Raw genomic sequence first — 60,211 nt, 5'->3', positions numbered from 1 at the left:
TAGTATTTGAGTTGCATATCTGTCAGAGTCTTAAAACATTGTAACAATTCCAGTTATTAAAAGCTATGAAAATGTACGTAGATCACATTTTGCTGCTTTTATATGGTATGCATGAAAGGAGGAACTGCAGCAGCCTTGTAATTTCAAATACAAAGCAGTAATTGTTGAACACTTAAGAACCTAAGATCTGAGGGCGAGGAAAGCTGACAGTGCAAAAAGAGGTCATCACTAGGAAGCAGATACTGCTCTCCAAAATGGAGAGAGAACTGCAGCTGCTCTGTATTCCCACAACTGGCAGAGGACAGGTCTGCAAGCCAGGACCGTATGGAGCTTCCCAGCAGCCCGTGCCTAAACCAACAGGGGCTCCCCTCCCCTCCCCTCCCCTCCCCTTCCCTTCCCTTCCCTTCCAACAGACTAAGCATCCAGGAGTTCCCACTACTGATGGCAGCACTGCTGTGGTCTCATCTAGAGCCACAGTTTCAGTTTCTTTTAAAAAAAAAAATACCATCTTTCTCCAAAAAACAGCTCCCTTCTTTCTCCAAAACCATCTCCCAAACCTTCCTGACTTGCCTTTACCAAGTGGCAATATTTAATGATACTGTAAGTCAGACGGTTCACAGGAGCTTTAGGCATGCCTGCGTCAGCCTGGAAAATTAGTTGCATACTTTAATCCTGTGAAATGCTGAATATGTCTGATAGAATAGGCATGGAAATTAGGATACACTCCATACTTTAATCATCACTTAGGGTACGCCTAAAAGGCCACTTGTTGCATTGATGGAAAAAACTTTGAGGAGCTGAGATGGCATCATAAACCCACCCAGACATCTGTGACTCGGGAGGGAAGCATGAAGGTAAAATCTGGAATCCAGAGAAGAACATGAAGAAGAAAATAAACAGAACTGCCAGAAACGGGAAGATACTGGTACCATAGTGCAATGTATTTCAGCAGTTTAGCATTCCTGGTGCTCTGCTGACCTGAGCTCAGGAGGACTGGATTCTGCCTAATACCCCATTCGCTGGATCTGTATGGTGTCCAGGCAGTGCAGCCCCAGGGTGCAAATGAAGTGGTGGAAAACGTGCCATTTCAGCTTGTCTCAGCCAGGGCCATACCCTCTGCCACCCCAGCATGCCGGACTCGGTGCTGGGGAGGAAGAGCTTCTGTACACATTGCGAGTCAGCGGGGCAATCCCAGCTCTGGCTCCTGGCAGAAGGCTTCCCGCGTGTCATTTCAGCAGGCAGAGGGTGGAGCTACGCCAGTGTACGTGGTGTACACAATATTCCCTAGAAACTGGAAGAAGAGTTAGATGAGCTGCCGCATCCCTGTTAGAAGGCTGTGAGCTCATCAAAAAAGATAATTATGTTTTTTGAAAAGATTACTGACTGGAAGAATAGAAACAAAACAGGCAACAGCACAAAGATGATTGCAGAGAAGGAAGAATAAGGGTCAAGAATGGGACTGGGAAAATGGAGCAATGAGAAGGAACTGCATGCTGGGTTGTTAAAATAGAAATCACAGGGAAGGTTGCCATGAAAGCAGAGTGGGAGAGAAGAGGATTTAAGTCTACCAGTAGATCTCAGAGGTACAGTGAGCACTTGCTACATGCCCTTGGCAGGAACACCTTGCCATTTGACTGCTAATCTGACCAGCATTGTTCTTGTGTACAGGTGAGGTTTTCTGCCACTGCTATCTGTAGCACATAGATATCTGAAAAGTCATGTTAATGCTGCAATCATCCATTGTTGATGAAGTCTGGTATCTTTGTTCGCAGTGCCTTATGCCATAGGTGTCTTCATCGTGGGGCTTGCTTCATCACATTACTGTTTGTTTAATTTCTTTTTAATAATTTTAGTTCTTCTCTGCTTTCCACCATGAGTTTTTTTTCTGGGAATCTTGTGCTTCTTCTTCTTCATCCATTTTTTAACTTTTCTAATCCGTGGGCTCACACAGAACTTTCTGCCTCCTATGTACAGACTGCCAGAGCAAAAATTGGTTGTCAGTTTCAAAGAAAAAAATGTAAACCCCCCAAATTTTTCAAACAATCATACTTATCACTCACCTGTGAAGACCACAGAGTTAGAAGTGGTCAATCTTAGTTTATGTTTTATACTATGTCTACTCACTTTTTGTCTGGTTTTAAATATGTGCAAGTTAGAATTTAAGGTTTACGTGATTACACTTGTGTTTCAAAATCTGCAAAATCTTTCCTACTTCAGTGGGTCTGAAAAGAACTACAGTGCAAACCAGTACATTTCTATGGCCAATAAATACGTAGACCACTTTATCATTATTAATATTATTATTATTGTCATGATCATCATGCAAATATCTAGAACTAAAACATGTCCAGGATTTCTTTGAAATTTATCAATTTAATGCAAACTGTGTGATATCATACAAACAAACAAAAAAGAACAAAAAGAAAAAAAAAGAAGTAGCTTATGTACAAAAGTAAGGCTGATTTAATGAGTTTAGGCAAGGTTGGCATAGTTGGAAAAACCCAAAGAAGTCTCAAGGTGCATGAGTCATTCTTCAGTTCTGAAAATAGAGCAAGTGTCAGAGTTAGTGCAGGCTGAATAATGATCAATATTATTATTGAAAAGGAAATTCAATTTTAGCAGTCAGAAGTTTAAGTAGCGCAAGGAAGGACAGTTCTTAAATCACACACAATCTTGTTTTTCATTGCGTTTGTGTTAGCATCCTAAGATTCTACTTGTTTAAATGGCGCCTGATAGGTTTTAACTTGACAGTACCCCTTTCACAGTGACTGACACAAAAGGTCTCTTACATAACAGCTTCTAGGTGACACAGGCCATCAGCTCTCTGGATTTCAAACCTCTCCACTCTTCGGAGAATTCCTTTGGGAATTTCATCTGAAATTTTCATGCAACAGTTAAAGGCCCCAGGGAACAAGGCTAAAAAGAGTAAAAACAATGTCAGAAACAACAGAGATATGAAGATGACAAGTCATAGCTTGACTTCACAGAATAACAGAATGGTTGAGGTTGGGAAGGGGCCTCTGGAGGTCATCTGATCCAACCCTCCTGCTCAGGCAGGGCCACCTGAAGCTGATTGCCCAGGACCATGCCAAGACACCCTTTGAGTATCTCCGAGGACAAAGACTCCACAACATATCCGGGCAACCTGCTCCAGTGTCTGACCACCTTCACAACAAAAAAAGTGTTTTTCTGTGTTCAGGTTGAATTTCTTGCGCTTTAGTTTGTGCCCCTTCCCTCTTGTCCTGTCAGTGGGCAATACTGTGAAGACCCTGGCTCCCTCTTCTTCATTCATTCCCATCAGGTATGGGAATGACGGTTACAATACCTTGATGAGAACTCACTTGAGCATTCTCTTGTCCAGGCTAAACATTCCAACTCTCTCAGCCTTTCCTTATATGCAATATGCTCCGGTCCCTTCATCATCTTTGGGGTCCTTTGCTGGACTCTTTCCAGTAAGTCCATGTCTCTTTTGTACTAGGGAGCCCCGAACTGGGCCCAGCACTCCAGATGTGGCCTCACTAGTGCTGAGTAGAGGGAAAGGATCACCTCCCTCGATGGTGTGACCCCCTGCTCCCAACCCCTGTTGATGTGGTTAGCATAACTAATACCATTTTATGAGGCAAGCATCCATTCTCTGTGATGATCTCTAGCAAATAACGTATTGGTTCCCTTTCCCTCGTTATCAGCCCCTGAAGGTCCTGTGAACCAAGCAGATGAACCGAACAGATTTCTTCCCTTCCGTACTGGATCCCAGCATGTACAGCTGCCTAGCATTATTCCTCCACGGATGCATGACTTTGCATTTCCCCTTGTTGAATTCAGTAAGATTCTTCTCTACTCATTTCTACAGCCTGTTGAGGTCTATCTGTAAGGCACCAAAACCATGTAGTGCATCAGCCACTGCTCCCAGTCTTTTATCATCTGCAGACTTGCTGAGGGCACATTCTGTCCCATCATCCAAGCCATTAATGAAGATGTTGACCAGTATTGGTTCCCATGTAGACCCATGGGGTACACCACTGATGACTTGCTTCCAATTTTTCTTTGCACCACTGATCACAGCCCTCTGGCCATTTGGCCAGTTTTCCATCCACCTCGCTATTCACTCATCTAACCAGTATGTTGTCAGCTTGTCTATGATGATGTTATGGGAGACAGTATGAAAGGCACTACTGAAGTAGAGGTAGACATCCAGGGCTCTCCTTTTGACCACTAGGCTAGTCACCCACTGTAGAAGGCTATCAGCTTGGTCAAGCATGATTTCCCCTTCATAAATCCATGCTGACTACTGCTGATCACTGTCGTGTCCTTCAGATCTTTGGAAATGCTTTCCAGGAGGATTTTCTCCATCACCTTGCCAGGGACTGAGGTGAAGTTGACCAGCCTGTAGTTCCCTGGATCTTCCTCCTTGCCCTTCTTGTTATATTTGCTCTCTTCCAGTCTTTAGGAACTCTGCCAGTCACCGTGACTGTTCAAAGCTAATTGACAGTGGCCTCACAGCATCAGCCAGCTTCCTCAGCACTGGTGGGTGTGCATCCCATCCGTCCCTGTGGCCTTATGTAGGTCCAGTTTTTTCAAATGCTCCAGGATTTGGTCCTCCTCCACTGATGACGTCTTCCTTGCTGCAGACTTTCCCTCTGGTCTCAGGGATTCTTGAAGGCCAGTTTGAATAGTAAAGAGTGAGGTAAAGAAGGCACTGAGTATGTCAGCTTTATCCGTGTCATTTGTCACCACTTCATGCCCCATTCAGCAGCAGGTTCATATATTCCCTTCTCTTTCTTTTGCTATTTATGTGCTTGTGGAATTCTTTCCTGCTACACACCACATCCCTTGCCAGGTTCACCTCCAGCTCAGCCCTGGATTTCCTAACCGCATTCCTGTATGGTCAGACAGAAACTCTATACTCCACCTGGGTCACCTGCCCCTGCTTCCACCTCTTTGTTCCGCACTATGTTTTTATGCTCAAGTTCAGTTAGGAGATCTGTGCTCATCCATGCAGGTCTCCTGCCACTTTGCTCTAATTTTCTGTTTGTTGGGACAGACCTTTCTAAAGCTTGGAAGCGATCCTCAAATATCAGCCAGCTGTCCTTGACCCCTTATATTCCATGGGATTCTTCCAGGCAGGTCTCTGAAGAAGTTGTAAATCTGCTTTCCTGACTTCCAGGGTGTGATCTTGCTTTTTGCCCTGCTCCATCTTATGGATGAACTCCACCATCTTATGGACACTGCTGCCTCTGACTTTCATGCCCCTGACCTGTTTTTCCTTCTTTGCAAGTATCTGGTCCAGCTGAGCACTCTTCCTTGATAGTTCCTTGAGTACTTGTGCTGGAAGATGTCATCAGTGCACACAAGAGATCTTGTAGATTGCTTGACCACTGCTGTGTTGTCCTTCCAGCAGATATTAGGGTGGATAGAGTCCCCCATAAGGACCAGAGCTTTTGAACGTGAGGCTTTTTTAAGTGGTTTGAAGAAGGCCGCATCTACTTCTTCCTCATCAGGAGGTCTATAGTAGACACCCACTACAACATGACCCATGTTGATCTGCCCCACTAATCCTGACCCATAAGTTCTCAGCAGGCTCGTCATGAATCCCCCAGCAGAGCTCCATGCGTTCCTACTGCTCTTTTGTATAAAGGGCAACTGCATCTCCTTGCCTTCCAGACTGTTCTTCCTAGAAGCCCACATCCCTCCATGGCAGCACATCAGTCATGTGGTCCATCCCACCATGATTCATGATCCCAGTGAGGTCCTAGCCCTCTACTTGCATACAGACTTGTGGCTCCTGTTTGCTCCCCATGCCGCACGCATTAGTGGAAGGGCATTTTAGAGAGGTGTCAGGGGTTAGTTATCTTTACAGCTTATGGGATGAGATACCGTCCTCTCAGCTTCTCCCACACGACAGATGGGTGGTTTTGTTGTCTAAGGAACAGTTTCCTCCACTTCTCCTTATGCACACATATGTAAAGGCTTGTTGCAGTGAAATACAATAAAAAACATCTAAGTGCTTTATTTGTGGAAGAACACCAACGTTAATGACACAGGAAGTGTCAGAAGTATCATTTAAAAGCTCTGCCTTGTGAGGTTGAATCGAGCCCATTAGCTTTTTTCTTTGAAACTGTTAATGCTGTTGCTGGGTTTTGGTGTTTTATTTTGCCCCAAGGGATCCCATGGATGAATGTGTCTCCACTAGGGAATGATCTGCAGGTTTTTTCCTGCTTGCTCTTACCATCTTGAAAATAACAAGTCCCTGAACCCTAAAAAGCAGATCCTTAACTTTAGATTTTTTGATGACAATTACTAACAATGTGGTGCTTGATTTTCTTCTGCTGTAGCACAGAAATAGATCTTCTAAAGGGCATTCCCTCCATCAGCTCAAGGACAAGAAAAGCCATGTGGCTCAGGGATTTATCTAGTATGTGAGGGTCTCAGGATCAAAGCAGTGCTTCAGACTGAGCACAGCAAAGACCCCTGTGTCCCTGTCCATGAATTAATCTGGGAGAAATGGGGCAAGAGCCTTCTTTCTATTTGTTTTGATTTTTTTTTTTCCCCTAGCTTGTAAATCATGCTGTTCCTTAAGTAATCATTTAGTCCTGGAGCGCAAGAGTCATAGAGCAAGAAAAATAAAAGCAGGAGAATGAGTTGCAGTTCCTGTAAGAAGGGAATGAGAAGTCTTTTTAAAAATTTTCCTGTGAGCAAGAAGATGGTGTGCTCTGTTCCTTACAAGAGTGCTTGCTTAGTGCTGTAGTTGCTGTAGCAAACAACAATTTAGATGCTGGCAAAGCTGTAGCAGTGAGCTTGAGGAGCCAGCAACGTAGCAGGAGTTGCTGAAGACCAGTCACACTGTCCACTGCAGCTTGCAGGGGGCTTTCGTACCGGTGAGGCTGATGACAGAGCCCTGGGATTTCACAGTTGAAAAGGAGGGTGAAAGCAAGCAGCTGGCATAGCAGTTGCCTCCTCAGCAACCCAGAGAGGATGATAAATAATCATATGGTGCAGATGGATTAATTAAAAGTTGAACATTACCTGTATTATTTCCCTGTTGTCCTTTGCTTTTGTCTTTTTTTTTTTTTTTCCCCTGAGGGCTCAAGAGAGCTTCAGTGGCACTATGAACTTTTGTTATTGCCAGTTAGCTCCTGGCAGAAGGATCACATGGGATAAAAACTCAAGGAAAGGTACCTTCTTTGAACTCGACCTGAGGTTGCCAGCTGTGCGTTTTGGAGAGGTCTAGTCCTCTGCTTCTTTGGGGTCTAGTAAACTAAAGCACTTGTTAAGCCCAACACTCTCAGCCTCCCGCGGAACAGCTGCATATTCCAGAAGGTCTTGAGATAAGACACCTGTCTCCTGAACTTTTCTTCACCTGGTTTCTCCAGTGCCTGGCTGCCATCTCTTGCCCTCATCCCACTTTACATACTCAGAAATGTCATTCACTTTGATCCTCAGACCTGAAACATCTGTTATCACCCTTTTTATAGTGCAATATACTGTACTATATAGCACTATGTTAGTCATTTGAACACTTTATAACCAAAAATTAAGAAATTAATACTGATGTACTTTTATAGCTTTATAAGGAAAAATATACACAAACTTTAAAGAAAATGAAGCAAAATTCTTGGTCCACCCAGGTGGACTTATGAGCATCTCACTGGCCACTCATGACAGACTGCCCTTTTGCCAGGAACTTAGCCAACAGGAACTGCATCTTTTAGAAACTTGTTTATCATTGCATCTTTACATACCGCTTACATAACTAGACTAGCAGTTTTAGAGTGAATTCAATTATCTGATGCTCAGTTGATCTTTGAATTGGAGCATTAAGCCACTGACATCTAAGTCATGCAGCTACACAAAAACCTGTGCCTCTCAGCCTGAGAATATGCAGCTGACGGCATGTACAGCTGGTGAATACGCCAACAGAAAGCAGACTGAAATTTTGTATAAAGTTTGAATGAGGTGGAGCTTATATTCTTGCTAAAGAGGCAAAAACATTTCTTATGCAGAGTGAGAGGCTGCTAGTAACTTTTTATTTGACGTGTGTGCTTGAGGAGGCTGTCTTGCTTTTAGAGGTTTGTGTGGGTGTTTGCCTTGAGGAATTCTGATCTGCATCATCTTTTTTGATGAAAAAGAAGCTGTCGCTTTTAAATAATTTTTGTTATTGTTGTTCTGTGCTTGAAAGTATAGTTACAGTATGGAAGACAGAAATTATCTTTGAGTCACAGATTAATACGTGACATCAGGGTCTTTTTGTCAGACAACATGAAAGTGTCAGAAACATTGTCTTGACAGAGGCAATTGTGGTAACTGGTACCTTTTTAAATGGGAATCTGTTGAAAAAGTGATTCCCCCCCTCCCCACCCCCACCCCCCACCCCCAATGTGAAGAACGCTCAGGGCAGTGAGCCAAGGAATTCCGGTATTTCCCCAGAGCCTCAGGAGAGGGGACACTGTTCTCCTGGAGCACTGAGCCATCCTGCAGCTTCATTGCCCAGTCCATTATTACTGTAACTACAATCTAATCCCACAAGTGGGAAGGAACCAGGAGGTATTAAGCAAAGCTAATGATTTCATCCCAACCTAATACCATACATTTTTTGTGGCTTCAGCAATTAGATCAGTCTTATTAGTAATAATTGGCCTAAACCATGGTTAAAAGGAAAGAACTGTGATTTTCCACAAGGATGTTTGCATGGACTTGTGTGTGCCATTAACCAAAGACATTTTTTTTCACTGCTGCTCACTTCATTTGTCTCTGTAGCTCAATGCCACAACCAGAAATCCACAGTTGCTTACCCAAACGTTATTTAGACCTGTTTTCTGACACTAAGCCTCTTTAACCAGAAAGGTAAAGGAGCCACTGAAAAAATCAGCAAGCTTAGCAATGGATCTTGAGACAGGTCTGTCCACTCAGGGACTGCTCTGCTGTTATTTCAGTGTATTATCTGTTTTGATATTTCTTCCCTGGCAAATCTCACCAGGGAAAGACCTACTCCTTTTTGAAGATTTTGTTGGCATATTTTTGGGTGGCATCTATCTTCAATCTTGCAGAAAAGTCCACTGGAGCAAGTTAAGTACTTTGCAGAGTGCAAGCAAGATATTAACTAGAATAATACCTTCACTCACCTCACCTTCTCTCTCAAGGATACCTAAAAAGGACCTCCTTTGCAGATGTATGTGGCTCGTAGAATTCAATAGTCCTGATATTTTCGTTGTACTGTATTTATTTAACATGCTATGTATAGCTTTATCAATTTCAAAAGAAGTAGAGAGAAAAAGCTTTGACTTTCTAGTGAGAATAAGTTGTTTAGTACATGTGAAAAAAAAACACTTGACTTTTTTCTAAAACAAAAAAGAAAATCCCTGAAATTCTGAATTACAGTGCTTGTTGTTCAAGGAATGTAGCACAAGAACTTAAGTTTGGGAGCTTTAATTGTTTTCAAGTAAGTAATGGGAGCTAAGGCTCACATTGTGGCCAGCTTTGTGAAGGTTCATGAAAAGACTCAAATTCTGAATGAAGACTGTAAGAAGCTTTGGGTCCAGCTGGTGCGATTGATGAAGCTGGTCAGCGGGCATCCGTTCCTAAAACAGTGTACAGTTGAGAGCATTTTCCCGGGATTTCCAAGCCAAATGATGTACATGAGGGCACTGAACACGGTGGCACTGATGCCCATTATGTACTCCTGGTCCCCTCTCCAGCAGAATTTCATGGTGGAGTATGAAAACATTCTGTGTAATATCCCTTACATGGGAGATGAGGTGAAGGAAGAAGATGAAACTTTCATTGAAGAACTTATTAATAACTATGATGGGAAGGCTCATGGAGTGGAAGAAACTATTTCAGGATCAGTCCTCCTCAGCGATGCTGTGTTCCTGGAGCTGGTGAACACCCTGAATCAGTACTCGGGCGAGGAAGAGGAAGGACACAATGATTCTGAGGTTAAACAGGAGGATGGGAAAGAGGAGCTGCTGGTCACAAGGAAAACAAATTGTGGCAGAAGGTAACAAGAAGTGTTCAAAGAAGCAGTTTCCAAATGACATGATATTTACTGCTATTTCTTCTGTTTCCTGAATATGGCTTCCCAGATGACATGAATGCTCGTTTGTTTCCTCGGAAACCTGTCAAATCTTGGTGGCACGGTCATCAGTCACTTCTTAGGGTGGAAGGGATAAAAAGTTGCCAATTAGAGATTACTGTTCTCATCTGCATTCAGCTCGACCTGTTAGAAGCTCTTTTAGTAAAATGTTGCTCTTAACTGGAAAAAGATCCCCAAAGTCTGTGAGACCTGGTGAGTTTGAACTGATGTTATTGAAGTGAAGTGCTAGAGGATGATGCGCAGCAAAAACAAGGATGAAACTCTGATGGAACAAGACCTCCACAAGTATTGTTCGTGGTATCTGTCTTTACACTTCTGTTCACTTGATCAGTGTCAAGTCTCTTTGAGGCTGAAAACTTTCATTTTCCATTTCCTATCTGCTACCTGGCCAAACTCAGTCCATAGAAACTTTTTCTTATCCTTTCTGCTTTGCTGTTTTCACCATCATTCTTAAACTTGAGAGCCACGTGTTAAACAGCTGAGGAAGGCTATGTCATTTAGGGTCCAGGCAAAAAATATTAAAAGCAATTATTGCTGCCTGCTCAGTTTCTGGTGCAAGAAAGAACATTTCCCTCCTTCAGTTTCAAGCTGATATTCTTAGATTTGCCTACCCATTTATAGAAACTGTAGTGTCTGATGAAGAGCCCTCCTATGGCATACAGTAGCAGTAGCTGGTGGCTGTTCTTCTGCTCTCTGGATGTAGTTTTTAGGCAGGTAGGACTGGGTGAATGTCTCAATATGCATAGGACAGACTGCTGGCAAGAAGAAACACAGCAGTCATTGGTTCAGCCAGCCTCTTCTGTAGAAAATTTAACACAGCAAGGCAGGTCTTTGCCTTATGAGGGGGGACAGATGCAGAAAAAAGAGGAAGTGAAGCCACAAGGAAATAGATAGTGAGTGATAGAGCCATTGTGTTCCCCACCCCTGTGCTTGCGCTTAACTATGCTTGGTTTCATTTTGGCCTCTTTTGGCTGAAGATGATAGGAAAAGCTGGGTTCTTGGTAAGAATAGTAGGAAAGGTACTTTTGGTCCCTGTCTTCATTCCTGTCTGCTCCAGACCCAACCCTGCTGCCTTGTGCAGCTCTTTTCCTGGCAGGTTTCACTCCAGCAGTTAGTGTTTTGACCAGGCCTTCAGTGGTCCCTCCTGGATCCTGCTGGCAGCACAGGGGAGCCTGTCAGGACTGCTGGGAGAGCACTTAGTTGACCTTTCTGAACTGGATGTGACCCATGGACTGGTGAGTGAAAAGCCACACTGCGGATGTTCTTCCATGCAGCCAAAAAACCAGGAGGAGAGTTCTTGCACTTACGCAAACTAAGGCAGCCCAGCAAAAGTGCAAGTAGTTGCTACGCAGAATGGGTTCCCCCAACATGGTGTGTGGTCTGAGGGGCAGTGTCTCTTGCATGGCGAGATCCGTAAACCTGAGGCACTTTCTGTACCTGTGCTGAGATGTAAGATGTGCTGCTAAGGAGCCTCGAGTTCACCATGAGCTGATGCAGCTCTGCACTGATTGCACAACTTTGGCACACCTAGGGCTATTAGTAGCGGTCATTAGTGTTTCCTAATGGAACTCTTTTGCGGTTACAAAGTAGGCTTTGTACATCTGGAAACCCCCCTTTGCATTGATTAATCAGATCAATGTCTTGCTTAGTCAGAACATGAGACGTATTGAAGTGCACTGGTCTCGATACAACCATTTCCATAGACAAGTTTCAGCTCTTAATCCAGGATTGTTATTTATGAACATACAATCCAGGCTGTGTCCTTGGCAGGAAATTTACTATTACATCACCTACACTTTACATTAACTACTGAGTACTCATGTGCACATGAAGCTGCCAGAAAATGTTTCTCTCATCTAAAATGTGGGGCTGTTTTTGAGTTCACTACCTCAAAGCAGGTCTTTTCAGCTTAACCTAAAGCAAGTCAATAACTACTTCATTTAGCAGAAGGCTGTGATCCTGGTTGGCAGGTGAACAAAGGAGGATGCTAGAATCTTTGGCAAATGTAGCATAGCTCTACTTTGTAAAAACAATGAGGCTGCTTAATAGCTGGAGGTGAGAGGGGAACTCAAATGCTGAAAAATGCTCTAATGCATCCTACTATTTTTACTGCTTGCTAATACACACAGTTAAAGCTTAATTCTGAAAAAAGAGATAAACAAAAGATAGAAGAGATCCTATACCTGCTGAAGTGGTAGAAATAACTGTAAATAAAGTACAAATCATTATATATAAACAAACAAATCATACTATAAAATTTTGTGGCCAAACCCAAATGAAGTTATGCAGTGTTGCTTTTCCGGTTCTGCTATGAGGACTGCTGTTCCTATGGACATTTTCAAGGCTGGAAGGCTGAGTAGAGATGAACAGACAGATGGGTATGTCATACAGGTCATGATTTTCAAATGGGCATTTGTCCATCATGCTATCATTTTGCAAGCTGTTTGTCCCCTGTCCCCGTACAACATCCTTGATGCTCTGGGCTACAGAGCATCTAGGAAATGCAAGCTGAAAACTGGCAAAACACAGTGTAATATTGATGTGGACCAGCAAACACTAGTTTCCAATGCCTTATCAGAAGGTGAAATTTGTGCTATTCCTAGCAAAAACAAAACACATAATGTCTTGCACATCAAGATGAAAAAGAAGCTGTCATGTGAATATACATTTTTTTTCTGTAAAGCAATGCAACTTGGTAAGAGGGAGCCCATCTCCCACACTGCACAGATCACCCTCACTCTGACCAGCATTACTGGAGTAGCTAGGATATTGTAGGAATAACTTGGATAACTCCAGCTAACTCTTTAAGGAAGACTTGGACAATCTTATTTAGTTGTTATTCCTACCCTGTAGCATTCAACACTTGGTTTGGATGCTTTTACTGTATAGGAATTAGCAAATTTCTCCCTTCATATTTTCAAGATTAAATACATGTTGGAGTTCTGAAAAAGAGCTTCTGTCTTCTCAAATTGAAATTCAAATGAACCAGTCAAAGCTGGTGTATACTCTGTCATGCAGTGCTGCCCACTTCACTGCAGGTGTGGCAGCACCTGGCACTCTCACATAAATGGATGCATAATGGCCAGCCTAAGAAGCGTAACTCTAGTTAGGGTTAACCCTAAATGTAGTTCAGAACAGGGTAGGGTGTGCCTGTACCTGTGTAGCTACATTCAGTTTTGCCCATTTTTGTTGTGGGTTCTGCTGTTTGAATATTGGTGCTAAGTATGGAGCATGTTTGCATGAGGAAATTTAGGTGGTAAAGGTATTTCCCCTGGGCCACATGGTTCGGTATAAAAGAGTGTTCTAAGAGAACATTTACTTTGACCTGTGCAGGTATGTGCCAGTCCTATTATGCAAGATCTTGATGACTGGCCAGATCATATATCTAATAAAAGAGCACTTCAGAGTTTTCTCATGCCAGCAAGTGCAGTGGCCATTTTAACAGGATAAAATTTTAAGGCAGATTTTGTCCATGTGCTCTCTAAATTTTCAACAAACTCCACAATTCCTACTCCTACTGAAACCGGTGGAGCTTGAGAAAGGAACATCTCAAAGGCTGAAGTGCTCCAGAATCTGAGTTATGTTCTCTATGAACACAGCTTATTTTACAGTAGAAAATTACAAAGGAAAACTAAGAATTCAAGCACAGCACTGGCTGAATTTTTTTTTTAAATTTTTTAATTTTGATGAAATGCAAGAAGACAAAAGCAAGTGTTACTAGATTTCCTGACTCCTTGAGATGTGCTGCACCAAACGCAGAGCAAATCTGCATGTAAAACTGCATTTCTGCTGAGAGAGAAGAGTTATGTGAAGTTTGCATAAAAATCTTTTTTAAATCTTTGCCATCCAGGGCAATTTCACTTTAAAGGAAAAAGACCAAGTGGTTTTCTGAACCTATTCCCTCTCGAGAAGCTTTGAAAGGAGGAAAATGCAGCTGAACTAGAGAGACCCCTTTAAACAAACAGTGACATTTTCTTAGGTGTTCCCTCAGGAAATCACTGCTTTAAAGGTCTTATACCTTCAGCAGTTAAAATCTCTCAGCAGCAATGTTCTTGATAATGTTTGCTTTGACAAATAATCCACTTGGCTTTTCCTTGCTTAAGTCATTTTATGGAATCATAAAGTCCCCATATCTGTTGTGGAAACATCAAGGAAACGCTCAGGTGAAGCCCTGACTTGACTGAAGCAAATGCCAATTGTTTTATGCAGTTTAAGACAGCCCGGTTCCACTTTTTAAATCTTCCCATGCTACAGCACAGACCTTTAAGCTATCATCTGCGGTTCCATATGGAGCTGCAGAGGCTCAAGCAGACGCAATGCCAGGTGGACACCCTTTGGGTTTTTTTTTCTTCTACTTTTAGGGTATAGAATAGGGTACAGAAGTATAGAAATAAAGTACAACTTTACTTACTCTCGGATGTCTGACCAACCACGACTGCCAGAACAGCCAGAACAGTGACGAAGTTCAGACCCATTCCTCCTGGGAGCGGTGGAAGCAGAGCCCCGGAGCAGGCGGTGAGCTGCAGGAACTAACACCTGACCCTACCTCCCAGCTGCCAGGGATGAACGTGACTCAATGCCCAACCCTGAACAGCAGCTTGAGTCGCCTCCTTCCCATGTGGCGCTATGGACTTCAGCAGCATTCCTCTTCTCACCTGTAGATGTGTGGCTAAGCATTTTGCCAGATGGTAAAATAGGCTATTGTTCACATAGTACCCCAAGATTATACTGCCTTACGGCCAGATCCTTGCAGCCCTCCTCACTGATGAGACTCTTCAACAATAGCAATGCCAAGGAAGGGTATAAAAACTTCAGAAACAAATATTTGCAGGATTAAGGCAGAAGAAAAAAACAACCCTCTGCTATGATGTATCATCTCTGTGAAAGCCAAACATGCAACATCGTGGGCCAAACCTGCTGTAGCATGAACAGGCATAATGTCAAGAAGACCCAAGCCTTGGACTAGCTTTGCATCCGACCTGTGCATTTTCAGCCTGTAAAGACCCTGAGCAAGGGCTGTATTATTTAGCACGCTGTACTCCCTCATCCCCTTTTTGCCCATTGGTAGTGCAGCAGCCGTGGTGTTTGTGCAAATTTGCAATGGTTCTGGTGAATGACAGCTGGAGAGAAACTGCAGCTGGTGTGTCTCCCTCCATTTTCCCCCTGATTCTTATTTCTGCAGCCCATTTAAATAATTTCTGTGATACCAGAGGAACACTCAATCTGCACAAACATGTAGCTTTCAGCTGGGGGGCAAGGGGGAAGATGCATGTGTGGAGGCTGACAATTTCTGTAACACTTCTGTGAGTGGCATTGGGAAAATCTTTCTCTGACTCATGCAGGTGATGAGGAAAAATGTCTCTGGGGAAAATAACTCCTCAAATTTCCCGCTAAACTTGACATACATGACAGGTCCAAATCTTCTAAAAGCCTAAAAGATTACTCTGCGGTCTCTGAACTGAACACCATGGCTGTATGGGTAGCAAGCAGTTGCCATATTTTGCCAAATTCTGCTACTGCCACTGCAGTGCAGGCTGTCTGCTTTGACCTTTCCCAAGGCTGAACTAGAAAAATCAGTCAGGGAAGTCCCTGAACTGCTCAACCAACCTCATCTTTGCTCTGGCTCATTACAGCCACTCACTATTCCTCAGTTTCCAGAATAGAAGGTAGAAGAAATGGCTAACCTGAGGGACTTTATACTTACAATGTCCCAACACCAGTTTTGCAATTCTATCTAATAATAAATTAATACAGTGCAATCAAACTTTCTGGCTATCACAGTTCTACTTTATAACTCTTGGTTTCTGCCTTACACTGTTATCTACCAGGATAAAAGAACCAGGCAAATGCACAGTACTATACTTTCGAACAAAAGTCTACTGTTAAGAGGAGAGAGAGTAGTAGATAATGACCTGTGCTGTTTAAAGTATGATTTCAGGGAAGTTATTTATGTTGAAATCAACAAGCTGATTCATTGTCACCATTTAATTACAGTGAAAAATCTGTATTATAAAAGCTAAACCACCACAGCCAGAGCCAAGACAGCTCAGAACACCTTTATTAATATGAAAATAGATGAAGACAAGACTGTTAGCAGCATTAATGTCCTTCAAAGTAGCACAAAGAGGAACAAGCTAGATTCAAAGAAATACAGTGAGACAGGTGTTACTGGAGTAACAGGTTAAACAAACAGCTTCAATCAGTGTTAGATTTTGTATTGCAGCACCTGCTTGACACTGCAAAATGGGGTGCTTTGTGCCCTTGCAGTTGGTTCTGATAAATGCTTCCCATGGGATCTTCAGATACAGTTTTAAAGGCCTGATACAGATTACAAAAGCCTCACCACAGTAAGAGTATGGAGCACGGCAAGCTGTAGCAGTGGTGGGGACATGGGAAAAAACAAAGCACTCAACTATTTTTAAGACCAGTTACTGCAGTGGTAAGTCCAAAGTGTTCCCAGGTGGATGCTCAAACACACATACACGTGCTGTGTTCTCAAAAACACAGAGTAAATACAGATACCTGCAGAAACTAATTTCTCTGTTGATGGCAGTGAGCTACAGCATACTGAATAAAACTTCCTTCTTCAGTCACATTACTCAGTTTGAGCTCAAGTTTCACATTGTATATTCCCTCAGAGTTCATGGTGCCACTTATAGGTCCAAAATAAAGTAAATGTCTATTTACGTCGGTGGGAGAGTGCATCAGGGAAACTATGACTGTCAGACCCGGAACATGCTTCCCACTTTATGGAGGCTATATAACATGTCAGCAATTAAAAATGCTAAACCTATTAGAATAGGACAAAATGCAAACTGAGGAAACAACTCTGCTTTGTGAGACTGAGGAATTAAAAGCAAAAATAAACTCAGGGAACAATGGCAAATGCTGTGCTATGGCTCCACATGAACACACAAGCAGCCATCCAGCTTACAAAGGAAGAACAAGTTACCCAGAAAAGCTTTTCCAGGAATTGCACTGACATAGTTGACAGTGGCCTTAGTTAAAAGTACATCTAAAGGAAAGTGAAGAGTTTTATTGACATATTGACTTGGCTTACATTCAAAGCTCAAATGAAAGTGCAAACCTGCAGGCAGAAAGTGTTGCAAATGAGAAGGTAGTCTTCCATCCTGAGAAATGAAGCAAAACATTGTTTTAATCCTTTTTGAAGTTCTACCTTTTATTTGTGAATGTAGGACTGCTGGAAAGGCTAAAACTGAGCTGTTTTAATTTGAGCCTTTAGTTTTTAACCAGAGGTTAATTGTTGTACCTTTTCCAACCTTAATACACATTGTAATATAATGCCTTCAGTTATATATACCTTTCTCCAGTTACTCAGGCAGAGGCAAGAGTAAACTCCATCTTTAACCCACTCCTTGCCTCCAGACATCTTTGGCAACAGGAGTGCTGATTACTGAAGAACACTAAAACCACTGGCTCCGTTTGTTAAAGCAGGGTAATTCATGTTAAAATAACTTTGGATCACTGCTGTCTCCAGCAAGACTTAATCTGATGAAGGCTTCCGATATATTGATAGATGTAATAGGCTTATCTGTTACTCGAATACTTCCTATTTGTAAATGATCATAATAATCAACTCACAATAATAAATTTTTTCCCTAGGCTGGCTTAAATCGTGAATGGACAGAGGATGTAATTTACAATTATTCTTTAGACTTCCTAGAAATGTCTCCAATTGTTTGTGTGGGTGTCAAAATCCCAGACTGTGACCTCTTCAGATGTGCCCTGTTCTAGGCTGCAGGAGCCCCGTGCCTACCATAAACCCCCCGCATTTAAAATTCTCTGCATAACTCATATTCAGCCTCCTGCATACCCGAAATTTATCTGTGGGTAGTTTCCTTCAGAGGAAAAAAAGACCACAACCTCCCCCCCAAAAAAAGTTCAGAAGAAAAATTCAAGCTGTGAACATTTTAAATGGTTAATCCACTTACTAAGAAGCAAGCCAGCCACATCCAGCTATCTGCCCAAGAGGGAGGGTATAGATACACCCGCTTCTTGGAAAAGCTGCCCCCACAGCCAGCTACGGCCGCAGGGGGCCATACATCTTATCGATACACGAAACAGAGAAGAAGCCTGAGGCAGGACTGGAGAGCCCATTTCCCTCCCTTCAGGTGAATGGCCCCATAAACATAACTCTCTCATGCTCATCTGCAGCACAGATGCTAACAGAAACTAGAAGCTGACTGACATTCAAAAGAGAAGTGAAAATCTCTCACATGAGAACAAAGAGGAAAACTGAGGCTGATAAAGTTCTGTGACCCCCTTCCACTATGAAGGCAAGAAGTAGAGGCTGCAAGGGAAGATGGGCGTGAAAATGCTGCAGGATAGAGAATGAGAGGCAAACACCCAGAAACCCATTACTGAAGAAGCAAGGAGTACCATTTGATAAAAAGCTGTGTTAGCACCATGCGGCAGGTGTTGAATGGTTCTGGGAAGTCGCCCATAAGCACAGCACCAGGATTAATCTTTCTTTGAGACTGTCAAGGAGTAGATTATTGCTGGTGACCTGGAAAGCTTGGCTTCCAATAGCTTGTTTCCATCGTTTGAGACACCCAGATTATAACCCTTTCTGTATGTCCAATATGATGTTTACAAGTTTGCACAGTATTATGCAGCTTTAGAAGAAGGACCTAATTCATTGTGGAAATGAGCAAAAGGACAAACTGAAGACCCTTTCCTTCTCAATCTCTATTTTTTCCAAAAATCAATCATAATCTAGAAGAGGACCACAAGAGTGTGCTGAGAGGGTCTGCAAGTGCTGAAGAGAAAGAATGGCAGAAGTTTTCCATGGTTGGCTGGCTCAGGAGAAAACCTGATGCTGAGATATGCAAGCAGGAAACAAGTACATTGGGATTTGTGGGATTTAATAGAACAAATACCAGCGATGCTGCATGTTCCTTATTATTGAAAAAAAAAAAATATTTCCTTGACCACATAGCTTAGTCATTCTCACAAACTAAAATGAAAAATGTGATCTTTACATCACTTGTCCTCACGCTGTCTCCCAGAAGACTTCTCATGACAAAGCGGAGGAGTGCCAAAGTTCCCCTTAAGTTTTGATTTATTTATTATTTTTTTTTGTCCTAGGCTTTAACTAACTTTCTGAATGAGGAAGTGAGTCTGTTATTTGATTCCAAAAGGCAAAAAGCAAAATGTGGAATGGACAAAAAGCCTACTCACAAACACACAATCAGTGAAAGCTCATGCCCTACAGAGGCAATATCTGACTGCACAGATCAGCGGTCTGGTTCAGCATGATGGTTGTTTCTAACCTGCTTCTCCTCAGTCCTAAAAAGCTTGAAGTTGGCTTTCAGGACAACATCTATTCTGAGCATCTATTCTGATCTCCCTGTCTTTAAAAAACAACACTGTATGTATAGGGGGATAACAAAAAGTGACAAATGTTCAATGGAAACTTGTAAAACTCAGGGTTCCGTACTGGGACCAATGCTGTTCCAACATTCGTCGGCGACATAGAGAGTGGGATCGAGTGCACTCTCATCAAGTTTGCTGATGACACCAAGCTGAGTGGTATCAATGACATGCTGGAGGGAAGGGATGCCATCCAGAGGGACCTTGACAGGCTTGAGAGGTGGGCCCATGTGAACCTCATGAAGTTCAACAAGGCCAAGTGCAAGGAACTGCACATGCGCTGGGGCAACCCCCAGGATCAATACAGGCTGGGTGGAGAAAGGATTGAGAGCAGCCCTGAGGAGAAGAACTTGGAGGTGCTGGTGGACAAAAAGCTCAACATGGCCTGACCTAAAGCAAATTGCATCCTGTGCTGCCTCAGAAGAAGCGTGGCCAGCAGGATGAGGGAGGTGATTCTCCCCCTCTACTGGGCTCTCATGAGACCCCACCTGGAGCACTGCATTCAGCGCTGGGGCCCCTGACATAAGAATGACATGGACCTGTTGAAGCAAGTCCAGAGGAGGGCCACGAAGACAAGAGTCTGGCTGGAGCACCTCTGCTATGAAGACAGGCTGAGACAGTCAGGGTTGTTCAGCCTGGAGAAGAGGAGGCTCCAGGAAGACCTTATAGTGGTCTTCCAGTACTTAAAGGGGGCCTACAGGAAAGATGGGGAAGGATTCTTCGCCAGGGAGTGTAAGTGTATAAGACAAGGAGTAATGGTTTTAAACTGAAAGAGGGAAGACTTAGGTTAGATGTTAGGAAGAAATTCTTTTACTGTGGGGGTGGTGAGGCACTGGAACAGGCTGCCCAGAGCAGCTGTGGATGCCCCATCCCTGGCAGTGTCCAAGGCCAGGCTGGATGGGGCTTTGAGCAACCTGGGCTAGTGGAAGGTGTCCCTGCCCATTGCAGGGGGGTTGGATCTGGATGTTCTTTAAGGTCTCTTCCAACCCAAACCATTCCAAGATGCTATGATTCTATGAAAGCAAGTTAAAAAAAAAGGTTGGTTCTCTTCTCTTCCAACATGAACAAATACAGAAATGTTCTGGTCTTCACTTTGGCTGAAAACATGTTTATAGTGACAACAGACATGCAGGGACAAGTGCAAACATAACCGCTGCACGAGGTTATACTAACACAAGGCTGTGTTGAGAACGTGTAGTGTATTACATCAATGCATGAGGATCAACAGCCTTGCACCAATTTTACAGGGAACAAATGTGATTCTCCCTCTTTTCCTGGCTCAGTTTCATTGACTGTTAGATACAGTGGCTTGTGAAGTCATCATTAACCCTGAACTATGGTCTCTTGCAGCCCTTGTTTATATCAGGAAATTAAATTTTGTCTTATAAAACATCATGCCCATGTTACTTGTTTGTTATTTAGCTAGCATGGAGATTTTTATACAACTTCACATGATGTCACATCTGCCAGGTAACAGGTAGTTGTCCTCTCACAGCTCTCAGGCTATGACATGCTCTTTAGACTCACACAGTATGCTTGGTTTTTTGTTCAGAGTTGAATTCACAGTTTCTTTATGCCCAGCACAGGTATGGAACCTGGGGAAGAGCAAAAAGAGCTTCAGGAATTCTTATATGCTTCTCATAGCCTGGACTAAGAAATAAGAGGGTGGCTCTAATGAAAGTTCCTTCCTTTCTGAATGGGCCCCATGGCCCACTGACCATGAAAAAGAGCGGTGTGCTTTGACCCCAGGTCCTTGCGTAAGTTTCCTATCAATGTCCATCCTGTTTCAGGAACTGCCAGGTAGCTTGGCAGAAGTGGGGAAACTCCCCACACAGGTTCACCCAAACCAGCTTTTTACTCGTGCCTTTTTCATTTTTTTGGTTCCCTTTTCCCAGAAGGGCACGAAGGAACTTCAGTATGCAACTCCATCATGTTATGATGAAACATGGCAGGCAGGACTGCAGCTGGGTTAGTTTCTACTGCATAATTTGTAAAAAATCTGGTATGTCCTGCTTTTGAAAAAGGCCATACTTTACCAGCAATGGGAAACATACACAGTAGGTTTCTGAACACTGCAATGATGCACGAGTTGGATACAGATTCTCCCCATCCTCCTCCACGATGTCACTGTGGAAAATCTACTTGAGCATTGATTTGTTTTAAACAGAATTTAAGGTGTGTGTGGCAATTCTCAGCAGCTCTTTTTTTGGAATACCAGATGCATGAGCTTCACAAGTCCAAGGAGTATAGGAAATGCCAGCATTTTGAAAAAAGAAGTACTAATTTGCATTTTTTAGCCTAATTTGCATTTATAAAGTCTGTTACTTGAAGTTAAACAAGATCAGAATAATTTCCTCTATTTTCATACTGTTGTAGTTAAATGTTATCTATATGATATAAACCAGATTATTTATATTGTAAGACTCCTTGGGCAGGGACTGTCTTACTGTGACACAACAGCTAACATAATGACTGACTGAAACTTAACTGCACTACCCAGAAGAAATAGATTATTAATAAGAATGTTGTTAATAATGACTGCCTCTGCAGTTCTCACTCACTAATTACCAGGAAAGGCTTTGGTTGCTGGATTTGGCCTGCTTTTCTTTTAAATTCCACTTAATGTGATCACCAAATATTCCTCATTTGCAATAAAGGTTACAGTATGAAACTTGCACAGTGAGCCAAGCTCACCTCTCAGCTAACAGAAGAGGCTGCACAGACGTAAGTCAGATTTGATCCAGGAAAATAAGACAGGAACAAATCTGCACTCAAAACTCTTTTAAGCTACATTTACTGCTTGAAGTTGGGCAAGTTAGTATTCCCTTTTGTTTCATCTCCTCAACATTCAGGCACCACTGAGTGTATACTGCCAGTTACAGATGGGCCACCCTAACTTGTCCACTTTTAGGGATCCAGTCTTTGGGTTGCAATAAAAACTGAATAGGAATAAGAGACAGATCTTTCCTGCAAGTGCTGACTGTTCTTCCCAGGGGTGGTTCCATGCCCTCCAGAAGACATTAAGCACACTCTCTTCCCATAATCTCTTTCACTCCCTTTTTTTCAAACTATCCAACGGTTTTCAGTCCATCAAACACTTGGATGGAAGAAGACTCCTGCACATTTGTATTGTACTTATTGGGCAGGGAAGTGATTTATTTTGGCAAGTGAATTTGGCATCTTAGTTCCTCATTGGTATTCCAAAGCCTACTTCCTGGAATTGCAAAGTTGTTTGCATTCACCTGCTCTCCTTTTGTTTTAAAACCCAGAATCTTTGGTCACTTTAGGTCAGTTAGCAGGAAGTGACTGATATATATCATTTAACCATGAAACTCCAAGCTGGTAATTATGGAGTTTGAAATAAGCTTCTCTCTAGAACAGGCTTCTTCTTGAAAAACTACATTACATCCTAACATACCCCAGTCAGCTCTACTTCAGCTTTGAAAAATTTATCTTTGAACACACTTACCTGGCCTAGCTTCCTCACTGGTTCACGGAAGACTTTTGGTTTTCTCCCCACTGTAAACTAATTAGGGACCTTGTGAGATTGGGCAATGCTTATAAAGCACTTCGGAGATAAATGTGAAATGCTACCACCACCAGAGTCACTGAGACAGGAATACTAGAGGGAAGAAACAAAATGGCAGTTAAGAAGTTTTACTTTGATGAATTATGAAGGGATATAACATTCGATAGCATTAAAATGCATTTTCACAGAACACCTCCGTTCAACTGGTTTGATTTTGAAAGCCTAGCAGTTACCTTCTCCAGAAGGTTGGTAAATAATTTTCTCCTCTATGTACTTCTGCAAGTTCTTTCTTTCTCCGTGAAGTAGACTGTTCAGCTATTCCTAAAGGCCTGCAAGTATGGGTTACTTTGGGATAGGACGTAAGCAGAAACAGCAGATACCCTTTGTAAACATGATAGGAGAGTGTTGAAAACACATCTTCAACACAAAGTATTCTGCTTCCCCCGCCTCCCCTCCCCCCCCCCCCCCCCCCAAGTCTGGATATAGTACAAACATGGGAAATTTTAATAGAAGCTGTTCTCATTACACAGGAAAAAATCAGTGTCTGTTACCTCTGTAGATCTAATTATGCCAGTGTGCCAGATCAGGTGGAATCTTAACTGAAAACTAAACCTTTTATCTTCATCAATAAACTTAACTCCTGCCAGGGGAACTGGAGCAATATCTTGGCATAAGGAAGCATCACCAGCACCAGGGAAATAGTGTGTTCCCCACCCTCAAACAACACTACCCCTTTTGAGAGATGCTTCACCCCAGCTGGTATTGTGCATCATTACCAACTCAGGAACAGAGCGTGCCGCTATAATCATACAACTCACCTTCACCTGTGCACTTGAAACCTTTCATCTTTCATGTAAGCTTAGAGTATGTGTACACTGTGTGGCAATGTGAACAAACTCACTAAAGGGCCAGTCCTCCTGCAAGCTAGCAAGGTAGAATAACCAGGTGGAGAAAAAAGCCAGAGCAAAGCAACCCTGTGTTCAATACTCTGTTTTTCCATACCTATTTTATGCTATCAGTTACTTCCTTCCAGAAACCAGGTATCTATAGCCTGTTGTGTACACAAGTTGGACAGATTCTGACTAAAGGCTCAGTGTATGCCTAGGCCAAAGCATTTTCCATTTGTACTGAACCGCTTTTGTAATCATTATAGGTGAACGTGAATATGTGCCAAAGGCAAAAATGTTGTACTCAACGTTTCCAAACCTTTCTATCTGTTCGCTATGAAGAGGGAAAATGCTCACACTCCTGATGGCTAAGAAGACACTGCCTTTTCTGCAGAGCTAATCCAGGCAGAGAACCAAAGAAATGTGCCAACATTCATTCCTTTGAAATAGACAGCAAGACTATACTGTCTGGTAAATCAAGTAACAGCCAAACTGGTTTTCTTATCTGAAACAAGTTTTCAAGAAATTTGATCATTGAAAAACACTTCCACTGGCAGAAACGAATTGGGGAAAAAACTTTTTTTTCCTTTGAAGTCAGGATTTTCTTTTTAACAGAAACAGGTTTCAACACCCATAGAAACTGCTGAAGCATGGTGCCCTATGCACCACATACTAAAGCCATGGTTTTCCTTAAGTAACACTGCAGCACTCCTTTCTTCATACTGAACGAGAAGATGGCAACAACCCACTTCTCCTTGGTAGCACTGGAAACTAACATCAGAAGTTTCTAACTGCAATAAATATTCATCATTACAGTAACAGGTGATCAGCTTTTATATATTGCCATTCAGACTGACAGTACCTAGTACAAGCTCTGCTGTAGGATACACAGGTAGAGCCTCTTCCAAGTCAACTTTCAAGGGAAAAAGAGGTGCAATCTTTTAACAGATTCATGGTTCCCAGTCCAAGTCCCCATACATTGGAGCTACAGCAAATCACTTTTCAGAGAAACATAAACTGAAGCAAAGACTTAGCACTGAAAACTTCAGCCATGACACTGATTGCAATTGTTAAATCTTTTAAAGAAAAAACTCCTGACTTTGGAGATTTTGATTTTGAGAAAGAAAATAGTCTAATTTTACAATAAAAGTTTGTTCTGCATTTTAAAAAGTTACAGTTCATTTTAAAAAGCTGGTCATCCCTTCCTCTGAAATGTTAAGTCTAGAAGTGATGTGAAGTGCCTCATGAGAACTGCCTTCAGTTGTTCCACTTTTTCATGTTTCTCTGCATGTCAAAGCATCTCCTGGATAAAAGTCCTTGAAGAGACGGTTTCCTTCTCCAGCAACAGGAAATCACGGTCAATAACAGGAAAACAACCCAACATATAATCCCAATTTTAGTCAGCTACCATCTAGTTAGCGCAATCGGCAGCGACTGAAATGCAATTCAGTGCACCAGAAGTAGGCATCTCTTTTAGGGAAGGAGCAATCACATTTGAAGCACTGCTGAACAGACTGACTAGCTACACACTGAATACAAAGGGACTCTGATGATTTGCTATGAGATACACGTCTTCTATTTAGTCCGCTAAACCCAGCTGAGGTATCTGGGTCAGGTACACTGAAGCAGAAGCACACTTTTCACCCAACTTGATCTAAGTCAGGCACCAGGAGAGTGCATGAAACACTGCTGATGTCTCTGTAGCCATACAAAATCACTAGAAATACCACTTGGCCAACATTTATATAGACATGTAAATGCAAGATGCATGATGCAAGATGCAAGATGCAAGAGCATGTTAAATTGCTTTTACTTTGGGAAAAAAAAAATAATTCATGTGCATACATTTTTATGGTATGAAGCTCTAAGTGCATTTGTTTTGCTTATTTATGTTTGATGCACAAGGTGTACAAAACATTCACCCAAAAGATGCTGGCAAATCATGCAAACCTTCATATTAACAAAACATGCCTAGAATAAAGGAAGATCTCTCTCTCTCCAGGGACTACTGAAACAAAAGTTACTTGCTAAAAGGTTTTGCTAGCTAGAGTATTCCCCAAGCATGCTTCCACAGTAAGACCAGGAAATAACTGAGTGCTTGTGTCTATACATTATATATAGTTAAATCAGCAAAAAGACATAGATGATTTTGTTGAAAATATATTGATAAAGCCTTATTACTCAAATCTTACAGTATTCATTTGCCCCAGAAACACTTCATAATTTTAGAGCAGTTATCACAAAATATGCTTCTAAACTGTTGGCAGCAATACATAAAAAAAAGTTGGTTTTGTTTGACTTATCAGCAATTTAAATGAAAATGTAAAAGTGAAAATAGCAGCATTGTAAGCCTGTAAGTTCAAGTTCCTTATGGCATTGTTATGCCTGCCACCCTCGTTTCATTTCTTTACCACAGTTACTGTACCACAACTCAGTTACCAGTTTCTTTGGCTTATCTTTAAAAATTGTTGCGAAGGACTGGACAGCAGATCAAGGAAACTGCCCCACACCAGGACCCCTTACTCAATGTCACGCAATATGTAACGGGAAAACCAACTATGACTAAGTAAGATTAAATTCCCTTGGCAACACGAGCAAGGCTCCATGAACATTAGTAATGTTCCTTGGACAAAGGAATGTTTCTGTGGTGGATATGGCAACAGCACACAGTCTGACTTAGTCAATTACCCCTGCAAAAGTTTCAGTATACAAATCCATTTTCATACAGATTTTCCACCCATATTTACTAATACAAATGTTTTCAGTCAATTAATTTTGACTAAAATATCTGTTTTTACAAACTGCCTAGAAATCTAGTTAATGTTTCCATCAAAAGGAATATGGTATCAATTTTTTTCTATTTTCAATATTCTGAAGATTTCCTTAACAACACATGAAAACGTATTTGCCAAGTAGTTGCTTTCCCAGGTTTCCTAGTCATTGAGACATCTAAACACTTCTCCTTACCCCTAGAAAATTCAGTACACGTTAGGTTAAGCAAATGGAAAATGATTATATGAACACAGAAGGAAACACCAGTGTGCGATATATGTATCTATAAATGCAAGTACTACTTAATAGTGGGTTTATGTTACAAGTAACAGAAAACAGCCCTACAACAGAGCATGCAAATTTATAATTCAATGTAGATGATGTAAAACTTGAGGAATTTTAAGAAAGAACTGAAGGCAACAATTTGTTATTTCAAGAAAATGTGTTACTACTGTTTTTTTGTAATGAAGGCAAAGGGTACTTTAACTTGACAGTCCCTGGTTTCAATGCAAGGTCTGCCCGTAGCAAGGGAACAAAACCTAACTTCTGGACTCAAAATTATCAGTTGATTAAAGTCCATGTGTGGAACACTTAAAAAATTTCTTCTGCCTTGAATAAATCTGTGTAATTTACATAATTTAGATCGGCTCCATTACTTAAACAGACATGTATTCTTTTGATGCATTTTATCATTTACTTTCATACTGACAGTAGCTGATGGAATATAAACACGTGTTCAAAAGTAACTATGTACAAATATTTCTTTTGGACTGAATTTTGACACCTTCCCTCTCTCTCTTTCTGGAATTTTATTTCCATTAGCAAAGGAAATGCTCTTCTGATAATAAGCTAATACCAATGACCTGCATGTTTCAGTTTAATTCAAACTCAGCAGTGTTTTCCCTGGAGCACAGCATCAATTCTGAGTAATTCACTTACCAATAATCAATGAAAGGCACATGATACAATATACTTCACTGTATATGTATCTGTCATATACATATACATGTATACTTCACTGTCATGCGAAAATACAGATTACATTTTAAACTAGAATATAAACTGATGGGAAATGTATTCACTCTCTCTGTTAAGGCCACTAGGGAATTAGGAACTATTTTATTTCTAGAGGACTGGGGAGAAGAAAAATCCCAACATTTTTATTTTAGCTTGGCAATTATTAGTACCTACGTTTTATGACATCAATCCATCTAAGCAGGAAAAAAAGCAGCAAGTTCTAACAAAAAAGTCAGAAGCCCCCCCTCCGCTTTGTTCAGCTTTGTAAGTAAACTAGAAGATACATGGAAAAAAATTAGATTAGCATAGTAAATGAGCCACTGAAATAACTGATATTTTAGTGATGTGCAACATTATGCATAACATTATTAGCTTGAGTTTGCTAATTTTTTTGTGTAGTTCACATGTTTTCTGTAATTCACATTTACTCTTTATTGTAATGCATGCAGTAAAGCACAAATTTGTTACGTTTTCAGTATCTTGGTTTAATTTTGCCATGGTTTTGCAACACGTGACCAGTATCGATGCATAGTTTTGAAATGCACATGAAAGGTGCTGGTAAGGAACTGTTAGGCAATTCATAATTTGCAGGTGGCACCTCCTAGGTAACACAAACTGAAACAAATATTTAACTTCTCTTTTGTTCTCTAATCTGTCTACCCACAAATTACAGCATTACATGCAGCTTGTCAGTTTACCTTGAAAAGCTGTCAATGGACTGAGCTAAAGTTGCGTAAACATCAGGATGAGGTGTGAGACTGCCACCTCTGTTGGAGGGAGAGACAAGTGCTTACTGCTTTCCTTACATTTCTGAGTGGTGCTCACGTATGGCTGTGGTAGAACTGGTGTAAGAACATGATCAGAAAAATAATTTTGAAATACAGCTGAAAATTATTGTAATCCCCACACAGACAATTAGCTAGAAATACAGAGAATGAAAAGCCGTGTTTTTTAAACTACTAAAGATGCATTCATTAACTGATCCTTAAACATAGGCAAGAGAGTACAGTACCAATCCTAAAGGACTGCTGGTGGACATACAGTTATCAAAAAAGCTACAGCTACAATCTAAAAATGAGAACATGTAATTCTTCACTTTGTTCCTATATACATTCCCCTTTGCAAGAAATCTGAGTAAAACAAAATTATACAAATATTATACCATGAAACAAGAATACAGAAAACTTTCTACACACATTTAAGTGTTCACTTCTTGCACAAAATATATTATTGGCATTTCATAACCTATAGTGTAAAACATAGGTCAGAAGTAAATGAACAAGCAACATTCCTCGTCTACTAAACCATCATGCCTTTGGATAAAAGACAGTTCTTGCTCTGAGGGCTCTGAAGCAAGACATTTCTGATGTTGTTTCTGGGAAACTTTTACATACTATAAAAGACAGAAATCCACGGTATGAGGATAATCCTTTAAGGAATGTTCTGCTTCTCCGATCTTCTTTCCAAGAAAAAAACTTTTATTTGTATTAGAATAAAGGCTAAACAGGCCCGCTGTACTGTCAGACAAGTTTCCATAAGCATACACTTCTAACATGAAGAACAAACAGGGCAGAGACTGTTCTTTTTGTGGGAAGGCACATTTCAAAAGGGTGAAACACTTTCTGTAACTAGCTCTGTAACTGCAGAGTCTTTAGCACTCTGCAGCCATAGAAGATCCCTGTATTCTTCTGTAATTTTTTTGTACTTTGTACTAATATACCTTTACTAATGTAGATGTAGTATGAATGCATCACATCATCTTTGCACTCTTTGATAACCTAAGTTCAGCACATGCTACCCTATACATGCTCTTCCGTAAAAATAATCCCTTTTGACAGCTATTTGTCACAAACTGGAATAATTAAGGCCCCATCTCCTTACTGGCCAATGGAATTCAAGGAATAAAAAATTACCAAAACAATTATTAATAGACATTCCTCAGCATGTACACTGTACACTAGCCCAGAGCTTAATTTTTACTTTGGTACTTTTTCTGAGGAATTTCTGTAAATGAAAACCCACTTTAAACAAATGTCACAGTGCAAATTACTATGTTATGAACCTGCAACATCATAACATTTTTCCTTAAGGAACTTATTTATAAGGAAATGTCTGTATCCATATAATAATAATGCATTTTATTTTATAATAATAAGGATGATCTTGCACTTAATGGAAAATACTCTTTATGAGTACAGTAGGAAGGTCTTTAAGCAAACTCACATTCTGAGCAATTTTCATTTCCTTATACCTTCCTGAATCTTCCCTAAAGCTTATGTTTTACTGTAATAAATAAGTTTGCCTTTACACAATCCTTAAATATTCACTAGAATTTCTTAGTTTAAAATCAAGTAATATTCATAATTAGTACATTTTAAAAACTAAACAGTTTGGCCAATGCACATAATACTGTAACCAACTATCTTCTTTCCAATCACACATAATAGCTAGCAATTATCAGTACAAAGCAACTACAGAGGAACAGTATTTAGTAGAAACACTATATGATAGCAGTGTTCAAAGATGTGCTGATACGCAGTTGTGCATTGTGAAATACAAACAGAATTTCTTGTAAAACAGTTGAATACAGGAGTCCAACAGGAAAACAAATAAAATCCAAAAGACTAACATGTTTTTTAAGTGCCATACACTACTAAATTCTCACTAATACTTAGCATTTATATAGTATTTTACATTTGTAAAGTGCCATACAAATGCTATCTAGATTAAATGTATTATCTAAAGGCAGAATACAAATCCAAAGTGAATGATCAGATGAACAGCACCATGACAGTAAAATGTGATGTCATTACTAGAGGCACACCAAGTACTTTATGAATCAGCAAGCTAGGCATGAATTATAATGGAAGACTACATATTTACAAGGGGAAGGTATAGACATTAAATCATTACCATTCATTAAATAGGTTTCTATGACCACAAGGAATTCACACAGGAGCTGTAACTGGCTCCACAGCCTTAAAATGCCTAACTCAGAAGTTGTAGGAAACATAAAGAAACCATTTCAGTGATAAACAGCTTATTTCAAGTGCTAATACAAACAACCTTTAAGAGTTATCATTAACTTCCATTAATTCAAGTGTTAATACAAACAACTTTAAGAGTTATCATTATTACACATCAATGTGGATTCCATGTTTTATAGACATTAATTCTCTAGTGCCTGTTAAATACATAACAAATGAACATAGATGAGGTAAAGATGCTGTAATTGCCACGTACAGCCAATATGGTAAAGGAGGAGTTTTTCCAAATGGGCAGATCCAGAGGCCATGACGAATCCCATCACGGATGTGGTGAGAGGTCCAGGATATGAACAACATCCAGGGAAGAAAGCACCATGAATCCTTAAGCCTGAAAAGGTGCATAATAAACTTTAATGTCAGAGCCACAACAGGAATCACAGTAGAACAATGAAGAAGTGGTCTCTGTGGAAGAGTCAGAGCAGCCTGCGGAAAAGAAAAATATAATTGGCAATGGCTACAATCATAAGAAAGGTTTGAAGTACTATCAAGTGGCTAAGTGGACGTGCAAAGAAAAACACACTGTTCCTTTCCACTGTAGTTGATCAAAATCAACAGTATGACTATATTTAGATACGCCAGAGCTGTGTGCTGCTCTCTCTTGTATGATATGAATCATGCACCCTACTAAGCATCACCAATGGCAATACAGCGAGGGAGACGGATGAGGCAAGCTATTTGTCATACTGTCATGTAGTATACAGGAACTTGCACAGTCTGCTGCACTGATTATTTGTATTTAATTTGAAGATAACTGGAAGGAGAACAACTACACAATACACTTGAAATATTTAATATGCTTTACTTGAAGTATTTCATATACTTTAATGGCATTCATTTTCAAAAATACATCCTGTATTATACCACAGTTAGAACCCGTGAAGTTGTTGCAGCTGGACAGTATCTAAAACAGAAGAGTAATTTCCAATACAACAAAAATATGATCTAATTTACATGTATTTTAATTGCCTTGACAGAGTATTCTTTATGAAAAGGCAAAAGGCAAGTTCAGAAGCCAGCATTTGTACCATTTATGACTGGGGTTTTTATATCAACAACTTGTTTAACGTTACCTTAGTTTAAAGCCTGGTATTTGGTTTTAATTAAGGTGAATGTCCAGCTAGTGAGATAAAATTTAGCCATTTTTAAAAGTGGTATTTATCAATTTAATATACGTATTTGACAAAATATTCCAGATGTACATACCAGCAAGAGCAAGAACTATCTCCACAAGTTCAAAGACAGTAAAAAAAATTAAGTAATAATATTTTGGATTTCTAAGTAACAAACTAAGTAGATTCTTGTTTCTGTAAGCACAGGAGAAATACTAGCCCATTACTAAAAGATCTATACAGGTGCTGATGCAATATTAATTGGCTCAATTCAGATACTGGTGAACATTTGGAAAGACTAACAGGCCCCAGAGGCATCTCTTTGTGCATGACGGTGCATCTGATCATTATGTTGAACACATCCCTCACTGCATCTCTTGCAGAAAGCAAACGAAGCATAGCTACAAGACACCAGCCAGTAACCCAGGGGTGCTCAAACTGTTTAACCAGGGGGCCGGCGCGGCTGAAGTGGCAGGCAGCCATCTGCGGCTGCTTGGTTTCCCCCCCCAACCCCCAGCGAGGCGGGGGGGGGGGGGGGGAGGGAGGTGTCTGTAAATACCGGGGGCCGGATTGAGGACCCTGGGGAGCTGTATCCAGCCAGTGGGCTGTAGTTTGAGGACCTCTGCAGTAACCCATTAATAGTTCAGTTGTGTTAACTATTGCAGCTATGGTACCTGACAGTGGGACTCTGGTGTAACTTCATCAAGTTCTCATGGATAATTTAGACAACTGCTTGGAACCCTGTCTTCTCTGTAAGGAAATTCTGATGTAGCTTTAGCCAAGAAAGAGAGATAGAAACTTACAGACTATCTTGAAATAAAGAGTCTGTACTTTAAACCAAAGCCAACATTAAAAAGCTGGCAGAAAGCTTTGCTCAATTTATTAGCTTCCCACCACATGCTTGTCCATGACTCTCTTGACCAGGTGATGGGATTAAAAAGCTCACGAACTGTCTCAACAACTTTTAACTGTAATGGTACGGACCCAACTCCTTAAAACCAGTGCAAAGGGTGCATCTTCTACAACTTAATTTCTTTTCATCCAAACAGATTGTTCATGGATTAAAGTACAAAATCTTGTGATGGTGAAATGGTTTTTCAACTGCCCTACAGTCAGATTTTTGTTACTGTCAGCAAGAGCCTCAAAAGTCCGTATTAGCCTAATTTTGAAAAATCACCCTGGCTAGTGATACATTTTGGCAGATAACCTATTGATATCTGGTCAGTATTTCTGCATTTTGAAAAAATCGGTGGCAAAGTCTAAATAAGTCTTTCCCTTCTTCCCTACACAGGTCAGGTGCCAAGAGCAATGCAGTAAGGAGAATGTTAATGTTAAATTATGTATGCAATGTTATCAGCATTAGTGCCAATCTTTATCCAGTTTTGGGAAGGTGATGCTTAATTTTTTTTTATACAAATATTAGAAGGCAGGGTTGTTCACACAGCAAACTTGAGCATTCAATTTTAGCACAAGAAAACCCTATTTTGTAATTGCAGTACGGTCATTAGGCTTCAGAAATGCTACTGCCCAAGTTCTGAGGGAATAGCCTGCTTTCTCTTTTACATTCTGCAACTAGAGGCACATTTACATCCTTGAATTGCCAAGTCCAAGAGTCAAACACATAGCTCTACTTGGTAATATAAGCTGTTAAGACTTTTTCCTAACAGGCAAATTTGTTTGCCTTTATAAGTCACTGGATCTTAAAAAGCCTTTTCTGCCTCAAACCTCCTGGAAAGAGATGAACGTGGTTTGGGTGAATTTAGGGGAAAGCCCGCTGTAAGAGACATCAGGCTGCAGCTGCAAGCAGGATATATTCATAATACAAATTACCTTTGCATATGCCTACATGTTCAGTTTTAGAACATGTTTTTATTTTTACATGTAGGGTTTTTTTACATGTTTTAGGTGCAAGATCTTGAAGTTCCTACTCCTCCAGCCCCTCTCACAAACTACAATGAGCAGCTGGAGCCAGGAGACAACAATCATGCAGCACAATCTAAGCAAACTCTTTAATACCTAAAATGACACCATGGAATTTATGTAACAACATGGGCTCCCTCACTTCACAAGCGTAACATCCTGAGTTTTGAGGATGATGTGTGAATTCAATGTTAAATTAATTGTGTGTGTGTGCAAAGTTTATTCTCCAATTCCAGAAATGCTCTCATGTAGCCCAGATTAGTTAGCAGCAGCACATTAACCAGCTCTGTTTCATACGTTTGCTGCTACAATCTTGTTTGGCCCCAGCTGCTTTCTCTACACTTTTAGAAGCTGGTGAGTCTTAAGTAGCAAGCTAGCCATTTCTGCATGTCTGTTCTGCAATGCGAGTGTTTGGGCTACAAGCCTGCGGGACACTGGGAACAGCCCATCACGCTGTTCTTGTTCATCAGCAGTGGTGAGTATGACGGCAGGCTGCAGTAACTTTTGCTTTTAGAGCTAGTCAATGAGACAGATTCTTCAACACTTTTGTGCACATAACACACAGTAAACCCCACAAAGAATACAAAGAATTACAAATTCTAAGTAGCAAAGTCTTTGTAGACTTTACACTTGTTGCAAAAATGATGTGGCCAAAAGGGCAGGTCACACACTACTTGGTACACAAGTATTTATCAGAGTAAACATAAATACCATAGGTGACTATTTACACTGAATACTCCAGAAAAATGATGACACCATGAAAAAAAAGCCCAACAACCAAATAATCCAAGCAGTGAGCTGTGTCAGCAGGAACAGGAGTAGATGACTCGAGCAACGTGAAGGTAGCAGTTGCATGTCAAAGGCAATACTGCCTTGCACTGCATAGAAGGGTTACTTCAGAAAAGTAACCCGTCATTAGATTTAAGAGTGATGAGGAAAAGCTTTATAGATAATTGTGTACAGTAATGTGAAAAATACTATTGCTACAAATTAGTAATAGTGGTGTGGTTAGTTAATTAGATTTCTTATTTTATTAGTTCCTTAGTAACGTGTTGCATAAGCAGTGAAGATTATCATCTCTCAAATCAATTACTCTCAATCCTGCAATCTAAAGAGGGAAGAATGAGACTGGAACTAACAAATACATAGTAAAAAAGTATCCCACAACATACTAAATTACATAGGCAACAGCCTGAAATTACCACATGAAAAGGTAAGGTGCATCATATTAAACTGAGCAAAGAAAAGTCACATATTAAAACCAGGTCTAGCTAGCCAGGCACTAACACAGCAGAAACATTTGTGTGGATTTCATTATATCATAAACTAAAAAGACTCTGATGGCATTGTAAGAAGACATAAAAACTTCAACAGATTTTTTTTTTTCTTTTTAAAAAGATGGAAGTGTTGTATGCATGTGACATTCAAAGGAATTAATCTATGCTATTTGGCTCAAATGAAGTCTCACCTAAAATACTATACACAAGTTGGGAACAGGACCCTTTACAGGTAATATAGGCAAAGGGCAATCCGGAGGAGATGAGAAAAAACCTAAGAGGTGTAGAAAACATAAATCCAGACACCCCAGATTTTTCTGTGATTTACTTAGTCAAGAAGACACTTTTTGTAAAGCATAATGGTTTTCCTGGTTATAAGAGTAATACTGTCAGTGCTGTAAGGGTCAAAAGACCTACACAGGATATGATTTACAAGTAAACATCCTTTATCAGCCCCGTTAATGTATGGAAGGGGGAGGAGTCTGTAGAGAAATGACTATGAAAAAGCCTTTGGGTACCTTGCCTTCTTACCTCAGCTAAGTATGTTTGGCTACTAAAAGGCTATTCTTTTACCTGTGATACCTTCTACCACTATATATTCTATTGTGGTTTTTGATTTGAAAAGCATTTTCTGGGAGATCACAGCAATCAGCTGTCTTTTTCAGAGAGGTCTTAGAAAGAAAACAAATCTAACTATCAACAATACTTTAGGCTGGACATTAGAAAACAACTGCTAGCTGCTTGGGAACTGAAACAACTCAAGAACAAATTAGTGATGAAATTGCAATAATTTACTTTGTTTGGGATACTAGAGATCGGCTACACAAGCATTCTCCATCATGTAAAGTGTAAACGTATTTAACCTTGCCTCACTGATGGTAGTGAAGCGACAGGTCACCACTCAACTCTGATACAACACTCAACTTTCTAAACAGACATTGGTGAAGTGTGTCATCTAGTGGTCATAATTAAGAAAAAATACTGGTAATCTCAAATGCAAGAAAAAGCAGCAATAAAATTTTAACAACACTTTCTAATAATCAGCCATTCATTACTTGCATTTTCTGATTTTTAAATAAAATATGCATGAGAAAAATTATAATTTAAATGCTATACCAAAATGATAATATTACAGGACACATTAATCAACCAAAGTAACTTTCCTTTTCTTTATATGGTTTTATAATTTCATAGTATTCCCATATGCAAAAAGTACAGAAAAGGGAAGAACTAGAGACTGCCTAGAGAGGGACGACATCAGGCACCAGTACAAGCTAGATGCTGGCTGGCTGGAAAAAGTTTTGGGGGAATTAAACTTCTTTAATAACAAGCTGAATGAGTCAGCAATGTGACCTTGTGGCAAAGGCGGCCAGTGGTATCCTGGGCTGCACTAGGAGTGTTGCCAGCAGGTTGAAGGAGGTGATCCTTCCCTTTCTCCTCAGCACCAGTAAGGCCACTTCTGGAATGCTGAGTCCAGTTCTGGACTCCCCACTATGAGTGAAAGATGTGGCTACTGGAGATTGAGATCAGAGAAGGGACACTAAGATCGTGAACGGACTGGAGCATCTTGCATATGAGGAAAGGATGAGAGCTGGGACTGTTTGGCCTGGAGAAGGGAAGGCTCAGGGGAGATGGCATCAAGGTGTACCAGTATTTGAAGGGAGGGTGTAAAGAGAAGACAGCCAGGCTCTTCCCAGTGGTGTCCTCTGACAGGGCAAGAGGCAACAGGCACAGATTGAAACACAGGAGGTTCCTCCTGATGTGAGGAAACACGTTTCCACTGTGAGGCTGACTGCACACGACAGGAGGTTGCCCAGAGAGGTTGTGTAGTCTACATCCATAGAGATACTCAAAACTTGTCTGGACACTGTCCTGAGCAACTGGCTTCAGGTAAGCCTCCTTCAGAAAGGGGAATTAAGAAGGCGACCTCCAGAGGATCCTTGCAACTACAACCACTCTGACTCTGTGAAAATGGCCTCTTTGTCAAAGACTGTCAAATATAAGGGGGAAACTAAACAAATGTACAAACAGGAAAATGTCTTTTCCCTACAACAAATAGGGATATTGTATGTAAACAAAACCTGATTTACCACCAGAAGTTTGAATTTTACATCTCCATTATAAGCAATAATGCTTCTTGCATTTACCTGTCTCCTACATATTTTTTTTAAAAATGGTAAACTATTTTGCATTGTTTTACTTTAATTAAAGGATTACAAAGAACAGTAATTTTCCCTCCACGTCTTTCCTTCCTCTTCTTCCTAGGAGCTACTTCCTTTGTGATCCACATGAAGACTGTAACAGCATTACGAGCAAACTGAAGGAGAAGAAAGAAGGACAGATGGTCAAACAACTCAGTTATGCTCTGGCTGAATGGATTAAGGTTGGTATCTTCCCCTTCTCCTATGCAGGTCCATCCGTAGGTGGGAGCGTACATTTTTGCAGGGGGGACAGTAAGTAGCATATATGTATATGTATGCTAGCAACACCAGTATAATCAGCCTGTGAGGAACTGCGCTGCTGTACAGAGCAAATGCCTGATGTAGAGTGGCAGGGCTCTAGCCATGGGGATCAGGAGCCAGCTGGTGTTGTCTGCCTGAGGTATGAGACCTGGAGAGTGTTAGAGAACTGTGGCAAGGGCTGGGGCAGCTAGAGCTTACAGAAGGTGCCAATATATCAGAGGGTATACAGAAGAGACTGTTGTGGTCAGTGAACGCTGGGTATGCATATTTAGAGTAGGCAAGAAGATAGGGATATATATATTTATGTATGTGAATGTGGAAGCAGAAACATGACACATCTAAAACACTGGAGAACCACTGAGTAAGAATTCCATAACCTGGTAGTACTAATCCTATTGAGAAACTTTGTCCTAACAAGCAGTTCTGCAAATAGATGATTATCACATACATTCCTTAACAGGAGCCAATTCACCCTTTTAGTTCTATTAACAAGTTTGACACTTGCTTTTTTGTTTTTTTGGTCTTTGGGGTTTTTTTGTTGTTCTTTTTTTGGGGTGTGGTTGTGGTGTTTGGTTTGGGGTTTTTTGTTTGTTTGTTTTTTACAATGAATTATATTTGAGGGCAAACTCAGGACTGCCTTTGTAAAGGTGACTGCTCACATACAGCTTGTTTGTGGGAAAAATATTTAGGGCCAGCTAAACCCAAATGTACTACTCAGTAAGACTGAATGAAATCAAACAGCAGCTCAATTATCTACTTTCCAGGTATTTCCACCCTTTATTGTAAACAGAAATGGAGTAATCCACTTTATACACAAAGTGCACATGGCAGCACTTAATTGTTTAACTTATAGAACAAAGTAAATATGCTATACACATAGGATATCATGTACAAGGGCTTTCAGAACTCTTTTCAGAGCCTTGTAAGAAGCAGAATTTAACAGTAGACAAAATATTTTTAGGGCTTTTAAAATCTTAACTGCATACAAATAGAATTCCTATATATCTATTAAAAATGTATCTAATTAAAGTATCATCGGAACATCTTTTGTTTAGGATTTGGTAGAATAACAATAAAGTAAAACTTAAGAACAAAAATAAACAATCACTGATCTACTAACTTACCTTTAGCGACAGGGAGCCAGCCAGAAAGAAGTGGTCCACATCAATGACAGAGGCAAGGAAGCCAGCCAGAGTGACCTCAGTGAAGTCACTTTTCTTCCGAAGTCCAATCACTATTGCCCAGGACCACATTCCTAGTATACCATGCACTGCATTATCAGAGAAGGCTCGGAGCCAGTCATTTTGCTGAATGAATGAAAACTGCAGAAGTCTGTCTGCTACAAAGCAGAATAGCCCCAAACCTAGACTAGATATAACTGAAGCTGTGCTGAAAGTTTGGAGAAGAGCATGGGCCTTTTCAGTCTCAGATGCCATGGCAAAAACCATGTCACAGCACACAAAATGTCATCAAGATATACACTGTGCATTGTCCTTTGTATTGTCAGTTGTTCTGTAAATGTCAGAGAACAGAAAGAAAACTATTCAAGAAAAAAGTCCATTAGCACAAAACATTTATCACAGCTACGACAGCACAAAACCCCCAAATTCAATGTTTACACTTAATATTCCTACGAAATTTTTTATTTCAGTTAATTTGTTGACCTGAACACTACAGCTCTGAATTAAAACACTTGTCCTCTTTTAATTAGAAGAAGCACCACTGTAACACAGACAGCTCTAACTCCACTTTCTGAAATCTCAAATTTTACAAAATAATCTGAAACATGTCTATGACATTGAATATGTTTCATGATTCCTCCTGGTCTTAAATACATGATATTCATTAAATTAAATCCTTTACACTGTGACAACAGAAAAAGATTCCATTTGGAGGATTCTTAGGACTGATGCTCAAAAATTTCAAATCTCTCTATGCAACAAATATTAAAACTGAGTTTCAAATATATAATCCAAACCACTATTTTCATTTATATACTTTGTAAACATATGTATTATCACCCTAGTACCCCCCTCTGAGCACCCCCTTGTTTAGCTTGGAGACTGGCATGTAGAATAAGCATTAAGAAAACCAGAACCACTAAAGTACCTTCACTATTTATTGTAACACAAAGCCAACAACCAGTCAAAGAAGTAACCAAAACTCCTTACAGAGCAAAACTACATACCCTTTTCCTTAGCACTTGCTCTTGCAGCAAACTACTGTTACTTTTAGGACTTATCTACGGTCTGCCACACACTCTTAGTAACAGCTCTTTTTTTCAGAAAAAAAGAAACCTGATTTCAGTAATTTTACTTTTCAAAAGCTGACTGTCTAATTTTAAAATAAAGGTGTTATTAGCATTACTAATCACTTAAAAAACTTAAAAAACTATTCATGTTCTGTAATTGTTATAAAACCCTCTCCTACAAGTTGATTTATTGGGAATAATTATTGTCTTTAAGTAACTGCCTGACACCTCAAAAGAAATTCCAGAACCAATTCAAGATCTTAAAGGCACACCCAACCCCACTCCCAAAAAACAATCATAGGATACCTGGATTATAAAGACAGAGTACTCACTTCTGTAATAACATGAAAAAGAAGGCTTTTGAAATAAAAATCCTCATATAAATGACATATTTTCTATCTTAAGCACACTGAAAGCGGTCTTTGAAGGACAGTATCAGTTCTAACAATCCCAACTGTTACATGTTTTTCTGTATTTCTGGGGAGTCATGGAGATAGACCACAGTTTCCAAGCCTGCATCCTATCTAAAAACTGATTATTCCCAACAGTTTGCTATTTTTGTACAATATATTATATCTTGATAAACCTTCTTCATACAGTTCTACCAAGTAAATTTTTATTCTAAACGAGCTTTACATGAATGTATTAGACTTCCTTTAAAAATGAGTACTTCTAACGACTTACAATGTTGATAAATAATAGTCTATGATTTTAAACACATTATTGATTACAAGATCGAGAAAATACAAAATGTTTCTTCCAGATTATTTACATGCCTGTTTATTGTAGAACTATCCACAGGACATATTATTGACGCTGATCTTTATAGAGAAAAGACCCCTGAATCATTTATTTGGAAAATGTTAAAAGAAGGAAGCATGAATAATACATGGAGTTTGCACACAGATGAAAAAAAGTGGGTCAAGTTTAGAGTCTGTTAACCATGACCGTGCCTCTTCTGAATGAACACGTAGACACAAAGTATAGTCTAAAACACTGGAACTGCCATTTTCTAGTGGGTGACTGTATAATATACAGTGCATTGCTGAATAAATCCCATTTTAAGGAACAAATAGGGATCTTCTCACAGTTTTTTACTCTATATAACCATCACGTCAGATTGGTTTTTATTTAAAATTACCATAAAATCTGTGTAAGAATACAATCTGTGAAGAACGGATGTAGCAACATACCTAACATACCTTTAAAAAGCACACCAGTATTCAGAATCAAACTTACCCTGCTACTAGGAGAATGTATTTTTTCCATTGCAGATGCCTTATTCCAGTAGCAAATGGGCTCTATGCCTCAGCATTGAATCTCTGTGCTTTCTGAATCCCGTTTGCCCGGTCCAATGCAGGAAAGACCAAACACCGTTTCTTCCATCCTAAATAAAGCAAACCAGGCATCAGTAAGCACCAATAATACACAAAGCTCTTCAAACTCTCTAAAAAACATACAAGAAAACTGAATGATAGTAAAAAAATACAGAAAGAAGCAACAATTTTTTCATGAATTCCTGAAATATAATTGAGCTAAAAGCAACTTCAGCTAGGGCTTAAGAGGGAAAAAAAAAAAAAGACCATAAAATGAGAGAAGGGCACAAATAAAGATGGAACAAGACGATAATTAAAAGACAATAAACCCCAATGCCATGCAGTCAGAAAAGGGCACTTCCAGCCTTCTGTTTTAAGTAACTGCATTTCAAAATACACAGAGATGGATTCTAACAGATTTTTCCTTGTAACTGTGTGTCTGGAAGAATTACACCTAATGAAACATACCTGAGTCATGTTCAGGGATCTCTTTTTAAAAACAAGTATCACCAGGCCAATTAGTGACTTTGGAATATATAAGTAAAGACCTATAAATTCAAAAGCAACCGAGGTCCGTGCCAGTTCTGCGACAGGTTTACACTGCTTTGCTATGAATATCATTAACACGTGCATAAAGTATGAGAGACTTAAAAGAAACCCCCAAAACAGACTTGTGTGTCATGAAATAAAAGTAACAATTCCAACTGGAAAACAAGGACAATATGTGAATGGGTATCTCTAAACCAGAATTAAGAACAGGAAGCAAAACTGTGGCTTCAGTTTACCCTTAGTCAACAGCCATGTCCATAGCATGACTGTTCTTTTTACACAGTCTGTCTCTGGCATCTTTTAAAGACAAAAATGACAGCTGCCTGTGTAAAAATGAAATCACATTGCCAGCTACAATGGCATAAGTATAAATATTCTTCAGATCAAAAGTGAAATCAGACTAGAAAAATCAAAATTCTGTTCAACCAAAATAATTGCAGATATTACAAATTTTTATGTAAAACTATAAACTATATTTTTTCTCTGAAATATAATGATTTTCAGACTGTTTACAAAATATCACAATAAAGTGTCACAGATTTTTCTATCATATAGATCTCAAAACATAGTGGCAGAGCTTACAGTCTTGTTAGAACAGCGAGAAACAGATGTACTACACAAGAATGCTTAGAAGCCTATGGCTGGTCAGTTAACACAATGAAGGAAGGATTTAGGCTGAGTTTACATAAAACACATGCACACAACAGCTGATAAAGTAACAGTGCTTAAGAGTTGTGATTTTTCATTACATTGTTTTATGAGATAAATATTAGGCACAATGTCCACCTATTCCCACAAAACACAATTTTGCTGATATATTTGATTTCATTTAAGTAAATTATTAAAATAATTTTAACAAATGCACAAATTAACTTGTAAATTACCGACACAAGAAGATATTTAGATCAAAGCACTCTAAATATGCATTTAGAGAAATAGCTGTCACTAAAAGCCCTTCCAATTCATGCTGTTAAGAGCAAAACAAAAATCCAATGGCTAAACCTATCATTTAGGAACACTGCTCTCCAGAATTTTTGCCACCATTTTGCAGGTCATTATTTGGTACATGAATACATACAGGAATTTAACACATAAAATCAGTACAATTATGCACTTTATGCAAGAAGTCAAAAGACTGCAGTAGTGCCTTATAATTCCATAATCTCTAAAAAACATTACTTGATATTGGATGTTAATTTATATGAAAAGCTCAAGGATACGTATTATCTCAAGGAAAAGTCGATCTGAGCCTAAAGCAATGTGAAGAACTGATAATGCAAGTATTTTGGGGTCAGAAAATTGCAATGTATAACTGAGGTTGGAGTGTGGAAGAAGGCTGAAGAGGAAAGAGGACAAAAACATGCTAGAAATCTGTAGGATTCTACCAAGATACTGAGGAAAAAACTGAATTAAACCATGAGAAAATTAAGAAAAACAAACAAAACCCCAATAAAATCAAGATTTAGTTACATTTTTAATTTCAGATATCATAAATTAAAGTGTTTGAAAAGAGGTATCAAGACACCAAAACGTGGACCTTCTCCTTAATAAGTACTTTGGAACTGAGATGTACCTAAAAGAGTTGAAAGAAATATCCTAGAAGTATTTAGCAATGAGAAGCAGACCACAGTACTATCCATCCGAAGAAAAAATTGTCATCCTAGACAGAAAAAAAAAAATCAAAAAGGGAAGAAAAACGCGTGAGTATTTATGTGTTACCCTCATTAATTACAACATTCAGCACATAAAACGGCTAATCCAATTTAAGATTAAAATACAATCCGTATGTGTAGCTAAGGAGAGGGATGAAGGCAAGACAGGCGTGCGGCAGTCAGACACGTAAAATTACAGAGATCAACAATTTTCATGTCTTGAGGAAAGGGTGTGCATTGTCTCAGCGCCCAGCACCCAAGTCCCTCATCAGCCATCTCCTCAGTCACTAAGAAACAGAAATGTACTGTCATCTCAGCCGCAAAAACGTAGCCAAGACTGTCAGGGAGCCTTAGAAGTAAGTGACATGCCTGTCTTTAGGTAAAGCACCACGTCACCGCTTCTTATGTTAAGCCCTCACAAAACGTACGGGCACCCGCGTTAACGGAACACGGACCTGCCGCTGGCTCCTGCCAGGCTGCTACAGAATTCCTCCCCCGCTTCAGCTCCTCAGCAAAACTTACTGCATTGTAAACGCACCGGGGCCCCTCACCAACGGCCGCCGCAAGCCCGCGGCCGGCGGCCCGGAGCCGTGCGGAGAAGCCCGTGTGCCCGGCCCGCCCCGCCGCGCCCACCTGCGCTGCGGCCGCTGCCGCCCCCTCCGCCCCACGAGGCGCCACGGCCCGCCCCGCCGGCGCAGCGCTGCGCAAAGCACGCCGGGACGGCGGCCACCCCACGCCGCGGTGGGAGGCGCCTGCCCGCCCTGCCGCCCGCTGCCGCGCTGGCGCAGGGGGCGGGCACCTCGGGTCTGAGGGGGGATTTGTCCAGAAATACTAAAAGCAGGGTTTGGGTATTCACAACAAGGTTAGATAAAGCTCGGACACAGAAACCGACGACATAAGGCTGGTATTTTATAGCTAAAGATACGGTGCACCTCCGATTGCCAGACCACACACGAGAAAGGGCTGAAGATACTTCTAAGTATTTATTTACCACAAAACAGTAGAGTAGAAAGTGTCTAGGAAACTTTTTATCCAATATTGGCCTACTTCATGTAAGCTTCTGAACAAAAGCACATTTTTACAGTTATAACTGCTTATCCTTACCCTACTCACTTCAGCAATTAAGTTGCTTGCAAAATCTATAAAATTAAAACTATTAAAACAGACCATTCATATATTAAAAGCAGCACTGTTAGGCCAGCCCTGATGTGTTTATACAGCTGTGCTCTTCCTACCTCACCTGTTCTTTCTGGCTAGCTACAACACACAGCTGTGGTGTGACAATGGCAACTGATAGGACTTTGCAGGTTTGCTGTGGTATACTGGCAACTTGGTGACTCTGCCGGCAGCTTTCATTCCTATTGCACCTCAAAGCCTCCTCAGAAGCAGTTGGCACAGCTCCTACAAAGATACGGAGCGCAAGTCTTCACTACGAGGCTTCACTTCCCAGCAGCTGCAAGCAGAGATTCAATATCCTGAATTACTTTAGAAGTTTTTTCCAAAGCCTCCAAGACACACCCTTCTCTTATTTCTTGTGGCTCACTCCCATTTTCTGTTTTTCTGATGGTAATACCAGATGGATTGGGTTTTGCAGCAGATGTCCTTCCCAGAACATTGCTATTATCCAATAAAACTAGTGTTATTTTGTTAAGAAAAAAATACCAAACTCTTCCTCCTAATCCAAAAATTACTTCCTCATACTTCTATTCATCATTCTGCATTACAAAGTCTCACATTTCATAACATGGTAATTACATAAAGCTAAAAAAGAAAGTGTGTATTATTTAAAATGTCTACAACATTAATAGGTAACTAAAAAAAAGTTAAACTTTTTTTTGTTTTTAAAATAAATTTTTAAAAAAGTAAAGTTAAACTAAGTCTTTAACTAAGATTTCAATTTATCCAAAAATTACTTTAAAAAGGGTTACAATGATGTCATGCTGCACAATTTAACAGCATGCACTTTTCATACCAATAAAATTGAACACTGGCTTAAAGACGGTTACAAAGTGGATTTAAGCACATGCAGCCCAGCACACTTTTTTGAGCTGGCTGAACACCAAGGAACAATACTGATGCAGCTGATAAACAGAAAGGTATTGTACTGCAACAACAGGCCCAAAGGCAACTGCATCATCCCTCTTTCAAGAACAGATCAGCAGATGAGTGTTAGCAAAACTAATGCAATACCCATTAAAGGGCGACCTTTTTTTCATTTTTATTTTAGTTTTGTACTCTGGTCCCTGTTTTTGTTTCTGGTGCTGTGATGCAGAGTTTGGACAAGATAAATGATAAAAACTATAAATAAGAAAACATAAAAGGGCTTTAAAAGGTGATTCTAAGAAGTGGGTACAACAGTAAAAGGAGGTGAGAACAGGACTGAAAGCCTCTGATGATCTAAAATACAGATTTAAATATACAGATGAACAACAGAACATAAAAGTGAAAAAGCTTCACAGCTTTCAAAAGGATACAGGTAAATCTCCGTATTTTTTCAAGCTCAGCATCAGCAGACCTGTCCAAGGAAATAAAGATTATGAATTAGTATCGTAAAAAGTTCTTAAATGTATTTTCTACTTCAGATTTTAGTTTTCCTGTTTCCAGCAATACTCAAAATTAGACAAGCAAAATGCAAATGAAAAAATGCTTTATTTTTTGCCTTTCATACTACTAGCCAATGGCTGCCATTTGCCAATCATTTTTGTTGCCAAAAATCTGGGCTCTGCTTTAGGAATAGTCTCTTTGCTTTATGCCTGTCTGTATGTATAAATACAGTTTTCATTTCATCAGCTACTGAATCTGCTATAATTTGAGTAACAAGTTAAAGTGCAATTGATTTCAGTTTACACATTTTAAAAAACCAGAATATATATATATGATGTTAGTAGCATGTATTGAAAAGGACAAATATGTTAGCAAGAGATACAAGTGTCATTTATTGTTCTGTTAAAAGACGCATTTCTTAGTCTAGTTTCTCTTTTTCACCTTGCAAGATACCATCTCCGTAACATTAATCCTCCTTTGGCAATGTCACCATAATTCTTATTTTTCAGTAAGGCAGGCAGAAGCACAATGAAACATGCTTTAAATAGAACTCAACACTCAACTTACCAAATGTTTAAAACACTGAAAGAAAAATATAAAACTACACAAAATAAATGGACTTACTATTTTCATTTTTGACCCTTAGGAAATGCAGTTGATAAAATTCACAGTTTATAGTCTTTTTGAGTTATATTTTCAACATTATTTGTAGTCAATTATTTAGGATAAAGATGAATACCAATTTTCTTCAGTTACAGAGTGTGCAGTATATTCAGGAATCCCATTCCTTTCATTCAGACTTCTGCACCATTCTATTGCTGTTCTGATGTACCTATGTCAACATGAAAAGTCACAAAAAGATAGTTATTTATGCGAGAAATGCACTCTAATTCAAGCAAAAACCTGAACATTAAAGCAATAGATCCATACAATGGATCTGAAAGAAAAAGCCATCATTAAAAATACAGTGTTTTTTATTTATATATATATATAATACATATTTATATTCTTAGAATCTTAGAGAAATTTCCTTGCCATTTTTGATTCCACTTTTTGTCTAGGATCTCCTTCATATTTAAATCTGTGCAGTTATAGAAAGTTATAACACAACTTTATGATTTGTAATGCACAGTGTACAAGTGTTTATTTTTGGTTTTGAATTATCTGCTTGCTAAAATACAGCACAGTAAGCTTCTGGTGATTCCCATAACGAGGCTGTAACTAGAGCAAGCGGATTAGAGAAAATAACCTGAGGCAGAGGTCAGTAACTGTAACAAAGCAAAAATTGGATGAAGTTCTATCCAGTTCTATGTATCAGCTCTACATAGGACAAAGATTTTTTTTTTTCTTTATCCACCAATATAAGTGCCAAGTTGCAGCTCTAGTTATTTTTCTAAAAAGACATTACTGTAACAATTATAATGGAATGACAGCATGCAGTGGTACTGAGTCATACAGGTCCTGAATCTCTGCCAGATGTACGATGAAGCTTTTACCATTATGTGTTTGGTTACCCCCACAACACCACTGCCCCCAGCAGTAAATACCATTTCTTCATCTAAAAGGATTTGTACATAGTTCTTTCATGTTTTACTTTAAATTGTTTAAATTGATTATACCTTTCATAGATTCCAGGATGACTTATTTGTATTAGCTGCTGTACCCCTGCAGGAGTAGTTAACTTACACCAGCCTACATCTTCATTTACCTTAGAAGAAAAAAAAAGTATTCATTTTCTGCTGCAGTCTGAAGAAAAGAAATGCAAGTATAACATACCAATTTAAGAATTAATTATCTACGAATACGCCACTTTGAACACTTAAAGTCTGTGTTTTGCTAAGGACAGAATTTGATATAGTCTGCTATGACAAATGCAGGGGGAAAAAATAAGAACACCTGGCATGGCCCCAACACTTGTTTTGTACTATTAAAGAACAAATTATTTCTAAAAGTGGATAGAAGTATTTCCAAACCTGTAGAATTCTCAGTTCTTCCTCCTTCTATAATAACAGAATATACAGACTTTAGCTAGCTCACATCAGGAAGTTACACTGTATCTTTTGACACTCTAACTATCATATTTATATTGCTTGTAATAGAGATGTTCTCAGACTCTTAACATCTTTTTTGTGTCTCGTCACCTTAGGGTAATGAGCAAAGACACAGAAGCCAAAAGTCTCAGCAGTCCACAACCTTGAATCCCACACTCACATAATTTTCTCTGTAGTGCCATTTTGCAAAAATCAACATTATCTTTTTAGTCCTGTATTAAGTAGATTTACAAATGCATACAGAATACCATATACACAAGCTTACTTTTCTCAGTGATTTTTTGCTATGCATCTACTCAATTATAGGTAATTTGCAATAACAAAGACTCCCTTTGATCAATGTGAGTGACTTCTTGAAAGGATAAAGTTTTATTTGCCTCTTTAGGCATCAGTTATGCATTAAAATATTTTTCTCTTCATTTCTGGTTAGAATGTTTGCAGTAAATTACTGGTGATGCTTGTGGATAGTTCCTACTTTCATTTAGGCTACTGTAGTAGCTCAAGAGTAAGCAACAGCAGCCAACTGTTTAGAGTTGGTAATCTCTCAGACAAGATTTCAGTTTCTATTTTACAGGCATCAAAACTTTTGTTTAATTTCCTTGTTAGTTTCTTAGTAACACTTCTTCATGAGGACTTTTAAGAATAGTAATTCCTCAAAGTCATGAGTTACCTGGATCCTACTACAGGAAGAGCTGAAATCCCAGACCATATTCAAGGTCACCCCATCCCAAAAAGCAGCATGGACTTTATGATCTGAGTACACCACAAGTATTCCTATGCTGGGAATAACCTTTTCATACAGCAAAACCGGCAACATTTCTCTTCCATCTGTCTCAGGTACCTAGAATCAAACAAATACATTAAAAACCTGAGGAAAAGTCACTTACCAGGTTTTGGCTGGGATACAGTTAATCCTCTTACCAGTAGCTGGTACAGTGCTGTGTTTTGGCATTAGTGTGATAATAATATTGGTAACATACAGATGTTTTTAGTTATTGCTAAATAATGTTTATACCAAGTCAAGCCTTCTCAGTTTCTCAGGCCCTGCCAGCAAGAAGGGGCACAAGAAAGTGGGAGGGGACACAGCCGGGACAGCTGACCTGAACTAGCCAAGGGGATATACCATACCATAGGACATCATGCTTGGTATATAAACTGAGGGGTTGCCCAGGGCCTGCAGCTTGCGGCCTGGGGACTGGCTGGGCACTGGTCAGCAGGTGGTGAGCAACTGTATAGTGTGGGTTTTTTTGGCTTTTTTTTTTTCTTTCAGATTTTATTCCTTTCTCTCCATTACTACTGTTATTACTATTATTTTATTTCATTTCAATTATTAAATTGTTCTTCTCTCTCCTCACAAGTTTTACCTTTTCCCCCAATTCTCTTTCCCATCCTGTTGGGGGGGTGGGGAGCAAGCAAGCAGCTGCATGGTACTTAGTTAAACCATGACATCTCTACAACTGTTTGTATCCCAAATTTTCAATTCACTTGTTTTCCCAGACCACAGCCAGCTCTCTATCATGCAGTTGCCTTCACAAATACACCTTTACACTGCATGCTTTTGGTTCCCAAATGTCTACCTTCTGGTCTTTGAGGATACACGCACCATTCTTCCCTCTAGAGATTAGGTCCTATTCCCTATAGCCTGTATAATCATAACACTGAAAGATTTATAAATCTTCAGCTACATACCATTTTCCAGCAGCAGAGATAATAATTATGAGTTAATGATAGTTTAGTCTTGTAGCAGTACTGAAGTATTCTGAGGAGAAAAAAAAGCAAACAAAATACTAAGTATTTCACACTCACTATGTCTTCTAAACAGTTGCAATCTTTGTTCTGTAAGTTTATACACATCCTCAGTGCTAATACAAATTCCTTTGATTTTTACACTTAATGTCATCATAAGTATTATGTGTAATTTTAACTACTGTCCTTTCATAGTCAGAGGAATTAATGTAACAAAAGAAAAAACAGTAAAGTTACTTGATTGCTTGAGTAATAATAGAGGATATAGAGTACAGATTTCCAGGTACATCAGGAGGTAGGCTGTTTATTGAATACATCTTTTCTTCTTTCTGCAGTAAAGAGCAGAGAGATGAGTGAGTTAGTTACTGTAGCATGAAAACAGTATTAAGAGCTTGCAAGATACTAGATTTCTGACCTCCCAGAAAGCAACTATAATCACATCTAAATTTGTCCCACAACACAGACAAGTATCTCCTTGAAAAGTCAAAACATGCAGTTGTATTCTTTAAGCCTACTTGTGTGAGAAGAAACAGCTTCCATGCGCTTTGCATGGACCAAAAAGTTCTCTTATCAGAGAGCAGACTGTAGTTCATTGCTGAGTAACTACATTTGACCACAAGTTTAAGGCTAGGTTTGAAGGGTACAAAGCTGACCCTTAATTCTGCTATAAAAATACAAAGCACTGCATAAGCACTTGACAGGACCTCTACTCAGAGGAAACTTAATAGACAGAGAGAGGCAAAACCATTTCTCCAGCACTGAACAGCTGGTCTGCGGCAAAGTCTCCATATAGTGACAAAGTAAATACTTCCAAGTACATAAAGATTAAACTCTAATCAATATATTAGTTAAAATAATTAAACTTAGGTTAATTAAAAAGAATTAAACTTATCTTCAAGTTAGTGAGAAATGTTATTGTAGAATCTTACTGCAGTACAGTTGAGCTTGAGAAATAAATGTTACAATGAGTAAAATTTCTCTTATTGTATCTACAATTTACAGAAATCTATTCTGAGACAGCAGGAATAATCTCATTTTTTGTATGATTTGATTGCTGGATTCAGTCATTACAGTAATTACCAATGTAGGGACTTCACTGTAGACTGCACAGCCAAATTGTCTTAAAGCTAAGAAAACTGCTAACTTGACAGAATACAGAACATATTTTAAAATAATAGTTTTATACCTTTTTTGTTCCTTTCTGGATTGCATAATGTGTGAAATAGTTTCCCAAAAATGCTCCTTCTGACCTGAAAACTGAGTCATCACCAGGGTAAATTTCTGTGATGTTTTTCCTACCATGGATAAATCTAAGAGAAATAACAAGATTTTTAACAAGTATTAAAAATGCTGTGTCACTAAGATGTGTAGCAGGTTAGTACACTTGAAGGAAGCACTAAGCGGAAACACATCTTCAACAGAACTCACATAAAAAACTTTTTACTGCTTCACAAACAGCAGAGTGTACAATATCTTTTAACAGAGAGGATTAGGATTAGTATTACCAGGCTCTTTGCATGTGTGCATGAGGAGCTGTAGAGGAATGAAGCTGGGTTTATTACCATTGCTAATATAGAACTGTGGGCTGGCTGATGTAGATAAGGTGCAGCTGTGGCTGGTTCTGTTAAGGGGTTGGGCAGCCAAGGAAGAGACAAGGAAGAAGCAGAGAGAAGAGAGAACACACGCCCTGGGGGAGGACAGACAAGGAGAATGCAGCAGAGGGACTGGCATGAAGACTATGCTGGTATGTCATGGTAAAAGTCCTTGTTGCAGCCGGCTAGTTTGGAGAGTGCTGCAACAAGGAGCGGGAGTTAAACAAGCTAAGGAAAGCTTTTTTGTGTTAGGTAAACATCTCACAAGAACTGCTCTTTCCACTGACCACAAAATATAATCACTCTAAAAAGAAAAATCCAATCTGCTTAGTGGATGAGCTGTACCTAGTGTATACAGAGAACTGACAGACTGAACAATTCCTGAACAGCCTGAAGGTTTTGTCTCTACTGCAGTTGTGTGTATTTCACTAAGATCAATATCTTTTACTTGTGATCATATGGTATCTTGGAACCTAAAACGCATTTAATGACACAATTCTGTAATTCTGTGGTTACATGCCTGGACTTTGGAAATGAGACTAACAGACTAAGTATGGCTGCTCACCATACTCTCAAAGAAATGAGGTATAGTACTGAAATAGCTGCTAAACATTTTGTTCACGAGAGGAAAATTTAGGAATTACACTGAGAAAAGTTAACAACGCGGCAGAAAGAGTAAAGCTTTAAAAAGAGATTATGCTTTTATGAAAGACTTTTAGATGCTGATAGCAACTGTAGCATTTTCAAAGTCTGTATAACAGAATTGAAAGGGCAATTTTTTTAAAAAGTGTTTTTTTTTAAATCATATGGACAAGGTGATTTGCCAGGAAACCCCACAGTTTAGCTGCCTGCAACATGTGAATTATGTAGGTCACCAAGACAAACATTTCTAAAGCATGAAATCTTCATCATCAAAAGGATCAATGTAATTTGCAAAGAAACAAAAGCACCATAACTGTCAGTGAAGTCTGCAGGAGTTCCAGCTGTCCAGTAACCATTTAAGAAATCAGATAATCAGATCACTTCTTTAAAAGCCTTAAACGTGATTTCAGATTGTTTCAGACATATCCACTTTCAGACCTGAAATATACTGCACTAGAAAATCAGAAGTCCAGTGAACAAACTGCAGTCTAACTCTTACCTGATGATTGTGTACAATTTCTCAAGAGTGAGAAAGGGACAAAGTAAGACAATTCATCCTAAAGCTTAATTCCTATACAAACAGTCTTCTGAAGATGAAACGCATGATCTCCTACTTACCTGTACAAAACACCCTGGCACCATACAATTTGAATTAGCTGAGGGCATGAATACTCTTCAGTACCTTCATTCCGAAAGAAATCACAGAAAGTCCACCTGTAAAATACAATAAAAGCTTCAGTAAGTCCAAAGGTTGTGGGGGCTGGGGGTTGAGTGCTGGTAATCATTTCTGGACCAAGAACAGATGTGTGCACACCTATCCAAAGGAAAAGAGGCCACATATTTTTAGAGTCCTCTGATCCCCGAGTTACTCCCATTAGTTACCAAATTAGTTTTCTCAAACCTGCAAAGGTTTCTTTGATTATTTTTAGTGGTGCTGACCAAGAACATATGCCACTGGCCCAATTCAGAAGTATTACCTTGTCAAAAATGACAAAAAGCCAAACCAACCCAAAACCTATGTTCTTTTTCCAGTATTCTTTTTTTCATTTACATATTTATACAGCATGTCAGAAAATAACATTTATTTTTCTCTGGACTAATTACTATATATACACTGCAGTAGGATCAAGAATGTTGGTTTGACAAATTTCGTGTTTCACAAAGTTCTTAAAAAAAAAATTGATAGTGTTTTTTGGTTGTTTTTTTTTTTATAGCTAGAATTCAGTTATTTTGCTAAAGGCTGAATTTCCAAACTGCAGACTTGTAAAACATATGTTAACAACTACAAAGTAAATAGTGTATATATTACCTGTGTAGGTGTGGGGCTTTGCAGCTAAGTGGCAAAGCAGTAGGCAAACAAGCAACTGTTCCATGTGTTTCAGGGTCTATTAAAACATCACCTTCTATAGATGTATGGTTGTTTTTCTCACACGTCTTCACTACATTCTTAAGAGTATATAAGTTATAGCACAGGAGCGCCAATGACAAAGGGTACTTCCATTCTTCCGGGTACGAGGAAACAGACCAATGCTGTGTAACCCATGTGTATTCAGAAGAGCAATTTGTGTTGGACAAAGGGACTCCATCTCTGTCTTTTTGATCCTTTGGTTTGGTTGGTTCTCTGTATTTACCTTCAGAACCACCATGTTCATTCTTATTCTCTATCTGTGTTTGTTGCGATGACATTTCTGCAACAGGATTTTTCCTTGATTTTCCATACTGATCTCCAGTTCGATAGTTGCTGTTCTTCTGAAAGGAGTGTAAGGATGCTGCAGATGACTGGCTGACTTTGCATAAGAACTCCACTGTAAATTCTTGCTGCAGTTCTGGCAGGTAAAGGTGAGCATAACCATCTACTGACGAGATCTTCACACTGCCATTGTCTACACATGTTGACAGATTGGCTGTAGCAGGGTCAGGCCATCTGACTTCTAAGATATCACTGAAAAGAATCTAATAAAAGAAAAAGGATTGGAATGTGCAGCAAGATAAAAATGACCTGCTTCCCAGAAATTACAATGAAGGTTTTACATTTAAATTAATTCAGCCCTTCTCCAAGGTGATGTACACAAGAAACTTTACTCTGTATTTATCTGCATACAGGAATTCAAGAGGAAACAAAATATCTAACCTTCGTATCTGCTTCCTCCTGTTCTAACAGACTTCCATCTAGCAATAATGCTTTAATTTAATATGCATTCATAAACTAGACAGCCAATTACCCAGGCACAACTCCCCACAGACAGTAGATATTTCTGTTTCCAACTGCTTCTTAAAAAACACTTAAGAGAAAGCCTAAATCATCTTGATCAGATCAGTTATCAGTAGACTTCATGGAAAGCCCACATTAAATTTGTGTACATTAAACCCCCATGTGCTCTGAAGCCTTCCCTTTATTTATAAAAATAAAATAAGCCTGTAAAATGATATGTAAACATATATTTATGTGTTCTTATTGTCACCAAAATCAAGAATAAGAAAACTCCTTAACACCCATGTAGCGTTAAGATACAGGTGTTCTTTACTGCAGTGCTGGATGCACGGGGGATTGCTCCACCTAATGTGCATGGCTTCCTTCTCTCAGGTACCTCGTTTTATGCCATACGTGTATACGTGTTCAACAACCTTCCTGGAAAAGACACAAATATTCATGAGATTACCCAAAGCTAATTATAATATTCACACTTCCCCTCACTTGTCCAGAGCAGGGGTCTTCACTGGTCTTGAGGGTCTGCAAATCTGCCCACTCCTCTATTCAGCTGGCCAGAGTTCTCCTTTGCAGTCCTCATGTATAGTCTTAAACCAGGTCATTTTGGCCTCTTTCTTGGACTGGAATTGCGGGCTTTGGGCCAGTTTTCCTTCATCCTCCAGGGCTACTTCTTTGTTAGAACCCGAATTTATTGCTTACAAGTATAACACTAACTGTTCAAACCTAGGATGCACGACTACTTCTACATTCTTAAAATTAAACCTTAACCCTTCCATGACATTACCACAATGGAAATTTATTGAAAATTTTTTGCATCTAGGTGGGTAATCTTACTTAATCCTGCAGCACCACAGATTAAGTTACACAGCTATTGCTAGGATATGGATAAAACATTATTTCTGAAGAAGAATTTAACATATAATAAAGATTTTAGACTTTTCAATACAACATTTGGAAAGTCTCAAAAGAATACCCTCATCTCACTGCTGTGATATTCAAGTACAGATTGCTGCTTCAATTAGCACTTTCGTTCAAAACAAACAAAAATCTTTTTCATGGCGTAGGCCCTTGTGTTACTACTACTTCAAAAATGAAGCACATGATTCTCAACCAGTTACTCCAAACAAGCACTGCATCTACCTCAAACCCCAGATTAAAGTTTTTCCCACAGACAAGATATAGTTTAAAAAATACACTAATCACCTTCTGAAATTAGAAACATTCTGTTAAGATAGAATGCCTTTCTAGCAAGATGCAAAAGTTCTCCCCTATAATGAGGTATTGTCATTATACTTGATCTCCACACAGAAGATATTCTTAGTCTGCTTCCAGTTGAAGGCTCCAATTAAAGCACTAGATTCCAAATAAACAGAGAAATGCAAATGCTCCCAAATAAGATGTTAAAAACCTTAGCAAACAAATATCCACACTCCTCATAATTTTGTTTTCTCTCAATTTAATCAGCTTTGTCTCATTTGACTGAGCTTAATCAGATATGTTTCAGCCCTGATCATACTTTGGCCCAGCACTGGAAAAGCCTGGAGTCCAATAAAAATGAAACGTGGCAGAACTAGTGTATTAGTAACGTGGGAAAGTCTGCTGAAGGTATATAGGGCACTAAAGATGAAAATTTACCATATAAAATTGCAAAGGGTACCTAAAAAAAATAATCAAGTGAATAGACAATAAGGCTGCAGAGAAATTTAATGGGATATAAACTGGGAAAAGCAATCTTAACTTGACATATAAAAGGATGGGCTTGGAGCTGACCACCAGCCAGGAATAAGATCTTGGTGTTATGTTGACAGACCCATGCAAATATACTCTATGCTCAGCAGCAGTTTAAATAGCGTATCAAATGTTTGAAAATTCTAGGAAAGGAACAAGAACAAACAGGAGATACAACTATAGCACTGAATATATTCATGGTTAACCTGCGTTTTGAATGCTATTTGCACTTTTGAGCAGGCCACACCACTAACAAGATCCCCCTTGTCAACCTGTTTAGAGACATCATCCACATCTGTATGATGATCTGTTGTTAGTCTGACCAAAGCAGACCCTAAGCAAACTGTAGTGCCAGGTTATTTTGAATTCAATCATTGGCAAAGTAATACAGCACTGTAGAAGCATTTTGGTACCCAGTGGGCCCAGTAAAAGTATTGTCACTGCTAGTAACAGACTGCATACCACTTGGCTACCCTTGATTCCAGTTCATACTGAAGTTCTAGCATGTCTGGCACAGCAGCACTCAACAGCAGTGTGACTTCATTCAGGCCACAATAGTCCACTGCTGGTCTCCACTCCCCATTAGGCTTTCACACTGGCCATATGGGCTATTAAAGGGTGAACGGGTCCTGCTGACCGCTCCATGGCTCTCCAGCTGGCAAATCAGCTTATGGATGGGAATCAGGGAGTCTCGGCTGGTGCGGTACTGCCACCGGTGCACCTTTGTAGCAGCCATTGGCACCTGCTGTTCTTCGACCTTCAGTAACCCCACCACAGACGGGTCTTGTGAAAGGCCGGGTGAAGCGGATGCTGCTTACATTCCTCCCCTTCCAAGGCAGCTATACCAAAAGCCCACCAATACCCTTTCGGCTCCTTGAAATACCCTCTGCTAAACCAGTCTATGCCAGGGATACGCAGAGCCTCTGGGCCAGTCACAAGGGGATGTTCTTGCCACTCGTTCCCAGTCAGGCTTATTTCAGCCTCCAACACAGCTGAGCTGTTGAGATCTCCCTGTCACTCCAGAAACACCGATGGGTTCTGCCCCTTCAAAGTTTGATGGCATTAGAGTTCACTGTGCACCAGTATCTACTGGAGCTTTACATTCCTGTGGGTCTGATGTGCCAGGCCATCGGATCCACACGGTCCAGTAAGCCCAGTTATCCCTGACGTCCACCTGGCTGGAGGCAGGGTCCCTCTCATCCTGGTTGTAGGATTCTCCACTAGGACAGCAAGTGGTGTAAAGCAGATGTAGTGTGGAGCAGTTCTGCTCACTTATGCCACCCAATGCCTAGGAGCAACTACAACACTTGAGTACACAGACCAAGTTAGTTTTACAACCAGCAAGTCCATCATATCATAAACCAGTACTACATAGTACAACACATGAAACGTTAGCCCAGGTCCCAAGGAAAACAAACAGCACAACAGGGAACACATACTGTAAGTAAATTAAACAATGCAACCCTGAGACCATGGGCAGCAACTTCAAGAGCAAAAGAATCAGCACCGTGGCCAATGATTATCGATGCAACAAAATGAATACCAAAACCAATTTCATTCTAACATGCTCTAGTTGGACCTGTTGCTATCTCAACCCTTCATTGCCTGTTCGGGCACCAAAAAGGACTGTCGGGGTTTAACCCCAGCTGGCAACCAAGCATCACTCAGCCACTCGCTCACTCAGCCCTCACCCAGAGGGGTGGGGAGGAGAATCAGAGAGGAATGTAACACTTGAGGGTTGAGATAAGAACAGTTCAATAATTGAGATAAAATATGAGAGCAATAATAATAATAATAGTTATAATGAAAAGGAAGGAGAGGGGGAGAGGAATGAAATCCAAAGGGAAGGGAGGAAAGAAAACAAGGAATGCACAATAGCGCTGATCACCACCTGCTGACTGATGCCCAGCCAGTCCCCAAGCAACGATCAGCTGGCCCTGGCCAACCCCCCCCCAGGTTATATACCCAGCATGACGTCCCATGGTATGGAACACCCCTTTGGCCACTTGGGGTCAGCTGACATGGCTGTGCCCCCTTCCCATTTCTTGTGCCCCTCCAGCCCTCTCACTGGCAGGGCCTGAGGAACTGAGAAGTCCTTGGCTTAGTATAAACTGAGAAGTCCTTGGCTTAGTATAAACCACCACCCAGCAACCACCAAAGACACCAGTTTGCTATCAACATTGTTCGCACACCAAAGCCAAAAACCAGCACTGCACCAGCTACTAAGAAGAAAATTAACTCTATCCCAGTGAAAACCAGGACACCGTGTCTTACGCTAACCATACAAGGCCCCAGGCTAGCCTGTTAGGCTCAATACTGACTTGTAATAAGAACATGGTGAGTGAAATGGAGCTGGATAAATGCTGAAGCGTGGGAAATCGTAAAAAGGCCTTGAAAATACAGGCACTGTATTTTATATAATATATAAGAGGCCGCAGACCAATGAACAGATAGCAAATTACTGAGGAAGTCCAATCTCAAGAGCCAGAAGACTGCTTTTGCTTTAAGAAAAGCAGCAGCTGAGAAACCAAGATGGGGCAGGGTAGGGGTAAGCGAAGCCAAAAGAAAAAGTCAAGCAACAGGGTAAGGCACTTTGCTGTGGCCTGGGAAAGTTATCCCTGAACATCCTGAAGCAGGTAGTCACAGTGCAAGCTCTAAGTTAGAAACTGTCTAGAAACCCAGCCATCTTCCAGAAGAGCAAGATCCTGGTGTGGGGAGGGTGGAAGGCTACCCACTAGTGTCAATGACAGAGCATTGTACCGTGCTGTCGTACCTTGCAGTGAATGTACTGTATGACTGTTAAGGACTGACTGCTGTTAAGTAGGCAGTCATACTGACTGACAGTTTTCAGCAACTAAACATTAGCATGAAGTGTGTTACTAATAAAGTGTTAAGTCTAAAAGTTTTCAAACTCCCCTGATTTATCAGTTGTCTTTAGACTCCCACAACAGTATGCACACACTCATGAGGTGTAAAGCTCCTAGGAATAGTAAATGGGGTCTCTGGATGGACCTTCAGTCTGACCTGGAGCAGTCACTCCCAGTGTGACACTGCCTCAGCCCTCCAGCAGGCCCCTGCAACAGGCTCACATGGGTACTTCAAGCGGGGAAACAATGGGATTCTGAACCCCACAGCCTCTCAGAAAACACCGTCCTACTTCACCAAGTCTTCCCTGAAAGGTTTCAGGTGCAGAAAAGTGTCAGTATGTAAAACAGCTTATTCTAACATACGTAGAAAATCCTGGGTTTTAGTCTTATTAGGAAAACAAACCCTTTAGTGTTTGGCTATGAAGGATATGCATAAAAAGCTGCATTAGCCAAGCTGTACCTCTGCCCATCTGCCAGGCCTGCACTCAGGCACATGCACGTATGGTCAAGCAAAGCCGCTCTGCCAGACCACTGGCGAAGTTTGTTTTACAAGAGCATTACATGTGTAAATCTCACCTTTTTTCTTTCCGGAGGTATAACACGGGAAGGTAAGTACGGGCGAGGAGAAAACTTGTTCCGGAAATCTAGAGCTCGCAGAAGTCGTTCCTATTGAAGTGGGAAGAACAAAATCAAACTTTAGAACGTGAAGCTGATTTCATCCTCTTCTATAATGGACTGAGGGTGAGAACCCCTCCTCCCCGGTTTGACAGAGGAGCAGCCACCCCGGTCCCGGTGGCCCTGACAGGCCGGCGGCGGGTGCGGCACAGCCGCAGCGGTGCCCGGTTGCCCCCCGGGCGGAAGCCCAGGCGCTCCGCTCACGCTCCGCTTCACAGAACCCGCAGAGGCACACACGGGACTCCCTCCCCTCCCCAAACGGCCTGTGACAGCGCCCGCCCGCCACGTACCCTGTGGGCACTGACGACGAAGGCGACCCGCTGGCGGGTGGTCTCCGCCGGCTGGAGGGGGTGGGCAGCGGCGGGGAGCGCCGCTTCGTAGAGGTACTCGCCGCCGCAAGGAGACAGCAGCAAGCGGGACCCCCCCGCGTAGTGCACCTCCATCGAGTCGTCCCCGTACAGCACCATCAGGCTTTCCGGCTCCATGTCCCGCGGGGCCGGCCGGCACGGCGCGGAACCGGCCGTCGGCAGCGGCGCAAGGCGGGAAGCCTGGCGGGCGGGGCGCCTGGGGGGCGGGGCCCGCGCTCTCTGCCCCACCCTTCCCGGCAGCGCCTGCGGCCGCAGGGGACGGACCGCAGGTGGGGCGGGGCTGAGGGAGCCTTGCTGGGACGGGCAGGTGGGCGTGCGCGCCGTGGCTTTGTACTTTAGCTTTTGGGGTTTTTTTGTAGTTTTTATCCCCTGGAAGCAGCGAGGTCTTGCCTTGCCGCTCCAGAAAAGAAAACAAGCCGTACCAAGACCTAGACTGTAGAAAAAACCCCGCTGAGTGTAACCGTTCCCTCAGGAGTGCCGCGGTCCGGAGCCGGACGGGGCTGCCCGCAGCCTCTCCC

At 40.4% G+C, this 60,211-nt stretch overlaps 3 protein-coding genes across 5 annotated transcripts; all 3 read right to left on the bottom strand.

Moving 5' to 3' along the window:
* Window positions 1-653: 653 nt before the first annotated feature.
* Window positions 654-15,590, bottom strand: CCL28 (C-C motif chemokine ligand 28). Its single transcript, XM_056325617.1, has 3 exons — window positions 14,502-15,590; window positions 2,790-2,916; window positions 654-1,975 (listed from the first exon to the last, which is right to left on the bottom strand). Exons 1-3 carry the CDS (start codon window positions 14,563-14,565, stop codon window positions 1,819-1,821), a joined length of 348 nt encoding a protein of 115 aa, XP_056181592.1. The 5' UTR covers window positions 14,566-15,590; the 3' UTR covers window positions 654-1,818.
* Window positions 15,591-25,680: 10,090 nt separating this feature from the next.
* On the bottom strand, window positions 25,681-43,951 carry TMEM267 (transmembrane protein 267). 3 transcript variants are annotated; one of them, XM_056324611.1, is made up of 4 exons: window positions 43,727-43,951; window positions 40,994-41,141; window positions 38,628-39,015; window positions 25,681-31,158 (listed from the first exon to the last, which is right to left on the bottom strand). In XM_056324611.1, the coding sequence occupies exons 3-4, from the start codon at window positions 38,949-38,951 to the stop codon at window positions 30,823-30,825; spliced, it is 660 nt and encodes a 219-aa protein (XP_056180586.1). In that variant the 5' UTR covers window positions 38,952-39,015; window positions 40,994-41,141; window positions 43,727-43,951; the 3' UTR covers window positions 25,681-30,822. The 3 variants fall into 3 exon arrangements, with proteins under 3 accessions (XP_056180586.1, XP_056180587.1, XP_056180588.1); XM_056324612.1 differs by lacking the exon at window positions 43,727-43,951 and adding an exon at window positions 43,193-43,707; XM_056324613.1 differs by lacking the exons at window positions 40,994-41,141; window positions 43,727-43,951 and adding an exon at window positions 39,692-40,973.
* Window positions 43,952-44,235: 284 nt separating this feature from the next.
* On the bottom strand, window positions 44,236-59,888 carry CZH5orf34 (chromosome Z C5orf34 homolog). The gene is made up of 12 exons (XM_056324610.1): window positions 59,616-59,888; window positions 59,227-59,316; window positions 53,156-53,799; window positions 52,465-52,560; window positions 50,799-50,922; window positions 49,850-49,941; window positions 49,556-49,625; window positions 48,537-48,707; window positions 47,435-47,523; window positions 46,555-46,647; window positions 45,746-45,786; window positions 44,236-44,904 (listed from the first exon to the last, which is right to left on the bottom strand). Exons 1-12 carry the CDS (start codon window positions 59,808-59,810, stop codon window positions 44,711-44,713), a joined length of 1,899 nt encoding a protein of 632 aa, XP_056180585.1. The 5' UTR covers window positions 59,811-59,888; the 3' UTR covers window positions 44,236-44,710.
* Window positions 59,889-60,211: the final 323 nt, after the last annotated feature.

This window comes from Falco biarmicus, chromosome Z (genome assembly GCF_023638135.1).
Source record: "Falco biarmicus isolate bFalBia1 chromosome Z, bFalBia1.pri, whole genome shotgun sequence".
Classification (NCBI taxonomy): domain Eukaryota; kingdom Metazoa; phylum Chordata; class Aves; order Falconiformes; family Falconidae; genus Falco; species Falco biarmicus.
This window is presented reverse-complemented; position numbering and strand designations above follow the sequence as displayed.

Excerpts from the sequence above, each read along its gene's own strand:
- TMEM267 (XM_056324611.1), bottom strand. The coding sequence starts at position 38,951 with ATGGTTTTTGCCATGGCATCTGAGACTGAAAAGGCCCATGCTCTTCTC. Across the intron at positions 31,159-38,627 it reads CTGGCTCCCTGTCGCTAAAG|GCTGCTCTGACTCTTCCACA; the intron begins GTAAGTTAGTAG and ends TCTTTTCCGCAG.
- CCL28 (XM_056325617.1), bottom strand. The coding sequence starts at position 14,565 with ATGGGTCTGAACTTCGTCACTGTTCTGGCTGTTCTGGCAGTCGTGGTT. Across the intron at positions 2,917-14,501 it reads GGTTGGTCAGACATCCGAGA|CCTTGTTCCCTGGGGCCTTT; the intron begins GTAAGTAAAGTT and ends TACTCTTTTTAG. Across the intron at positions 1,976-2,789 it reads TGTCACCTAGAAGCTGTTAT|TCTGTACATAGGAGGCAGAA; the intron begins GTAAGAGACCTT and ends TTGCTCTGGCAG.
- CZH5orf34 (XM_056324610.1), bottom strand. The coding sequence starts at position 59,810 with ATGGAGCCGGAAAGCCTGATGGTGCTGTACGGGGACGACTCGATGGAG. Across the intron at positions 52,561-53,155 it reads AAAGCCCCACACCTACACAG|GTGGACTTTCTGTGATTTCT; the intron begins GTAATATATACA and ends TGTATTTTACAG. Across the intron at positions 48,708-49,555 it reads ATCTCTGCTGCTGGAAAATG|GTACCTGAGACAGATGGAAG; the intron begins GTATGTAGCTGA and ends GTTTGATTCTAG.